At 39.8% G+C, this 72,089-nt stretch overlaps 1 protein-coding gene across 1 annotated transcript; it reads left to right on the forward strand.

Annotated features, from left to right (window-relative positions):
* Positions 1–649: 649 nt before the first annotated feature.
* On the forward strand, positions 650–934 carry LOC149200446 (DEAD-box ATP-dependent RNA helicase 21-like). Its single transcript, XM_089400947.1, has one exon. It carries the CDS (start codon positions 650–652, stop codon positions 932–934), a length of 285 nt encoding a protein of 94 aa, XP_089257073.1.
* The last annotated feature ends 71,155 nt before the right edge of the window (positions 935–72,089 follow it).

Raw genomic sequence — 72,089 nt, forward strand, 5'->3', positions numbered from 1 at the left:
GTTCAAATCCATAGCCAATATCTCACCTATATCACTTTTGTCTCCTATGGGTTCTGTGGGAATATGATATATGCATAGAAAAGCCTGTTTCTGCAAATTGATGGTGAAGTTTGTAATTCATCTGAGTTATGGCTACAGGTTTGCTTGCCTTCTAGTGAGAGTTTAAAGCTTGCTAACCAGGATAAAGGTGCCAATCATAAGAAGGAAAGCACACAGGTGTATAATAGAAGAAAGGTTTCCAGTTTGAGCGTGAACGGTCTCATGCCAAGGATGACTGTCAGTTAAAAGCCTATAGTCATTGCATTCAGATGGATAGGAAAATGCCCCTTATAGAATATATTGGCTTTGGTTTGAATTTGTCTAACTCTTCAAGAAACTGGACTGGCATGAATGATTATGAAAGAGTTTACAGCTTCAGAGTCCTTTTTGTGCGGTTCATAAAATGGTCTTTAATGGTTCTGAAAAGTCGTATTCTTCTATCATTATGGATCATCATGATACCTGTTTCATCAGACTCTTGTCTCATCTTCTGGTGGTAGTCCCTTTACAGGTTCCTGTGGATGAAAGTCCCTTGTTTCTTCTCTATCAAGATTGTGCTTTTGGGCTATTATTTCTTAAGATATAGGAAAAATTGATATTGCCGAGTCAAATGGATTCAAATTTGCGCCAGGGGTGTGAAATTGTAATAGCAACACCTGGCCGTCTGCTTGACTGTCTTGAAAGAAGATATGCTGTTCTGGATGAAGCAGATTGCATGATTGACATCGGTTTTGAGCCACAAGTTGTTGGAGTTTTAGATGCTAGGCCTTCAAGCAACTTGAAGCTTGAGAATGAGAATGAGGAGCTGGACGAAAAGTGGATATATAGAACAACATATATGTTCAGTGCAACAATGCCACCTGCTGTGGAACGGTTAGCTCACAAGTATCACTGAGGTTGAATTGGCGGGATGCAAAGGAATGGCAAAAATGCAGCTCCCTCCTCATTTGTGTCACTTACTGTTGGCCCTTGGGTCTTCTTCTTCAATTGGCCGTCCTTGAGGACGAGAGATCGCCCTGCCTTTTCCTCTAACGCAATCAGACTTTGGCAACATTTATTGTCACCGACAAAATTTGTTTCTCCGTTCAGCTTTATGCATGCCAAACAGCTAAAATTGGGTGAAGTTTCCTGATTCTTCTTTTTTGTGGTGATGCCGAGTTGCGCCATATATATCAATCGTATCAACATCGGGGTCGAATTGGGACGTCTGCTCGGGGGTGATAACAGTGTAAATGATGCACCTGCTCTCAAAAAGGAAGATCTAGAAATGCCAGAGACTTTGTACCTGTTCAACTACTCTGGATGAATTTAGTGATAGATGGACTACCTGCAACTATTATCGGATCTTATAGCAAGATTATAAAGTAATGATGATAATGAAAAGAGATTTATGGGTGTCCAGAAATACCAGTGATTTTAGAGGATTATTTTCAGATTTGAAGACATGCATTGAGTATTGAGGATCAAATTCAAAATTCGAAGGGCGCTTAGCAATTTGAAGAGGCTTATAAGGGACAGAATTATATAAGTGTTAACCATTGTTGTAAGGCCATTCAAAAGGATAAGTGAAATGGATGAGGTTTTATATGAAATGCTAAAAGTTCTACCATGTAAAAGGTGACAGAGCATTTGGAGGCGGGAGGATGGACTCTGTTTTGATGATATTTCCATCAGCTTCCCTATTAAACACAATACCAAAAATCAAGAAAATAATATATGGAATGAAGATCCACATCATAACGATGTGCTTGGTGTTCCAAAACAACAGTGGCATGAGTGTCATGATAAAGAGAAATATCAAGCTGCTCAAAGTAATGCCTCTAGTCATGGTGCATAATTTACCACTTTGAGTGAAAAGCTATACCCAGAACTTGGATTTTGAACTATATTTAATCCAACCGGGAATGTGAAAATATCAAATGACAATGACATCCATGTGCATGAAGCAGAATTTTCGATGATAAGCATATTTCTACCTTCGAATTTTTTGATAGTAATGTCTTCATTGTATTTAAAGACTAGCCAAAGGAAAATCTTGTAAATAATAACCCTCACTTTTGTAAGAAAGATGGAGATTACAAAGAACAGATCTATGAAGACAGTACAGAGTGTGGCTGTGAGACTGCACTAAAGGGTAGGGTAGTATGTGAAATGCTTTAAGCATTACCATCATCATGACAGAGCAAATCAAGCAAATAATTCCTAAGGGCAAATAAACACTGTTTTAGCAAAAACAGCAGTTTCGTAGCGCGCTACGAAACTGCTGTAGGTGCTGTTTTATGATGAAAACAAAGAGTTTAATGATGGGATCAGCAAATTTTTGAAGAAAATGCCTAAGGAACATAAGGGAGACCACATAAGACTATCCTAGCTATTCAGAGAATGACAAGTGTGCCTTTTGGAAAAGGTGAAATATTTTTGTCTTTAGTTAAACCTTGATAAAGGTACTTTATTACCGGTTATTAGGGTTCTGATAGGAAATGCATACGGAGATTTTGGTTTATACACCTGTTCAGTCAACAAGGCCTCCAACACATCTGAAATATGGTGATGCTCATCAATTTTGGGGTATTAAAGAGCTGGGAACATGTTGCTTAACTTTCGAAGGATGGTGGGAGACAAGGACCGGGAAAACAGGGGACTTATCTTGAGGATTAATGAACCATCTACGCAGCCAGTATCCAAAGCCAGCTTGTTCATTGCATTCTCCTCCAAGATATCTCGGCCAAAACAGAAAGAAGACAGATGTCAAGAATCAAGAAGGAATCATGCTACGAGGAGGACAGATTTTGAGTTTTGATTAAATTAGGACTCTTTGTAATTACAGTTCAGTACTTATGTATTTAATGAGTTAGTTAAACAGAAGATAGGAGTAGTTAATAGCAACCTTCGAGCTCCCCTCATGCTGGAGGAGGAAGCTCAAGGTGGTTAAGAATGTATTCCTATATATAGATCAGACTTGGATGTAATTGTAGTTGGATGTTTTGATAAAAGACAAGACTATTTTGGTTTATGTATAGCAGATTTCAGTAATGCAAATGACTGTTGTTTCTTCTCAGGATTCACAATAGATCTAATGGTTCAAATGTATGATGGTTTATTCTCTTTAGTGTTCTTTTACAATTTTTTTACTGCATAATCACTCAGAACTCATGTGTCATGCTCTGACTTCCTGTATGCCTTGGCAAACTGTGTTTTATGTAAGTTATGTTTGAACATTAGATGTAAAGTGCCCTGATTTCTATGAAAGGATAGTGTTTTTTGTTTGCTGAGATGTGTGAGACTCCATAAGCCCAATGGGAATCACTTCGATATTTGTCCAGCCAGCTTATTTTTCATGTGTTTTTTAAGAGTTAGCCATCTTTCCTTGTCATTAGTCAATATTCATAGTCTGTGAGAGAGCCCTCTCCGACTAAGGAGGCTAAGCCTTAGTCTAAAGCCTGGTTTGAAATAGTTACACAGAATCTTGCTGATTGGCAGCCTTCAGTACCTGATTTTGTGATAACATCAACAATGCATGCTATGACCCATGCATGAAAACAACCATTAATCCATTGCACACATTGTCACATGCAACTATCAGCATGCATAAACAATGCCTAATCAACTACACATATGTATGAATGTCTGTAGTCGAGCATAAGTGATCAATTATTGTAGCCAACCTACAAGACTAATACATGTAATCAAAAAATTTAAGAATGCACCTGACATACAACGATGTAGTCAAGCAACATATGATCAACATGTAAGTGACATATAACCATATGCAACTAGTCATATCCTTCCGACGATGCATCCCACAAAATCACATCAAGCTCCTCATCACAACCTTACTACAATCATGATCAAAATTATGCAATGCACCAAGCACATGGAATGAAAGTGTGAGATACACGGATGAAACTGACATGCATGCATGACCAAGCATCTTCACCCAAGGAGAGTGCAGCCACACTCTGATACCAATCTGTAACACGCCCTCCTCCTAAGTCCATCAAAGAAACCTACCAGCCGGGGTAAACATGTGATGAGAGAGGCTACTATAAGGGATTCAACTTCCTTAGTGACCTTAAGGAAATGGAACCGACGGAACATAATAAACAAACTCATCCATATCTGCAGCAACACCCTCAGGAGACATGTCAGCCACTCAAACATCCTGTCCCTAAGTCCCTCTAATGATTTAATCCTTTCAACCTCTGGTCACTCTCATGGTATAGCCATGACAACGTCTAGCAACCCAAAGTTGCTCTCATAGTCATATGTACCAGTGACTGTGGACTTTTCTCAGTATACCTATGCCATCAACCCTGAGATTTGAGCCACTTTTCTAGCCCAGAATCCCGGCCTCTGCCCAGAACTTGCAAAAACCTTCAGAATCCATCAAATACATGATAAAAATGTTTATAAATAAAAAATGAACCTTAGGACAAGGCCTGAGAATCCCCAACCAGGATTGAAATTTTGTCAAAAACTTGGCATAAACGCAACCTACAGGTCTAGGATACAATACATAGCATAAATGACTGAAAGAACTTATGAAACATAATCATAAGGATCACCTCCTTCTCCATTGAACTATTATATCATTAATTAGGTCTTAAGTCCATCCATTTAACAATTAAAAGTAAATATATGAAATAACCATGACATGAACTAGTCATTTAACCATGCTTGTAACTAGCATAAAACCATATAAATATTTGAGATATGATAGCCATTAAATCCACATAAAAATCAATGAAAAATTAATAGAACTTATCTTTTATCAATCATAGGAAAATTCGACAGGTTCGAGACTTCCATGTACCACTCGACCATAGACATGGTTGAACCAAATCTCTCTTTCAGCTAGTCACCCCCGTACCATATTCCAATCATGAATGTGGGATCTCATAGAAAATCCAATCCATGAAAAACCAAGGGAATCCAGAGGTTAAACCACCTCCACCCTCAGCAAACCATGATCACACCAAAATTGGTGCTCTGATCACAATCGAACTGAAATTGGAATGCCATCCAGAATCCATCATTATCCTTGAGGAATTTACAATCTCCTTATATCTTAGGCTTTACCGCAATCCAATCCCAGATCACTAGGCCCTAAATTGAGACCAATCTCTCAGGTTTTACCACAATCCAAACCCAAATCACTAGGCCCTAAATCGAGACTTCTCCCTCAGTCTTTACCGTGTATCCCACCAAAACCAGCGAGGGATTCCTAGGACTTTGGGAATGAAACTTGAGACCACCTTTGCCCCAAATTCTAAAATCCATCTAGCAAAACAAAGCTAAAACACAAAAATAAACATCCCAATACCATGGCATCCGAAAAAATGTAAGGCTAGGGTGAAAACCACTATCATAACCCTACAAAACCACGCCACCGACAACAAGAGAACCATACACCAACATGCAAAACCATGTCCAAAACAACTAGGACATAACACATAAAAAAGGTTACCTGCAAGTATTCTTGTTGAAGCTACCTGATCCTACTTTCCTTCCTTTCCCTTTTCTTGCTTTTCCTTCCTTGATTCAAAGCTAAAGTGCTCCAAGAAAACTCTAAGTGACCAAGAGAGAGAGAGAGAGAGAGAGAGAGAGAGAGAGAGAGAGAGAGAATAATGAGAGAGCTCCAAACTTGAACTATCAAAATGTTACCAACTCATCCTCATAAGCCTTTTTATTAATGAGGCCTCTATTTCTTCATTTTCCATTATTTTCCTTCGTTTTCCTCCTCACGTGTAACCTGTGACCTTTCACCTTACTTTTCTCTTATTTTCCTTTATTTTCATAAATAAATGTGCCAAAAATTCATTTTTTTCTTTTAATGCCTTTGCCTTAGCCTTTGCCAAATTTCCTTAGTGAAAACACACATCTAGTGATGCGCACAAGGATATCTTTTCCCAACATTCAGCTTGGAATAAGTGTCCCTTAAGCGTGGTCTTATTTTTCCTCTATTAACTTTTATTGCATGAAATTTTTACTAGGGTTGTTATGACATCTAGCACACTCACAAAAAATGCATAAAAAGAATGTTAGTCACACTTATGCACCTCTAATAACCTCTCTATTAGCAGTGCCAAAATACTAGTAAGATTAATTGTCTTTAAATTAGGATCAATTAATCGTACTCAAACATAAATTTTCAACCATGGTAAGTATTTTTATTCTAAGGTTATAATGAAAAGTATATGCAAGTAACATTCCAACTAGCACTATTTGATATAAATACTCTTAGAATCACATCGTTGTGATTGTCACTCTCTACACTCCAAAACTATCGTTATTACACTCAAACATTAAACACACCTTGCACAGAGTTCTTGAAAGTAAACGCACCTTGTAAAATAAAGTATTATAAAAAACAAACCACTATATCACTCAATAATTCTTGAAAAATGAAAGTAGCACTCCTAGAAATCATCCACTCAATGCATCACTCAATAAAAGAACCCACTCAAACAATTTGGGAAATCATATTGTAACAAACATGCAACAGCTCATCAATTGAGATCTGAGAACTACAATAGTAAATCAATACAAAAAACACATATTAACAAGTGGACTGGTCCAAGACTTAAGTTGTTACATGAGTGACAAAAACTACTACTCTACAATTCAACCAATCAGTAAATGTAGTGCATCAAAAAAACCTATAACAGTAATAGTGAAATAATCATGAATTATAACTGAAATAAAATAAACATGTTATCACAATACCTCTCTATTACTGCTAAAGAGGAGGGCCCTTCCTCCTTAGTAGGGAGTTCATAATCACATAGCTCACAATCTAATCAATAGAAAGATGTGAAGCCATGAATCATAAGAGTTGCATTAATTAAAAAATGGTTGTGTTTGCAAACTTTCTTTGAAATTACAATAAATATGTCACTTTACCCCCTGAGTCATAGGACTCTTCATATTATAGTTTACATTACATCTATATTTGAAACATAATCAATCATGAAGATCCATCGATCCTCATGTTTCTCAATTCACAAACCCCACATGGCAAATTACAATATTTTACTCTGAATAAACTATAGAAATTATGCAAATTCTCTACAAATCTACCTCTAAGACCATGTAGAAAATCTGACTATAGATTAACCTAATAATGCAATATACCAAAGCAAAATACTATAATCTACTTCTACTATCAATTTGCTTTGCGGAAGCTTAAAGATCGAGCTGAATGGGAGTTGAACACATATAACCAGAAGAAGAAGAACCAATGCACAATACACATGAAAATATTTTGGGGAAAGCCTCAGCTAAAAAAACCCACTATCTGTATTATCATACAAGGTGGAAATACATCAGAATTATACAAATCCTTAGCTCTCACAGCTATCTAGCTCTCAGTACAATCCTCCTGGATACTCACAGGAAAACGTGGCTTCTCACAAGCCTTCTCCTCTACCCTCCAAGCTCCTATTTCCTTGTGCTATTTCTCCTGGGTGATCCTCCTGTTACCAAGTGGAAAACTCTCAACCAAGTGGAACACTGATGTCTCACACTGATCTCACACCCTGTCAGAACTACGCAATCCTCAAGGAACCTTGCCTTGACTGCATGCATGATTTTCCTTAATAGGAAAATGCATGCAACTGATAGTACATTGTCCTTGACATTTAGCTCAACTGGGTCTTTCTAAAAATAGACATGCATGAGTTTCTGATGACGGAATCTTCAGTTATCTGGAGTACACTAGTTGAGTGCATGCATGCATCAACTGATTGATAACTCACAATTAGTTCCTCAAATAGTTTGGAACTAATTTAACCGGACTTAACTCAGTAAACTGAGCTAACTAATTACAACTCAAATATAACTCAATCTTATCTCCTTAATTAAGGGATAATCTCCTTAATTTAAGGTATAACTGTTGCATGACTTCAGAAAGACTTCTAACTTGAATTTCTCCAACTAATTAATCCATAATGAATTAATTAATTATTTTCAAGCAGCTGGTGAGACTAAATTCGATTTTAATTCACAATTTTAATTCAAGGAAAAATTAAAATTGGAATATTCTTGTTGCCACATTTCAACACTCCCTCTCAACAAGAAAGGGATTATCTACCACCCCAATCCTGTCTCTATGGAACTCGAATTTACACTTTGACAATGCATTTGTCAAAATGTCAGCATCTTGCTCCTTTGTTGAAATATACTGCAGCAACATGATCCTCCTCGCTACACCGTCTCTGAGATGATGATACCAAATTTCGATGTGCTTGGACTTATCATGTAATACTAGATTCTCAAAGAGTATGATACAACTTTGGTTATCACAATAGATCACAGTTGGATCCATCCTCTGATCAAACAAACCAACTAGGATTTTCCACATCCTGATGGCCTCACATGTTGCCTATCTTGCAGCCATGTAATCAGCCTCTGCCAAGCTGAGTGCAACTGACCTTTGTTTCTTGTTGTACCAAGAAACTGTCACTGACCCAAGGTTGAAAATCTCGCCTGATGTGCTCTTCTGATCTGATCGACTCGCTGCCCAATCTGCATCCGTTAAGCCTTGTGGCTTCACTCCCTCTGTCCATATGTACCCTAATCCATACTAAGATGTGCCTCTAAGGTATCTCAAAACATTCTTTGCTTCCTTACAAAACATCTTGGTAGGCTGAAGCATCACTTGACTCAGTTGGTTCACTGCATAGCTCAAATCTGGTTGTGTGTTCACTAAGTACATCAGTGAACTCACAATCTACCTGTACACAGTAGCATCCACTACTTCTCTTGAAGCAACATCCTCCTTCCTCCAGTTACCACCTAGAGGAGTCTGCATGGGCTTGCACTTCTCCATGTGGAATCTCCTTAGTATCTCATTGGCATACCTTCCCTGAGACACAAACAACTCCCCATCCTTCTACCACACTTCCATGAAAAGGAAGTAATGCATGAGACCCATGTCTTTCATCTCGAATTCTCTTGCAAGGTCCTCCTTGCAAGACATGATCAACTGATCATCACTAGTCAAGATGAGATCATCAACATAAAGAACGATGATCAACAGCGTACCTGGTGAAGTAGTTGTATATCCTAGTGTAACCAAGCACGAGGTGCTTTCTTCAGCCCGTACAACGATCTCTTGAGTCGGCACACATGCGACTCACGATCGAAGATTTCAAAACCTTCTGGTTGCTCTATGTACACCTCTTCCTCAATCTCGCCATTGAGGAATGTAGTATTCACATCCATCTAAGGGATCTTCCAACCCATATGTGCTGATAGTGCCAACATAGATATGATAGATGAGTACCTTGTGACAGGAGAAAAAGTCTCATCATAGTCAATCCCCTCGACATGTGAAAAGCCATGGGCAACAAATATTGCCTTATGCTTCTCCACACTACCATTAGTAGCTTGCTTTACCTTGTAAAGCCAACAGGGACTCACAACTGACTTGTTCTCCGGTCTTGGAACCACGTCCTAAACACTGTTACGAACTATGGAGTCATACTCTTCCACCATAGCATCAACCCAAATCAGCTGCTGCATGGCTTCCTCAAAGGAAGATTGATCTCAACACATTCCCCAGCAAGGGCCATGTATATAGTGTACCTCTCAGGTGACCTCCTTTGTCTGCGTTGAGAAAATGGTGCTCCCACATTCTCTCTTGCATCCTCCAACAACATGACCAATACCAAGTTCTTCTTCAGTCTAGGCACATACTTCACATGTATCAAGGTGATAGGAGCTCCATGCTCCCTCTAAAAAGCAACCATGCCCACTTCTCAAACACTATACCTTTTGTCGTCACCCATCTCTATGTGCATCTTGAGGTCTTTCTCCTCCAAGGCACTAAATAAACTTTTATGGCCGGTCATGTGGAATGAGGCTCCACTGTCAAGATACCAAACACAACCCATCATCGATTGCACCATGCATGCGATGAGGATAAACTCTATTTCGAACTGAGATGCTAATTACTTCTGATCCTTCCGATGATCCCTTCTTGGACTTCTTCGATGGGAAATTAGTCGCATAATGTCCCATCTCGTGACAGTAAAAGCATCTCACTTTAGACTTGTCACCCTTCTTCCCTCCATGAGAAGAATTCAATTTTGAATGGGAATCCTTCCCCTTCCCTTTCCTTGCCTTACCTGCTAAGGCTAGATTTTCTTCATCATCATCCTTAGATGAAGAACCATCTTGTGTGCTCCTCCTGATCTCCTCCTGCATCATATCCAACCATAGTCTTTCCCAATTCAGCAGTTTCTCCCTTCCATTCACAGAGTCCTGGTATCTATTCCAGCTCTTTGGAAGGCCAAGGAGAGTGAGGCTCACCATCTCATCATCAAAAGTAGTTATTCCTACACTGCTAAGCTCATCTCTGTAGGTAGTGAACTTGTTCAGATATGTGGAAATAGTATCGCCCTGCTCCATCTTGATTCTTCGAAGCTTATCATTGAGCACCAAGTTCCTCTGGTCGCTACTGTTCTAGTAGAGGTCGTTCAATATCTTCCACATTGAATATGGAGTATCCTTCCCATGGAGACTCGAGACAATATGGTCTCAAACTCCCTCAAGGATGATCTATCTCGCCCTCGTCACACACTTCTTCCACTTAGGCAACTCTTGTGCATTAGTTGAACCTGGCTTTGGGATTTCTTGATCAATGAAATCCTTCAAGCCATTGTCTTCTAATATAGCCTCCATGCGATCTTTCCATGCTATGTAATTCGAGCTACCTTCCAAGGCATACTCGAGTCTCAAGCCATAGAATGCCATTGGCCAACCTTGAAGTATGATAAGAATTTGATTTGCACCTACAACCCCAAACTTCAAACTTCTAATTCTCTTCTCCATATACCGTTCACAGCTCCGTTAAACTTTTCTCTAATACCATGTAGAAATTATGCAAATTCTCTACAAATCCACCTCTAAGACCATGTAGAAAATCTGACTGTAGATTAACCTAATAATCATTTACTTGTACTGTTAATTTTCTTTTTGGAAGCTTAAAGATTTAGTTGAATCAGAGCTGAACACATATAACCAGAAGAAGAAGAATCAATGCACAATACACATGAAAATACTTTGGGGAAAGCCTCAGCTAAAAAACCCCACTATCTGTATTATCATACAAGGTGGAAATACATCAGAATTATAAAAAGCCTTAGCTCTCATAGCTATCCAGATCTCAGTACAATCCTCCTAGATACTCACAGGAAAACCTGGCTTATCACAAGCCTTCTCCTCCGCCCTCCAAGCTCCTATTTCCTTGCGATGTTTCTCCTGGGTGATCCTCCTAATACAAGGTGGAAAACTCTCAACCAAATGGAACACTGATCTCTCACACTGATCTCACACTCTGTCAGAACTATGCAATCCTCAAGGAACCTTGCCTTGACTGCATGCATGAGTTTCATTTATATGAAAACACATGCAACTAATAGTACACTATCCTTGACATTTAGCTCAACTGGGTCTTTCTCAGAATAGACATGCATGAGTTTCTGATTAGGGAATCTTCAGTTATCTAGAGTACATTGGTTGAGTGCATGCATGCATCAATTGACTGATAACTCACAATTAGTTCCTCAAACAGTTTGGAACTAATTTAACTGGATTTAACTCAATAAACTGAGCTAACTAATTACAACTCAAATATAACTCAATCTTATCTCCTTAATTAAGGGATAATCTCCTTAATTTAAGGGATAACTGTTGCATGACTTTAGAAAGACTTATAACTTGAATTTCTCCCACTAATTAATCAATAATGAATTAATTAATTATTTCCAAGCAGCTGGTGAGACTAAATTCGATTTTAATTCACAATTTTAATTCAAGGACAACTTAAAATTGGAATATTCTTGTTGCCACATTTCAACATAAATAGTGTTGTAACAGACTTTTCCAAAATAACCAAATGGAAACAAATAGAGTTCATAGTTGTTTCAACCAACTTTGGTTGCATTAATAATAAATAAAATTCTTTGTTGGAACAATGGTTAATGTTGACCCTGACCGAGTGACAACCCATGTCGACCATCGTTACAATTGTTGAAGAAACATAGGACCCGAGAGACAAAGTATTAGTGTACTGGTAGTAGTATCAGCAAGATCTTTTATTCTATAACTAGAAAGACAAAATTGAGAGAAACACCATAACATTCCAACAATAGCACCTCAATGAGCTAGACTTCCCTGAAATAGCCCCTTGTCACTTTCGTTAATAAAATGACCTAAAAAAAATAACTTCATATAAAAATACAAGTAAAGCTTAATGAATTAAGGTGACATAGAAAAGAGGAATACATTAATTAAAATGAAATAAATGGAGTAACAAGATGTGGCTATCATGGTCAAAATAGTGGGAAATATAGGCAAAATGAGTGCAAAATAATGTCAAATACATGTCCCAATACTAACAAATAAAATGAGCTCAAGGATGAGAGTTTAATATTCATCCTCTCCACTGAGGTATCCATCTCAAAATTTATAATTAGTTAGTATTCTTTCCACTTTACTTTTTGTGGGAGTGAGGGATTCACACCACTCACTTCAACACTTAATAACTTCTCATAAGCATTAATAATCATTCTTATCCATCATACTCAATCATTTGAAAGATTAGCCGTCACAAGCATGCATGTATTAGCACATCAAATATATATATTACTAATTTATCTAACCATATTGCTATCACATTCCACTAATTTATTTACAACAAGCATGGACCTACATATCATAATATGTTCATGTGCCTTATTAGCACTCTTAGCATCATTCATGTCCATGCATTCCCTTTAATGCATTGTTCACTATAAATTCTCTTTGACCTATGAATGTTATTACCCCCTAATCTAACTTCTTTGTATTAGGACAACTTTCATATATTTCTAACATTTATCAAATATTTTATGCTAAAAGCTTTCTTCCTTGAACATACCACTCTTATGCATTCATGAAATACATGCATTTGAGTGAAAACATATAGAAAAGATATAACATTAACATAAAGAAATTATCACTTGATTCATTTACCTTTTTGCTTTGGCTTGGTTTATTTTCCATATTTACATGGCTTCCATCACTATGCATACTCAGCTGATTAATTCTTAAGGAGTCCATCTAGATCCTTCATTAGCCTTCTTGGATATGCACTCTTTTTTCATTTTCCTTGAGGTTATTTGTATGAATAATGGAACTTCCTTTCCTCAAATCTTGCTTCAAAGAGTGGTATTTATTATCAAATTTATGAGAAAAAAATGTTTCCTTCATCAATATTTCAATTATTATCGTTTTCCCTTATCTTCTATATGAGGTTATCAGGAAATTATATCATTATTATATTCAACCTTTCTTAATCACATAGAAAAATCACTATTGCATTAGCTTATCAATGCAATAGTAAAGCATGTGCCTCAATGTATTTGAATACACTCTATTGAGAATTATCTCGATGCATTTATTAGTGCAATTCTCACATTCAATTATTTTTCTTATTGGATTTCCTTAACATTATTAGGCTTATCAAATTTTTACATTTTAAGTCTTTCATATTTAATAAAACATCAGTAGGGCAGAGAGTTAAGGGTTTTATCTCTCTAATTCCTTACACAACCTAAATTTTGGAAGTCGAAGTAACTCTTCTCCACTTCCCTTGAGCAGTTACTGCCAATTGGGATTTCCATTTCCTCATTGATTCATCCCATTATTCTACACAACATATACACAAAGACCGTAATAGTATATAATGTATTTGTATTGTGCAATACTGTTTGGATCTAGTATATCAAATCTAATATAATAATGTGAGAATCCTTAGTTTTTTTCATAATTTTTTCATAACTATGCTTCGTTAATTAGGGCTTTCTTGTTGTCCATCCATATGTGACTTCATCAACATTAAACTATTTCATGTTGCAATATTTAGTATCCCCTCATATTATCTTAGTTTCATGAGTTAGTACTAACTACATCCTTACATATGGTTGCCTATCCATTTCATGTGCATATCCCTAAACATGCAATCACATTATGCATTTAATCAATGCTTCAGTCGGGCATAGTAACATGCCTATGCACTATGTACACTTTTTTCTCATGTAACAAGTTAAATACAATACCATCCTTGCTTATGATAGATTACAATCATTCAAATGACACGTCTAAAAAGCATATCTATAACATGTTAGCCTTCAGAAATCATTTATTCCAAGAAACATGGAATTATTAGGTGACCATTAACATCACCCAGAACATAGCCTATACTAACTCTTGATATACCTTCCATTCATGCATTCATATCATTGCTAATGTTATATTTTGACTAATGGAATTCTTACCTAATTCCTTCACAATATTGATAGCATACCAAAACTATACTCACACGTATTAGTAGTCTAGTGGATGTTGCCTGAGCATTTGATACCTTAAGGAGGGTTCTTTCATTCCTTTTCAAACCTATCAATAAAAAATTAACTATCCATAGCCTTATCCCCACAATATTATATGTATTATCCTTATTATCTTTTTCAGCCATACTATAAACTTGTACCTAGTTACAGTGTCATCATTAATCCCAATTAACCATCATATTTTTTTTATAACAATAGGCTTCTAAGTATTCATTCATTCTATAGGTATGCTCATTCATTATCTTATGCACTCATCATGTATATGTGCACCTATCATATCATTTTACTAATTCCTATCAATACATATGTAGTTTTTTTGGATATTCAACCTCTTGCAATTCTATCATTCCTATGATATTATTCACAAACATATAACAACCTTTTTAAAACTTGAAGAAAAATTTCAAAATAGAAAGAGATAATTTGAGATTTCCCCCCTCATAATTATGGTTGCAACACTTGGCCATGTGCTTCTTCAACTATCATTCTATGAGTTGTTCAAGGAAAACATAGTCAACATCCTTCATAATTGTGGAAATCAACATTCCACTAAATTTATTTGTTCATGAAATCATCAATAGTTCTATCTTAATTTCTTAATAGAGATATCTTGCACGTTCCATAGAGAATATGGCATTCTTTTCCAAAAATCTTGGTTCTTAAAACCTTTCTAATATTTTTTGTTCCCATGTTGTACAATGCTATTATTGTACTCTTCACTCTTTAATATTTTCTTTGTTATTTACCTCTAATCCATTCTAGCTTAATTCTCAATCTAGTGCTCTATAGATATTTTCTTTTTGTTTTATTCCTTATCCCATCCAAATATAATGTTTGAGCCATAATTTACTGATATCCCTTACTTTTCTACATCCAACCTATCAAGGTGCAGTGTTTGAACTTTTTTCTGATATTGTGTTCCCTCATACCCAGTTCCTTAATGCCTAATTAAGGATACGAGGTATCCATACCTTACCTCCAAGGTTAGTTTATAAATATATGGTTTTAAAATTATTTATTCCTTTAACAATATTAAACCTCTTTTCTGAGACCACCATTGTCTTCTACTTGTCGGAAGCTTTCCAATGATATAAATTTCATCCAAATCCGATCTTTTCACATAAAGTTATGCTTATTTGGAAATATGTCCTCCAAGTTCCTCGTCAACGTCCATCTCATTACCACATGGTAGTAATTTTTCACTCATGTCCTCTTATATATAACCATGAAACATTAACTCACCATGCCAAGAAGCCATATCAACCTACCACACCAACATGCCATGTTATAACATTATCAGTTTCTATCAGTATCAGGAGAAAAACTTGATAGTTGATATGTTGACCTCTTGATACGCAATCATACGATATCCCAAACCCAATAGTATGAATTCCTAACAGTAGATACCTTGACCTCCCTATATTCAATCATCCTATATAAAAAAAAATGATAACATGAAGTCCTAATACCCAATTAACTCATTATAAATTGGTAAAGACCTCTCTTTCCATCCACTAACATTCTTGTCCACCATGTCACCAAGCCACCAGAAAAAATAAAAACTCCACTCATGAAACCCATCTAATATAATAACTGAAATCAATTGATGAGAATAATCATGAATAGTTGATAGCCATTTATGTGTGTACCAGTATAAGGGGTTTACATTGGACGTTGTTCAATGTTTTACCCAACACCCAATAACTTGATACCTCATAAACCCAACATCTCTTCCTTCTTAAATTAAGCTCCTTTTGATTAAGATATTTTCACAACACCCCCCACCCCCCCAGCACATACATACAACCAAAGGATAGGGAAAAATTATTCAATCCCAAAATATATGAAACTTCTGCAAACAAATCCAAAAATTGAAAGGGTCATCCTTGAAATTAAAACAAAAATTGCTAGGTTCCCAAGCCAATTTCAAGTTGTTGAAATTAACTCTAATAAGGTAGAAACCTTGTGAAAATACTTATAAATAATCAAAATTATTCTCTAGCCTATGAATGCATCCCAAACACTACTTTCAACTTGGCATCTCCACAATAGAAAGACATAAAATGTCCAATGGATAGATCTTCTCAACTTCACCCAACTGAAATTATGTTAATATCATTTTTTTGGGATAAAAACTACCAACATCACACTGTTGTTACATGAAAAATTGGGCACATCAACCCTGACTTCCATATCATATTATTAGGGTCCATCAACCCCTAATTTAGTTGTTTTCATTTTCTAATGAATTTAACCTACATCATGCTTGCCTCCCAAGAGTTTCCATGTCACCATTCATCCAAAAATTTTCCCTAAAGAGATCAACGAAGGGAGCCTTTTGCCAGGGTGCAATGCATTGTATCCAACTACACTGACTAGGTGCAATGCATCAACACTTAGCCTTTGTTTCACCTGCGATGAGCGAGATTCATCGAATTTTTAAAAACGAATCCATTGGATTCCTCATCCAATGGATGCTTCTGGAAGTTTCCAGATGGATGGAGCTCGCTTTTGGATGAGGAAGAGGATGAATGAACCTTAAGCCATTATCCCTTCCTCCATGGAACCACTTCCCAATTTTGGAAAAGAATTCATGAGGGACATTAATGGTTTAAATTCCTCCATTCAGCTATAAATTGACCAAGCATTCAAAGGCTGGTCTAGGTTGGAACTTCTTGAGTTAAGGAAATTCTATTTGAGTGAGACTTGAAAAATAGTAATGTTATCATGTCAAATTGTTGTTTCATGAGGAGAGAAAGGTTTTGAAATTGGAAGGAAGATGCTGAATCGAACATGGCTTCAAGGGTTGTAATCTTTCCTTTATCAATAAAGAGTTTTATTCTTTTTCCCATTCATGTGTTTATATGATGTATATTGTACTTTCGATTCTATAATATGTTTAGTTAACAGATCGATATGTATGCGTTGATGGTTTTCTATCTTGGCTTGTGTGTAGGTACCTTCCAAGTGAGTTAAGTACGGAAGGGAGAGGCGAAAGTGGTCAAAGGGAAGAAGGATCAAGCGAGAGATACATGTTGGTTCTTTTGTTCCTCTTTCTTTTATTTGTTAGCTATAGGAAAAGCAATGGAATTACTTTAGCTGTTGTTCAAGAGTTGCTACTAGGTCTAGGGGTTAGTCGTTTGAAGAAACACTAAATTTGCCCATAACAAAATGGTGTAGTCCCCTGGAGCAAGTTCCAAGTCGAGTCTTTCACTTGATCTCGTAAAAGAACCTGCATTCCATCCACCTTATAACCATGAGTAGTCTACTTAGGTGAATGTAATGAAGCTTAGGGGGCATGCACCTAATGGTAAAGTTAATTTTCTCTGTAGGTTATGTGAAGGGAATCACCCCATTCATTCACCCCATTCACCTTTGTCCCTATCTAGACAAAGCCAAATAGGTTTTGGATAACCATCTTGCATCACTGCAATGACTTCCATCTGGTTACAGGAGACTCTTTGTTTCATCATGTTGGGGGCATGTAAACTAATTCAAGCATAGTTTTTCATTTTAAGCTTGTGTAAAAATGAAACTGAATCCAAGCATAGTTTTCATTTCAAGCTTGTGTAAACATGAAACTGAATCCAAGCATAGTTCCCTATGGTTCAAACTTGTCTAAAAATGAAATCATTTCCATTTTTAACCCTTGTGATTGCCATTCTATCAGCATTTTCTATCAGATGAGCCTTGGTTGTCTTCATTCCATCGCCACCATCCCTTTGGTTGATCATACGCTTTCACTTGGTTGTTTTACCATTTTTGAGGAACAGTTGTAATGAGTGGTCTTATTAGCCAGCCTCTTCACATAAATCAACATGTTTTGAGAAGTTCCAACATCACCGAAACCAGTTGCTACCCTAGACACCACTCGTTCCTCAAAGTGGAGTCCTCTTTAAGCTCTTTTCAGACTCTCTAAACATGAAAAGATTGCCGAGCGCTTGTCGTTTCTAGCTCGTTAATGGATTAGAATCGATATCTACTCAGTATAGTTTTACCCCTTCTTCGGGCTGAGATAGATTAACTACGAAAAAGGTACTCGTTGATCAAACATGATCAATAGGTTCTCTCTTGTATTTTTTTATGAGTTTCCAGACTTGAGAGACAAACTTACGAAAAATAACTTGTGGAGTTTTCTTTTAGTCCCTTTTCAGACTCTCTAAATGTGAAAAGGACCGAGTTATCTTTGTTGTTAAACTCGTTAAAAGCATTAAATAGCAACAAACTTGTCCATCTAGACAAGACCAAGTTTCACCTTCACTAGACTCATTAAAACATCAAATAGCGATGGATTCACCCGAAGGGTGGAATTATACAACAAGCATATGTTATCCTCCTCAAGCTTGATAAAAATAAATAGGTACTGGTTAGAAATGACTGGGGAAAATGGGAAAAAGCCGAGAATACTTTATGGTAGCAGGTCGCTCTTGAACATGACACTTTTACCTCATCACCGTGACTATGTGGGTTAGGTCATTCAGCTTGATGGTTATCACATCGTTGGTATATCATATCATCCATCACTTTGTTTTGGGTCAATGCTACCAATTCACTTCAGTGTCTCCGATATGTTCAAGAGAAGTCATTTAGTTCAAAACTTCATCTTTTACAATACAGTAAACCTTCATTTTCATGTCCGCCATTCCTGAACGTTGTGTCGTCAGTCTATGTTTCATCTCCAAAATCATTTACCTCGTTTTGTGTCGTTGATGTGGGATACATCAAGGCCCTCCTGCGACGAGTCGCTTCTTGTCGACATCAGCACATCATCCAAGAAGTTGACTTATAAACACCCCTTCAGTACCTTGAGGCTTGCATACATCAATGGCAGGTTTCTCGCTTCCGGCGATAGGTTGACATCACTGGCCTTCAACCGGAGGACTTCGTATGGTGTTCGACATCAAATCATTTATTCACACCTTGCAAAATGTATTGTAGTACCTTAAGGTTCATTATCATTATTGGTGATTCCTCTCGCATCTGTTAATTGCTTACATCATTGGCTGGTAATCAGATGATGTCTCTCCATGTTCGACTTCAGAACATCTATTCACATGGTTAGACTTGTACTTGAGTGAAAGATTGGATGAGATTGAAGACCTTGGATCTAGTTTCATCCATCCGGGCTGCGATATATTTTCAGGAGTACTATATCAAATTTCTAATGGCCTTACACTCATGGTCATTCGCTCATGGGTCTACATCTATAGACGACTATATTTGTACATGTAATGAAAAGTTTATAAAGCTAAGCATGGGTATGCCTTCCCTCAGCTAAATTGTGAGAAAAAATCAAAGTATCATGATATATGTATTATAACTGATGCAGGTCTCCTTCCATTTCGAAACCTTCTCTCCAAGTGGTAAAGCATCTCACTCGACATGTTTATTTTCGACTTCATGCTTTAGGGGGCAAATGTTACAGGAAAATTTGGGCACATCAACCCCGACTTCCAGATCCGTATTATTAGGGTCCATCAACCCCTAATTTAGTTGTTTTCATTCCCTAATGAAGTTAACCGACATCATGGTTGCCTCCCAAGAGTTTCCATGTCACCATTCATCCAAAAATTGTCCCTAAAGAGATCAGCGTAGGGAGCCTTTTGTCAGGATGCAATGCATTGCAGCCAACTACACTAACTGGGTGCAATGCATCACACTTAGCCTTTGTTTCACCTGCGATGAGCGAGATTCATCAAATTTTTAAAAATGAATCCATTGGATTCCTCATCCAATGGACGCTTCCCAGATAGATGGAGCTCTCTTTTGGATGAGGAAGAGGATGAATGAACCTTAATCCATTATCCCTTCCTCCATGGAACCACTTCCCAATTTTGGCAAAGCATTCATGAGGGCCATTAATGGTTTAACCTCCTCCATTCAGCTATAAATTGAATAAGCATTCAAAGGCTAGTCTAGGTTGGAACTTCTTGAGTTAAGGAAATGATGTTTGAGTGAGACTTGAAAGAGAGTAATGTTATCATGTCAAATTGTTGTTTCATGAGGAGAGAAAGGTTTTGAAATTGGAAGGAAGATGTTGAATCGAACATGGCTTCAAGGGTTGTAATATTTCCTTTATCAATAAAGAGTTCTATGCTTTTTCCCATTCATGTGTTTATGTGATGTATATTGTACTTTCAATTCTATAATATGTTTAGTTAACAAATCGATATGTATGCTTTGATGGTTTTCTGTCTCGACTTGTGTGCAGGTACCTTCCAAGTGAGTTAAGTACGGAAGGGAGCGGCAAAAGTGGTCAAAGGGAAGAAGAATCGAGTGAGAGATACAAGTTGGTTCTTTTGTTCCTCTTTCTTTTATCTGTTAGCTATAGGAAAAGCAATGGAATTACTTTAGCTATTGTTCTAGACTTGCTACTAGGTCTAGGGGTTAGTCATTTGAAGAAACACTAAATTTTCCCATAACAACTATCAACTCAAAATCTCACATAGATAGTGAAAAATATTCTATTTTACCTTTAGATATTCAAACAAGGTCTCATATAACTAAGGAACTATCAAGTTTACCACTATATTACTAGAGGTAACCACTTTGACTAAAGAAAGGAGATTCACTCTCCATGCTACCATCGGCACAACTACACTACAAATTTATTGTAGTTTTCCACCCTTGATCCAAATCAAATTCCTTGATAGGCAGATTCTCTCATGGTTGTATAGATTTCAAATCATGGTAGAGAACATCAAGGCCACTCTCTTTCACATACAAGAACTAGGATTCTACTTTTCAATTAATGAGATTGGTCCTTTTAACATAGCAATGTATGGCCACCATGGGGCTATGGAGCCTAAAAGGGATCCCTTCACTAATATAGCAATCCCATGGTGCTTCTCCTTTCCTTAGTGCCTTACATGCTTGAATAAGACAAATTGTTCAAGATTTCCTCCTATCCCTCTCACTTGGAATGAAGGATTCCTCACTAATTTGCTTAATTAATTTAACTAAAATCACAACTCCACACAAGATTATTCTTATTCATTGGGTTCTTTGCGATCCAAGTGGAAATTGTTGGTTATCCACCTTTTCCATAAAATCTCCATGGTCAATAATTGTTTTCTATTGTTTTTGGTTTCCAAGCCCATGGTTTTTTTAAACCATGTTATTGACCCATGGTATTAAAGAGGTGAAAGGAAACAAAATAAAAATATAATTTCATAAATAAATTTTTCCATATAAAACTATTTGTTAGTTTTTGCCATACTCATTGACGGTATTCACGCATTATATTGGCCCATGGTTTCTTTAACCCATGGTGTTGGACATATCGTGAAAGTTCATGACTCTAGGTGAAAGTGCATGACTCTAGGTGAAAATGCATGGTAAATAATATAAATAAGGGCCTTCACTATTGTAGAAATAAGAAAACATTTCTCATGATGTAGTGTAGTGTGATGATATTTTTACCATTTAATAATTAAAATCCTTTCATATCACTTTACTCTACATTATTTATTTTATACACTTGTGACATTTTTTATTGCCATTGGTTTATATCATTCCTTAGACAATCCATATCAGTGGTATCACAACAACCTATTCTTTATTTATTTTTCTATGCATGTGCCCATCAAGGTTATTGTATAAGGAATTGGGGCTCAAACAACTAGAGCCTTTGCAGGTTGTCCTCTTTGACCCCAACGACCTCTCATGGGAAAAGAAAAGAAACGTGAGGGTGATCCGAACTTAAACAAGAACGCAACAAAATAAATATATAACCACAATATAGAGTTGAAGCAGAAATAACACTTCATTTTATTAATATCAAAGAATTGAAATATGATTACATAGAGAATGGAAATAAACTAGCTCAGGCGATGGTAGCTTATCTCTGAGAAGAGATGTGGTAGCTACATGCCTCTGAACTATGTTACAATGAGGCTCAAAGGCCTATTTATTATTGAGAAATATTGGAAAACCTTAAACATCCAAAAAACTAGCCTTGGGAGATGAAGTACGAAAATTGTGGGCCCCGTTTGGGTAAATTGGTACAACAGCTTCCCAGGGTCATAACTTTGGCATACGATCTTTGTTTGATGCACAAAATACCTCGTTATAAATATATATCCCAAGACTAAAAATTTTGACTACAAACATCTATCAAATTCTCTCATTTACCCATTTTCTAAAAAAACATCATTTAGGGCCTCAAAATGGCTCTGGAAGTTCAGGACCCGAAAAACTACCAAAAATAGTAAACTATGCTACAATTAAGGAAACTGAAAAAAATGAAAGAAACAATGGAGGGTGTCCAAGTGGAATAAGTGGGTGGTCACCAATATCCACCAGGATCAGTCCTCCCCCCTTAGGAAGCAATGGTCCCCATTGCGTTGAGTGCCTCCATGCGATGGGAAAAATTTTGTTGAACTTGTTCCCTCGTGAGCCACTTGCCTTGGTCCAGGAGTTAGCTAGAGTTGAAAACCTGATACGGTTGGAGATTATGTTGGCGAGTGTTCTTGATTTGTGTGTCCATGATTCGATCAGTTGTGGCATGCTCCATGCAATCTAGGTTTAACTCTGTTGGTGTGAGTTGTTCTACAATGTCTGATGTCTCAATTAATGGTGGAAAGTATGGTCGAAGGCAATCCACATTGAACAATGAGTGTAGGCCAATGAATGGTGTAATGATGAGCTCAAAATAATATTACCCTACATCCTTAGTGATGGTTTAAATCCCATATCAGAGCGGGCAAAGCTTGCAGTGAGGCCTAGCAAGGCCTTCCTTCTGTAAATGTAACCAAACTTTTTCACCCTCCTGGAACTTGTGTGGCACCCAATGTTGATAATGACGTTGCTTGTACTTAGCATTGGCTCTATCCAATATTTCATGGACCTGTTGGAGGATTTCTTGAATTCACTCAATGAATTTTTTAGCCCTATCAGCTTCATACTGGACATGAGCTGAATTTGCTTGAGTAGTTGCAAATGGTATGGCCACATCAATGGCACATAGTGGTTGGAATCCCAAGCCCACCTGAAATGGGTTGTGGCCAGTTGAGCTATGGAGAGATGTGTTGTAGTTGTGCTAGACATAGGGGATGCTTTCATCCCATTTGCGTGGATGCTTCAAGTTGTACATGCGCAAAATGTGCATGATCATCCTGTTGATGACCCCTGTTTGGCCATTAGTTTTGGGGTGGAAATTCATGGACTTAGTGAGCTTCGTATCCAGCATCGACTAGAGACTTAACCAAAATGTACTTAGGAACCTGTTGTCCCAATATAAGATAATGGATTGTGGGATCCCAAAGTGTATCCACGCTCGTTCAAAGAAGATCTTAGCAGTGGCTTCTTCTTTGATACTCTTCTTGTAGGCCACCAGAATGGCCATCTTAGAGAATATGTTGATGACCATGAAAACACATCCGTTCCCATACCTAGTAGAAGGAAGCTCGACATGTAATCCATGGAGATGGATTCCCAAGGTCGACTAAGAGTAGGAAGAGGATATATAGGCGTAGGCAGTGTAGGATCTGATGTACTTCCCAACATCCTGTCGAAGGTTCGACTAATAAAAATACTTCAGCAACACTGCCACTATTTTCTCTACTCTAAAATGTCTAGCAACCTGACTGTAGTGTGCCTCCCAAATCATCTTTGGACGCTCACTTTAAGGAACAAAAATGTGTACCAGGTGCCATAACAATGCATCCTGGAGGTGAAAATTTAGAACTTTATTGCTTTCCAGGAGCATCTAGTATGTGTTGTCAAATTTTGGATCGCTCTTGTAAAGATGCAGCCACCTCGAAGTCTCATGCCCACAACAGTCGATCACAGTGATTAGCGCAATGACTGGTGATCGACTGAGGCATTCTGCAACATTATTAGTGCTTCCATTCTTATACTTAATGTTCAAATGGAACTATTTCAGGTATGTGGACCATTTCTGATGACGATCATTCTGCAACTTCCCTTGTGTCTACGTGAACTGTAGGGGTTGGTGGTCTGTGTGGATGACCGGTTCCTTCCCCATAATGTAATTCTTCCATTGTCGGCAGGCCTACACAAAGGAATACATCTCTTTGTCACAGGTGGGATACTATGTATGAAAGTGTCTCACTGTGATATGCCACTGGATTCCCCTACTGAGTAAGAACTGCACCAATAGCATAGTCACAGGCATCTATATCAATCTCAAATGGTTGTTTCAAGTCTCGTAATGTGAGAAATGGTGCAGAGCATAGGCGGTGGTTCAACTTGACAAACACCTTCTTTTGGGATTCAAACCAAAATAACTTTTCTTTCGCTCCACCCTTGGTGAATTGAATTAAAGGCCAAGTGATACTAGAGAAACCCAACACGAATATGTGGTAGAAATTGGCAATACCCAAAAAGCTACGGAGCTCTGTTAGAGTGGTTAGGTCCAGTCAATCCCAAATGAATTTTATCTTGGTTCGGTCCACATGCACACCTTTCTCATCAATGATCTACCCCAGATATTGAACATGGGTCATACCAAAATTGCATTTCTCCAAATTAGAACACAAATTGTGTTGTCGCAGGGTTTGGAGGACATGTCAAATATTGTGGAGGTGTTCTTCCCAACTCCATATAAAGATTGAGATGTCATCCAAATACACCACCACAAATGATTTGGTGAAGGGTTGCAAGATGTCATCCATCAACCTCATGAAGGTTACGAGGGCATTTGTTAACTCGAAAGGAATGACTAGACATTCGAAAAGGATCTCCTTAGATTTGAAGGAAGTCTTCCACACATCAAAGGGTTCGATTCGTACCTGGTGATAACCAGACTTCAAGTCAATCTTGCTAAAATATTTGGCCCCCTTGAGTTGGTCCAAAATTTCATCAATTTGTGGGATTGGATACGTATTTTGTGAAAGTGATCTTATTCAGCGCCCAATAGTCAATACAGTCTGCAAGTCCCGTCCTTTTCTGTACCAACATAATCAGGCCCCCACAAGGTGATGAACTTGGCCTAATGTACCCTTTCTACAAAAACTCCTGAATTTTCCTATTGATTTCATCATTCTCCATAATAGAGCGTCGATAAGTTGATCCATTGGGTAGCAGCGCACCTGGGGTCATATCGATGGAGTCTTTGACTTGGCAATGTATAGTTACCCCTGTGGGTGAGGTGAAAATGTCCTTGTACTTCTCCACTACCTTGTCCTTTGATTTTTTTCCTGCGAAGGAGCCATGTCTAGAGGTCGTGGCCACAATATTCTTGTTTCCCTGAGGGTGAATCATATGGAAAACAAATTTCACGGTTTAGGAAATGATCTTACTACATTTATTAATTGATCAAAGACATGGTGGTAGTCAGTGCTTGACCTGTATTTAAACAGGAACGTAACAAATTACAGATATAACGATAAATACAAAGATGTACCATAAATAACACTTCATTTCATTAATATCAAAAACTGAAATATGCTTACAAACAGAATGGAAATAAGACTAGCTCGGGCGATGGTAGCTTATCTTTGAGAAGAGATGTGGTAGCTACATGCCTCTGAACTATGTTAGAATGAGGCTCAAAGGCCTATTTATTATTGAGAAACAATGGAAAACCCTAAACATCTAAAAACATAACCCTAAGAGATGAAGCGCCAAACTATGGGCCCCGTTTGGGTAAATTGGTACATCAACTTCCCAGGGTCGTAACTTTGGCATAGAATCTTCGTTTGACACACACAATACTTCGTTATAAATATCTATCTGAGGACTACAACTTTCAAGTGACCAAATGAATGAATGAGCCATATTGGCCCCAAGTTTCCCAAAAAATGTTGTTTAGGGCCTCAAAACGGCTCTGGATGATTAGGACCTTAAAAGCTACCAAAAATAGTAAATTGAGCTATGAATAAGGAGACTGGAAAACTAAAATAAGCAATGGTGGGGATCCAAGTGGAATAGGTGGGTGGCCACCAATATACACCTGGATCAGTGCTACCTATGGTATCCTATGAAACTTATTTCCCAAAGTAATAATAATAGTGTGAGGCCTAGAGTCATACACAACATGTTGCTTCCAAAAGTATGCTTTTCCTTGATGAGCCTCATAAATGGGTAATTCAATAGGCTCATTTTACCTCCTAACCTAGTCTAATCAACCATCATAGCTTATTGTATGATTTTCTGATTATATTTATGCTTATAGGGTGAGTTGAGTTAGTTATTATGCCATGTGGTCTAACATGTATTTAATGTAGATTATTGATGGATTTCGAGGTCAAAGTCAAGGATCTACTGGCCAAACTGTAGTAATAACTTGAAGTAGACAAAGGAGAGGAATTATAGGAGGGAATCCCCCTCATTTATTGCTCCTCACTTCGAATTCCCCTTCATTCAGCTCGAAGTACAAGCAGTCGAATCATGCACTAGAAGGCAGTCGAGCAAGTGGAAGATGATTGAGAGTTATCTTGAGTTTTGGGAGCCAAGCCTCCCTGATTTTAAGGAAGTTGTTGGTAGCTTCAGATGTATAAGTAGAGAGGCCTAGGGCCTCACTAGGGTCAAATTTTTTTGGCTTATGTAAACTCTGCTCAAATTTCGAGCTTACTATTTTATGACAGTTTTATGTAATCTTGCTATTTTTTGATAATGAAGATGGAATCCTTTTTGAGCTAGTACTGAGTTACCTCAAAGGGCTAAATTTCTTGGGTTAGGGCCCAATCCAAGCAGCCAAGCTCCTCTTTACTTGTATTTGTATGCTTTACTTCAGTTTTTAGATTGGTTGCTGTTAGATGTATTTCTTTTATGGTTAAGAATAGGTTGTTTTTGATGATTTAGTAGTTTGCTTCCATTCATGCTTTCTGTAGTAGGTTAAGAAGTGATTAGAAAATATTCAAAAGGCTAGCAATAGTGCCTTGTTCTCTCTTCCTCCCCCTGGGACAATGATTTGAGGCAAAGACGCTCTTGCTGCCCCAAAAACACTGATTTTCCTCATTCCTAGGACTTCTAGTGTTTGCAGCTCTCTAGTAGGAGATAGTCCAGTTTTGTTTTGCTATAGATCTTCTTTATCATGTTCACTTCCTAATTTACAATATTCCTCTTGCATGCTTTCCTTCCTTGCAGCATTTCCCAGCATTTCCTTCTATGCATCATAGTTTAGGCCATTTTCATGCAAAACTCTATTTTTTCCTATAATGCATTCATTTCAATGGTTGCTTGATTTTCTTGGTTTCTATGCAAAATATCTCTTCTAGAAGTAGGCTAGCTTACTAGAGATCACACCCTCCATCTGATCCATGCCCTATAGGTCTGCCAAATCTCACCTTAATTCTTCCCTAGTTTCCTTCATTTTTCATAGAACTTCTTCCTCTCTCCTTGAGCAAACCCAATCATCTTTCTCTATCTTGGTGATCCATGGTAGACCTTAGGCACCCTGACACCTCATTCCAACCTTCATCCACCTTTTCCACCCACTCTCACACCCTCAAAACAGCGAAAATTTCTCTCGGCCTCCTGTAGTTTCCCTGTTTTCCTGTTGTAGTTTTCTTGTGTGCTCCTGTAGTTTTTCCTATAGGCTTTCTTTCGAAGGTTGAGTGTGGGAAAAGCCTCCAGAAGGAAACCTAAGACCTCCTAGGACCCATCCACACCATCCTACATCATCCCAAGCTCCAAAACCACCCTCTAATGCCACCTATTCGTTGCCACACTCACACACAATAAATTAGATGCATGTTAAATTCACTTAAAAACACATAAAAATCCAAAATAATGTTTTTTGCTTATTTACATCTAGACATAGCATGGTTAGAAGTTGTTTACTTCCTTCAGTAGGTAATGGCATTTCTTTCATGGTTTTCATAATGTTTTTGGCAAAAGTAGAAATAGCTTGCTAATTTGGGTTTACTAGGTGTTTCCGGGAAAGCTAGTGTCCATTCAGAGCTGCTAGTCCCACTAAGATGGGTAGTTGTCTTAGAAACAAACAAACAAAAGTAACTTGTGTTTTCCTTTACGAGAGATAGATGAGAGAGAAGCAGAGAGTACCAATCTCAGTCTTTCGCTTGGCTCCTTGCTTGTTTCCTCTCTCCTTTGATAGAGCTTCGCCACTCCTTTCTCACTTGTCCCACTTCAAAGAACACCTATAGAGTCAAAGTAGAAAAATACCATCAAAAAGCATAGAGATCTATAACCATAAACAATGTAGAATCAGATGTACATTAACCATACAAATGCATACACAAATACAAGATTCAGAAATATACAAGTATATGGAGGAAAACTCAAATAGTTTTATTGATAGAGTAGTAGAAGAGAGGATTACAACCCAGATGTCTGATCCAGCACCATCCTCCCAGCATGAAAGACCTCTTCACCTCATGAAAATCTAGATCACCCAACAATACAATGTCTCAAAGAGAAACCAACAACACTTCCTTACAAATTACAAAATTCCTTCCTTTAGAACTCTCAGATGAGGGATCCATTTATAGATATTTGTAGAAGGGTGAGTCAGCTTTTGGGTTTTTGATTAGTTTCATTTCACTGATAGTTCTTGGTTCCACCTGGAGATTTCATGATCTCTTACTCATCCCTGGGCGAATTTAGAGAGGCAAGTGTCATATGAGAAGTTTCTGGAAGATTCCATGATCATCCACTTAGCAAACTGTCTCTGTCGTTTGTCTGATCTCGCTCATCGAACCCTATAGAAGAGCTTTTTAGTATACATCGCACCTTTTTTGTGTAGCAGGTGAGATTCATCACACCCTCAACATGGAGTAGTCTATATAGTCCAGTTTTGAGCAGTTTTTTAGGGAGAACTTCTGGGAAATGATGTAATCAGTTGACCTTGATCCTTTAGGGTATGAAACAACACTTTTAGGGGTTTGAGAGCCCTTGGTTTATCGACATATGTGATTGGGGTTGCAGTGCCCAAATATGTCTATAACAGTTGCCCCATAAAGCATGAGGTCATAAATCTTCTGATGTCGGGTGAAATGCTTTATCATGAGGATCCGAGGTTTTTCGAACTGGAAGGTGACCTATAATAAGATACAATGAAATACATTATCTTCATAATATTTTCATGGTCTAGCTGAGGTGGGAATTCCCATGCTCAACTTTATAAATTCATTTTCATGTACATAGGATAGACAATCATCTATGTGGCAGACTGGTGATTCTGGTAGAGCCATCATCCCTTAGCTTGGATGATTATCTGTGCAGCTATGGAGTACATTTGATGTTTTTATTTTCCTGAATATATCGCAACCCGGATGGATGAAACTAGATCCAGGGTCTTCAAATTCATTCAATCTTTGCCCGATGTACAAGTCGATCCATGTGAAAATATGTTTTGGTGTCGAACATGGAAAGACATTGCCTGATTACTAGCCAATGATGAAATTTGTTATCAGGCGTGAGAGGAATCACCGATAATGATAATGACCCTCAAGGTACTGTAGTACAATTCACGTGGTGTGAATACATGAGTCGATGTCGAACACCACGTAAAATATTTCGGTCGAAGGCCATTGATGTAAACTTGTCATCGGAAGTGAGAAACTTGCCATTGAGGCATGCAAGCTTCAAAGTACTGAAAGGGCTGTTCCTAAGTCAACTTCTTGGATAATGAGCTGATATCGACAAGAAGTGACCCGTCGTAGGAGGGCCTTAATGAATCCCACATCTACGACACTAAACGGAGCAAATGATTTTGTGGAGGTGAAAACGATCTGATGATACAAGGTTCAGGGTGGCAGTCATGAAAGAATGAAGCGTGAAGGTATTACAGCGGATGAGGCATTAGCTGGGTTGGTGAATTCTCTGAGTGACTTCTCTTGAACATATCTGCGACACTGAAATGGATTGGTAGCGTTAACCCCAAAAATGGATGGTGCGGAGGACCAATGGTGATATGACCGGTGAACGGAATAACCCAACCCGACTCAATCATGGTGATGGAGTGAAACTATCATGATCAAGAGCGACCTACTACTAATGAAGTTATTCAAGTTTTCTTCTCTTTTTCCCCAGTCATTGCTGACCAGTACTCTTTATTTTTATCAAGCTTGAGGAGGATAACATATGCTTGTTCTATAATTTTCCCTTCGGACAAACCTGTCGCTATGTTTTAGCAAGCCTCGCGACAGTGAAACTCGCTCTTTTCTGCATGGACAATTTTGTCACTATTGTTTTAACGAGTTTAATGACAAAGATAACTCGACCCTTTTCAATTTTAGAGGTCTGGAAAGTCACGGAAAGGAAACTCCAGTAGTCCTTTTTCGTAGTATAATCCCTTAAGTCCGAAAAAGTATAAAATAATACGAAAGGGATGAATTTTCCAATCACTTTAGCGAGCCAAAAAAGACAAACGCTCGATATTTCTGTGTAATGATCCCTCAGGTCCAAAAAGATTAAAATATAGAGGTGGGATGGCACTTCCAATCACTTTAATGAGCTGGAGAGCCCAATTGCTCGACAATCTTTTCATAATTTACGAGCCTAAAAAGAGCTTAAAGGAGACTCATTTTTGAGGAACGAGTGATATTTTCGTGTAGCAGCTGGTTCCATGTAAGGTTTGGAACTTTTCAATCATGGCAGTGTAAAGAAGGTGGCTAACAGAATCTCTCGTCGCAGCTATTCCTCAAAAGGGTAAACAATCAAGTGGAGGCGTATGATCGGCTAAAAAGTGGAGGTGATGGTAAGAACACGACCAAGGCTTAAAAGTTGATAGCAATGCAATCACAAAGGTTATTTACCGAAGGTGGGTTCATTTTTTAATGAGCTTGAACTCTGGGGGAACATATGCTCATCGCTAGGTTTATTTTTTAACGAGCTTGAACTTCGCGTAAACCTGCTCATGCCAGTCGTATAATAAGGATGTCTCTCATTAGTAGGTTCATTTTTTAGGGAGCTTGCCCCATGCGAAACTTTGCTCTAGAGCCTTTTGTATGCAAGCTAGGAACGACCAACTACTGTCCTAGGGGTTAAAGAACTACTAAGGTTAGGTAGGATAGTTTCTCGGTGGGAAACATCTCCTTTACTTTGTCATTTCTGTTGGTCCTGGCAAAGGTGAATGGTTGACCAAACCAATCACCTAACTTAAGCAGTTGAAGTTAGTAAAAACTACGGGGTTAGAGTTACGCTGGTCACTTTTCACTTGCGTACAAAAATGTTTGCATGCCCCCAGGTATAAAGAAGAGTAAAGTTTCCAGGTTACCATACAGAAGTTCTTGCATTAGCAAGATTGTTCCATCCGTGTAGCAGACAAAACACTTCCTTGGCTTTGTCCATCGAAATGGACAAAGGTGAATGGTGTCAGTTCCAATCACATAACCTTCGACAAGGAAATGATACTTCCAGACTGATCCCATTTTCCTAAACAGACAGGTGTGTCAGATTGGTCATATATCCTATGAGGAAACACATCTTATATCTGGGGTTTTCCTGCCGAAGCAGGCCAGGGCGCGTGCCCCTGGGTTTAGTCACATTCACCAAATCACTCGCGATCATCAGGTGGATGGACTGGAGGTTGATGAGACATTCCTTGTGAAAAGAGACCAGTTAGGGATGGCATTTGACTAGTAGCTGTGTTTGAACCAGGGAATGGAAGCTAGTCAACAAATTGGACCATTCTGCCTTCATATGGAAAACACATCACCCGAAAGAGTGAGGAAACAATAGCTCCCATGTTGTAAATGTAGTCACACCCAAGTAGTAGATTGTAATATAGTGGCCCTTGGACTACCATCATGTTTAGATGAATGGTTTTCCTTCTCAATGTAATAGGCACATTTGGAAGGATCCCTAATGGTCCACTGGTTTCTTTATCAAAGCCTGACAAATTTCGAATTTCAGGCAAAAGCGATGGCGAACCAAGCGCTTTTCAAGAAGTTGAGGAAAGGATACTCACAGAAGCCCCTTCATCTATGATAGTACTAGCCATGATCATTTTGTAAGCTAGTATTATGATCCGGAAAGGCACATTAGATGGTAGGCGGGGTCTCGCTAGTAGATTCAAATTGAAGGAAATGACTAGATTGCTCGGAGGAGGGATCGAATAAATGGCCAGATGAATCTCTGATGAACTTCCTTCCAGTGGTAAAGGAATGAGTAGATTTCCCCCATGTTCATCTGACTCCGTGTTAACAAAAATACTTTGAATGGTGTCGTTCTCATTCTCTTTGGAGACTGTATCATCCGAAGGTGGACCTTCTGAAGACAAGACTGGGTCGACTGCCGTCTCGACCTATTGACTTTGGTCCGGTGTGGACTCAGAGGGTTTATCTCCAATTATAGATGCTTCGACCAAAAACAGAGGTGTGTCAGTCAGATTTTCAACTAGCGATGGACTTGGAAAGAGTTTCTTGTATCCAGGAGGAAGTCGCTACGATGAAGCAGGATGGTTATCCAAGACTCTTTTCGCTTCGTCCAAGAAGGGACAATGGTGGAGGGCATGATTGCATCCACACAGCCTACAAGGAAATCTAGATCTTCCTTTCTATCCACTGACTTCATTGTCACTAGTTGATGGTGTACTCTCAACATGATCATCAGAGGTTGAAGACACCGGATTGTGCAAACGGGGAGACCAGTCCCTTAGGATCCATGGGATGCAAGGACAATCTCGATGATAATGGTCTCCTTTGTAAATGACACACGAAGATTTAGGTTTGGACGATGCAGTGTGTGGATTTTCACCAGACGATGCATGGTTTCCCCCTTTCACCGTTGGCTTCTTCTTCTTCTTCTCCTTCCCTTTCTTCTTCTTCTCAGTTACTTGGTTTTTAGTGTTACTAGTTTCACCAAGCGAAGAGGAAGAAGGAGAGGGAGAAAGAAACGAAGTAGAAGGTGGGGGAACAACTCTAGTATCATTTGGTTTCTGATTTGATTGCTAAGGAATTACAGTGTTTTGAACGACAAAGGTCGAGAGTAGCCATACTAGCAAGCCAATTGTGAGTCCTGGAAGGGACAATGTAGCCATATGTGGAGCACCAACATCTCCCCAAGAAGAGAAGGGACTAGGATTTCCCCCAAGGGGAAATCCTTGATTGGTGGACTCCATTTTCTCAACCTAAGACCAACGAGGGAACAGTGATGTTATTCCGATTAAAATAAATTTTGTGACGCTTTGACACAACTTTCTTTTTCAATTTTTAAGAGTTGAGAAAAAGCTAAAGATGACTCTAGTCGCCTTTGATTTTTAATGAGCCTGAAGTGACAAGTGCTCAGATGGACCTTTTATTTTAAGGAGTCTGAAACGGAACAAAAGTGACTACTCTGGAAATCTAAACAGAGGGATTACCAAACCAATTTCAAAACTACAATATACACCTCGGTGGTAAATTATAGAGAAATTACCGAGGACTTTACGTACGGTAGTCAATCTTCCTGAATGTTGTGTTCAGTGCATTGCGATCGATAGGGCAGTAGACACGGCTTCCTAAGGATAAAGGATATCAGCCTATTGTGGTCTCCCAATATATACTCGACAGTACGTGGGAGCACAAGTCCATACTGGCACTTGTCATATCAAAGAGGAGGAATCACCCAACCTACGATGAAAACGATAGTTACCAGGCTTTACGACACTGGAATACGTCTCTAGCCTAGACTTCTAGATGTTGTGCATTAGGTTCCAAAGCGTTTTTATGTTCATTGAGGTTTATTTTAAAGTTGATCTTTCTTAAGAAGTTTTCCTTTCAAGGTTCACCGCGTGATGTAGATGTACAACTCCTAAATATGCAATCTAAAATGATAAACAGTCGTTTATTTTCTTTTAGCAATGAAAATCCTAGCTACTAAGGAAAGAAAAATACGATTCTTTCAACATAGAGCAGAGAGCACACACTAAATGCACTTTTCCTAAATCAATTTCCGCATGCATTCTAAATGCAAATGCACATGCATGTATTTTTTCCACTTTCTTAATGTGTGAATGAAAAAAAGAATGCTAAGTACAGATCTGAACTATTTTCCTTTCAAAGCGATAGTACTAACAATTTTCTCTTTTCAAAAAGAAAGGAATACTAAGATGACACTTTCAATTTTGAATGGAAACTACTTTAGACACTTCAAATACTAATAATTCAAATCAAATACAATGGCAAAAGTGTAATCGACTATCTAAAAGAGGAATATTTTATGACACTCTTTTTCTTGACTGAAAACGACGGTTGCAACACTTCCGAATCAAAAGACGATAGTTCGATTAAGCTACCTTTTGCAAAGGACTGTAAATGATGAAAAATACATAATAATAAAAAAAAACATTCACAATTCCTTATCAATGGAGGCTTAATAATGCAAAGGAAGAGATTCTCAACAGTGATATACTGATCATAGACAACAAAACTACTGAATAGAGCTGAAAACAATGAAGAAAAAACCAAAATCTGGAGGCAGAAACAGTCTCACTCAATCATCACACTTGTAACATAGGGAAACAGGGATGCATCCCACCTGCAACACACGGGAGGTGCGATGCATCCAAATTTCATAGTTATAGATAGTGCGATGGACCAGGGATGAGACTGAGCTTGGTTTTCACCCACAGTTTCCAGCTAAGTTCAGGGATTTAGGCTAAGCTTATGATAGACAGTAAACACAAAGTATAGGGGCTGATCTGATGAGGTTATTGAGCTACCACCAGGGCATTTAGGATGTTTTCAAGTAATATGTTCAGTTCACAAACCAACCCGGAGATTTACTGAAGCAACATTGATCTACTTCGCAGTTGCATAGCAAAAGCAGTTCGAAGGCTAGTTGGATTAAATTCAGGCTCTGTCTGTAGTTTATAAAGCAAACAACAGTAACAAACAAACAAACTATTTGTTCCCCAGTGGAGTCGCCATTTCGTTTCCAGGAAAACTGGTGTCCATGCAAAGCTGCTAGTCCCACTAAGACGGGTAGCTGTCTTAGAAACAAACAAACCAAAGTAACTTATGTTTTCCTTTACGAGAGATAGATGAGAGAGAAGTAGAGAGTACCAACCTCAGTCTTTCGCTTGTATCCTTGCTTGTTTCCGCTCTCGTTTGATAGAGCTTCGCCACTCCTTTCTCACTTGTCCCACTTCAAAGAACACCTGTAGAGTCAAAGCAGAAAAATACCATCAAAGCATAGAGATCTATAACCATAAACAATGTAGAATCAGATGTACATTAACCATACAAATGCATACACAAATACAAGATTCAGAAACATACAAGTATATGGAGGAAAACTCAAATAGCTTCATTGATAGAGTAGTAGAAGAGAGGATTATAACCCAGTTGTCTGATCTAGTGCCATCCTCCCAGCATGAAAGCCCTCTTCACCTCATGAAAAGCTAGATCACCCAACAATACAATGTCTCAAAGAGAAACCAACAACACTTCCTTACAAATTACAAAATTCCCGCCTTTAGATCTCTCAGATGAGGGATCCATTTATAGATATTTGTAGAGGGGTGAGTTAGCTTCTGGGTTTTTTATTAGTGTCATTTCACTGATAGTTCTTGGTTCCACTTAGAGATTTCATGATGTCTTACTCATCCCTGGGCGAATTCAGAGAGGCAAGTATCATATGAGAAGTTTCTGGAAGATTCCATGATCATTCACATAGCAAAATGTCTCTGCCATTTGTTTGCTCTCACTCATCGCACCCTACAGAAGGGCTTTTTAGTATGCATCACACCCTTTGTGTGTAGTAGGTGAGATGCATCGCACCCTCAGCATGGAGCGGTCTGTATGGTCCCGTTTTGACCAGTTCTAAGCAGCTTTTCAGGGATAACTTCTGGGAAACGATGTAATCAATTGACTTTGATCCTTTAGGGTATGAAACAACACTTTTAGGGGTTTGAGAGCCCTTGGTTTATCGACATATGTGGTTGGGGTTGAAGTGCCCAAATATGTCTATAACACTAGGTTTTGCTTTACATTCCAGTCTTTCTCTCTTCTGTAGTTAGAATAACATCTATAGAGTAATATTTCTTTTCTTTCATCATACATATAGCTTCATCTGAAATCTATAGAATTTGGCTTGAGCTCCTAGTGATCTTGCACCAGCTGAACAAGTGACAACCTGCAGTGAGAACTAGTACTTGTGCATATAGCACTGACGCTTCCAAGTTTGTTACAAACTACTGGGTTGATAAAAGTAAAGTTGGCAGCCCAGGAGTTGCAGCATTCTTGCTACAATACTGGCGCTCATCACTTTTTGGCACTGTTGCTGGGGAAGTTGTTTCTAGGAAAACTAGTGTCTTTTCGATCAACTAGCCCTCTAGGTTTGGCAGCTACCCTAGAAACAACAGTTTAAAGCAATTCGTGATTTCTTCTATGTATAATAGATAAGAGAAAGACAAAGTAACCAACCTGGATCTTCCGCTTAACTCCTTGCTTGATCTCTCTCCCCCTTGACAGAGCTTTCAACTCCTCTCTGTACTTATCCCGCTTGGAGAGTACCTGTAGAAACACAGTAAAAAAGAACCGTCAAAGCATCTTGATCTATTATATCATAATCATTACGGAATCAAAAATATAATGAACATACAATGGCATTCACAAATAATAACATTCACAATTGCACAGTTATATGGAAGAAAACTCGAAGAACTTTATTATATAGAAGGGAGAATTACAACCTAGTTGTCTGATCCAGCATCATCCTCCCAGCATGAAGCCCTCTTCACCTCATGAAATAGCAAGATCACACCAACAATACAATGCTCTTTCTCAAATACAAACTATCAACACTTCCTTGCAATTCACAAAATTCCAGCCTTTAGATCTCTCAGATGAGGGATCCATTTATAGATGTGTGCAAGGGTGTGAGTCATCTCTGGGTTTTTTATTAGTGTCATTCCACTTGTTGCATTTGGTTCCACTTGGAGATTTCTTGGATCTCTTACTCATCCCTAGGTGAATTCAAAGAGGCAAGTGTCATAGGAGAAGTTTCTAGAAGATTCCATGAGCATCCACTTAGCAAACTGTCTCGAACATTTGTCCATCCTCGCTCATCACACCCTACAGAAGGCCTCATCAGTATGCATCATAACTGGCTAGTGTAGAAGTCAGTATGCATCGCACCCTAACAGTGGAGCAATCAGTATGGTCCAATTTAGGCCAATTTTGGATGGTTTTTTAGGTGGAACTTTTGGGGAATGATGTAATTAGTTGACCATGATCTTTTAGGGTATGAAACAACACTTTTAGGGGTTGAAGAGCCCTAGTTTATCGACATATAAGATTGGGCTTGAAGTGCCCAAATATGTCTATAACAGTTGCCCCCTAAAGCATGAAGTCGTAAATCTTGATGTCGGGTGAAACAATTTATCATGAGGATCTGAGGTTTCAAACTGGAAGGTGACCTGTATAAGATACAATAAAATACATCATCATAATACAATTTTCATGATCTAGCTGAGGTGGGAACTCCCATGCTCATCTTTATAAATTCATTTCATGTATATAGAACAGATAGTCGTCTGCAAATGCAGACTAGTGATTCTTTAGGTGTAGAGTCATCGTCCTTGGCTTGGATGACTGTCTGCGCAGCTTCTATGTACATTTGATGTCTTTATATCCCTGAATATATCACATCCCTGATGGATGAAACTAGATCTGGGGTCTTCAAACTCGTTCAATCTTCGCCCAATGTACAAGTCAATCCATGTGAAGAGATGTTCTGAAGTCGAACATGGAAAGACATCGCCTGATTACCAGCCAATAATGTGAGCTGTTAACAGATGCGAGAGGAATCACTGATAATGATAATGAACCTCAAGGTACTACAATACAATTCACATGGTGTGAATATATGATTCGATGTTGAACACCACGCAAAATATTTCAATCAAAGGCCATTGATGTCAACCTGTCACTGGAAGTAAGAAACTTGCCATTGAGGCATGCAAGCTTCAAAGTACTGAAAGGGTTGTTTCTAAGTCAACTTCTTGGATAATGAGTTGATGTCGACAAGAAGTGACTCATCGTAGGAGGGCCTTAATGTATCCCACATCTATGACATGAAACGAAGCAAATGATTTCCTGGAGGTGAAAACGATCTGACGACACAAGGTTCAGGAATGGCGTTCATGAAAAATGGAGGTTGAAGGTATTACAGTGGATGAGGCATTAACTGGATGGTGAATTCTCGACCGAATGACTTCTCTTGAACATATCGACGACACTGAGATGGATTGGTAGCGTTAACCCCAAAAGATGGATGGTGTGGAAGACCAATGGTGAGATGACCGGTGAACGAAATAACCCAACCCGACTCAATAATTGTGATGGAGTGGAAGTGTCATGTTCAAGAGCAACCTACTACCATAAAATTCTTCAAGTTCTCTTCCCTTTTTCCCCAGTCATTGTTGACCAATACCTCTTTATTTTTGTCAAGCTTGAGGAGGATAACATATTCTTGTTAAATATTTTGCCCTTCGGGCAAACTTGTCACTATGTTTTAACGAGCCTAGCGACAGTGAAACTCATTCTTGTCTAGGTGGACAAGTTTGTCACTATTGTTTTAACGTGTTTAACGACAAAGATAACTCAGTCCTTTTCATGTTTAGAGAGTTTGAAAAGGGATGAAAAGGGGACTCTGTCTTGTCTCCGGTGGATGAGTTTGTCGCTATTGTTTTAACGAGTTTAACGACAAGGATAACTCGGTCCTTTTCATGTTTAGAGAGTTTGAAAAAGGGACGAAAAGGAAACTCCAGCAGTTCTTTTTCATAAATTAATCCCTTAGGTCTGAAAAAGGATAAAATAATATGAAAGGGATGACTTTTATGATCACTTTAACGAGTCGAAAAATACAAGCGCTCAAACTTTTTCGTGAGATAATCCCTCAGGTCCGAAAAAAGATTAAAATATATAGCAGGGATGGCACTCCCAATCACTTTAACGAGCTGGAAAGGCCAATTGCTCGACAATATTTTCATATTTAACGAGTCTAAAAAGAGTTTAAAGGAGACTCGTTTTTTGAGGAACGAGTGGTGTCTATGGTATCAACTAGTTTCGAGTAAGCTTGGAACTTCTCAAAACATGGTGATGTGAAGAGGTTGGCTAATAAGACCACTCGTCGCAGATGTTCCTCAAAAAGGGTAAACAACCAAGTGGAAGCATATGATCGGCCGAAAGAATGGAGGTAATGGGAGGTACACAACCAAGGCTCAAAAGGCTGATAGCATGGCAATCACAAAGGTTATTTATTGAAGGTGGGTTCATTTTTTTAACGAGCTTGAACCGTGGGGAACTATGCTCGGTGGTGGGTTTATTTTTGAATGAGCTTAAACCATGGGGGAACTATGCTCGGTTTGGTGGTCAAAGATGTTCAATTTACTGTTTAGCACATTAGATTTTTTTTCAGTCGTTCAACTTGCTCAATCACTCCATCAAATTGATTAGAAATACATATATATGTACGAAAAATGAATTAAAACTAACATTTTACTTGAAGTACGTGAATAGTATATTATAAAAGTAGTTTTACCTTTCACTTTCATCATTTCATTTCAAATTTGGGATTTTGGAGCTCTAGAGTGGTTTTCCCCCTCAAATTTCATCAGTTGATTTCGGGAGATCCAGTGGACTATTCTCCACACCGTCAGGACCAAGTAGGAGCTAACCCTGAGCTCTTCATTTTCATTCCATCTTTTCTTGATTCTGAGCAAGTTTTTCCACATTTCTGGGCCCTTGGGGTTTGAAGATTTCGTTCCCCAATCATCGCACCTAGTCTGCATCGAAAGGTGCGATGCATACTAAGTTGTACACTGGCCAGTTAGTATGCATCTCACCTTGCTCAAGGGCAGGGTGCGATGGGCGCAGAAAGGCATCTTTACACAGTGATTTTTCATCAAATTTTTGCCTGTTTTTGCTCAAATTTGGATCCTAACTCATATTTTGTTTGCATTTCAGATTTTTGTTGGATCAAGATGGTTGTCACATGGCGTGAACGCGAACATGAAGAAGAGGACATGATTTCCTTACATGACCAGGGTACAGTTGCTGCATTACGAAACTGTGGCTTGCTGAAGTTCTTTCGCATATCCAGCATGAGGCAACAAATCAGTTTGTTGTAGTATTTTCTTGATTCTTGGGATCCGATTGACCAGGTATTCCAGATCAGAGGAAAATCTATTCCATTGACAGTCGAGGATATTTACTTTCTGACGGGGTTTTCAAGGCGTGGTGCCCCTCTTTCACTATCAGGATTCGCTCATGGAGGTGAATCCGTGAAAGACTATATTCATCAGTTCTACAGAGATGGATCTCAGCCCAACAGAGATGGCAAGATCAATATCTGAGATGTCACTGATTTACCTTTTCTAGATTGGCTGGCAGCGCGGCTTTACACTTGGCAAACAGATCTTACATGCAGTACACCCTGGAATGCCTGGAACTGAAGGTGTTCAACTGGTGCGAGGCGGTACTTCCTGTCATAAAAGAACAACTCTCCAAAGTAAAGAATGGAAGAACCAAGAATTTTGGCTATGGTTCCATATTGACTGCTTTTGCTTTGGAGAGGATTCCACTAATGTAGCCTCAGAACATTTCACTGGGATTTCTAGCACCGAGGGAACCACGAATGCAGAGATGGGTTGATCTTATGGCTAGACATGCCGGTCAGTCACAGATTTCCTTCTCTGATGCCTTTTTCGAGTGGTTCGACCATCAGGAGATGGTCTTTGCAGAGTATCCATACATTGGGATGGATTTCCGAGGTGACCCAGATTTGGCGTTACCAGCTGGTGAGCAGTGGAGTGCTATAGGTAAAATGATTCAACCACATATTTGTTTATCAGTTTTATAATGTTTTTGTGTTTTTAAATGTTACCAAGACTAATCAAACTTATATGTGTGTGCAGATATTGGACCAGTGCAACCAGTGGCACGCCCGCGGGCGGCAGATGATGCTCTAGCAGGAGAGGCTGTAGGGAGGGCCATCCTTCGGGACCTGGACATATCAGAAACTCTAGCAGTGCTACAGGATTAGATCGAGGGCCTCACTCTCGGTATTTAGGATGTCAGGATCAATGAGTTACCTTTGAGGTTACAACACCATACTACTGGTGTGCCGAGTCGATGGACCAGGCTCTTGCGCATGATTGCACAGGCGGTGACATGTTATCACTAGCATCATTAGTCTAGGATGCTTTTCTGCATTCATTTTGAGTTTCTTGGTCAGATGACCGATTTTGTCTTGGACACAAAACATTTTGTAAAAACTATAAATATCTATATATTTTTTATTTTTGGAGTTTTATTTTGGTTAAGTTATGCAATCCTGATGCAAATGTTGATGTGAAATGCTTTCTTTACAAATGTTGCAAATGTCTATCTAACACATAGTTTTCTAATGAATCAGTCAATGTGTTTAAGTTTCTAGAAATGTGTTGATATTGAATGGAATAAAAATGTCTTTCCAAAATCCTGACTCTTAGTAACATGCGACAAATAGCTGGGTTCTGAACAGAATAAACGCCAGTAAGTTGTAGAATGAAGAGTTGTGAATCTAGCCTGACAACCAGTCGGCGTATGCCATGTGAAATGGCATCAGAGATAAGTTCAATCAACGTGCTATACTCAGTGATGTTGTTCGTCGATCGGCCAATACATATCCCCCTGAAACTCACTAACTCGCCGCTTGGAGCGAAAATGGCCCAGGATGTAGAAGATAGGTTCTGCGTACTATGACTAGCTCCGTCGGCATACCCAACAAATGGTTCCAAAAAGCTTGACATCTACAACAAATGCGAAGTGGATTACCTAACCAAAATGACAACTCTAAAAGAAAAAACAAAAATTCAATAAAGGCAAATGTACAATGAGTTTACTACACTTAATCAAGCATAAGAACATTTAAGATACAACCCGTTTTAGGGCTACGACAGTGGAATTCCATCATAATCGACTAGCTCATAGGCTCCTTTTTCAATACCCGTTTAACAATGTAGGGGCCCAACCATAATGGTTTGAATTTACCCAATCCTAATTTCTCAGAGTCCTGATCATAAAGCAAGAAAAGGTCACCTTCTGAGAAGACACGAGGCTTGACATTTTTGTCAAATTTCACCTTGACACGTTTCTTATGTGCTTCATTAGCTAACACGGCATCACGACGGGTTTCATCCAGGTGTATTAGTTCCAAGAAATGAGCCTCTTCCTTAGAAGTTTCAGGAAGCAGATCAATTGCAAGCTTGAGGGATGAGATTTCTCACTGAATTGGCAAGACAACTTCTAGACCATACACCAACTAAAAAGGCATAAATCCTGTCGCATTTCTCACTGAAGTCCTATATTCCCAGAGATCTGAGTACAGGATTAAATGCCAATTCCGTTTGTGGACTCCAATCATTCTTTGCAGTATGCGCTTAAGGACTTTGTTTATTTCCTCAACCTGTCTGTTAGCCTGCAGATAATATGGAGTAGAACTATCGTGGGACAGTCCTAATTTGGTAGTTAATTCAACCATCATGTGATTGCGAAAATGCGATCCATGATCTGTGACTATAGCCTGTGGAACACGAAACCTAGAAACTACATGATTAAAAAAGAAAAGAGCAGTCCTTTTGCCGTTGTTTTTTAATGTAGGCATCGCCTCGGCCCATTTTATAAAATAGTCAACAATGACTATAATATACCCATGCCCCCAGCCGAGGTGGGGTTACATGTCATGAAATCAATGCCCATTTAGCGAATGGCCCAACAACAACTACTGGATGCAGTGGTGCAGGTGGTAATTTGGTTTTGCAATCGAAAATCTTATAAGCATGGCAACTTCTAACTGCAGTTATGCAATCTCTAAATATGGTGGGCCAGAAGTAACCTACTTGTAAGATCTTTTTTGCAGTAGCGTAACCAGATAGATGCCCTCCACAAGCACCTAAATGACAATCATTCAAAACTTTTTTGGCCTCCTCATGCATGAGGCACCTCCGTAGAACTGTATCGACACCGCGACGGTAAAGCGTATTGCCAATGATCAGGTAGTCTTTGGCTTGGTATCGAGTACGCCGTTGTTCAGATCGAGAGGTGTTAGGCCTAAACGTTTGGGTTTGGAGATATACCAGTATGTCCCCATACCATGGATCGCTTGACGATATCAGAAACAGAGACTCATCCACGATTGATGCTTTGGATGTCAAACCGTTGGATGACGAGGGAAGGTCGCAAAGTAAATTCGCAAAGACTAGAGATTTCTTTGATTTGGATTTTGTGAATTCCAGATCAAACTCCTGCAAAATTGCTATCCATTTGGAATATTTTCCCCCTAGTAATTGATGCAATAGAATGTAGGTCATAGGGTTGCAGTCTGACACAATGGTAGTCTTGCGAAAGAGAACGTAGTGTCAAAATCTCTGTACTGCTTGAACGACTGCTAAAGCCAATTTTTCAACATAAGAGTACCTGCTTTCTATATCATTAAGATTGCAACTTAAATAATATATAGGATGTTCTATTCCATTATCTTCTTGCACTAAAACCATGGCGATGGTTGTATCTGTGGTGGCGAGATACAGGTTAAAGTATTTTTGATAGTCAGGAGCGTACATTAATGATGCTTTTATCAAGGAATCCTTTAAAGCATCAAAGGAAGCTTGTGCAACCTGATCCCAGTGGAAGGGTACTCCTTTTTTCAAAAGATGCGTATAACCTTTAGCGATTTCAGCATAATGTGGAATGAGCCTCCTCAGAAAGTTAGCTTTCCCTTGGAGTCTTTGAATCTGAAGCAAATTGGAAGGTGGAGGCATGTCAAGGATTGCCTGAACCTTAAAAGGGTCAAGTCAAATTTTGTCCTTAGAAACTACAAAACCAAGTAAATGACCAAAACCAACACAAAACACACACTTGTGTGGATTGAGTCGTATCTTGTAGTGTCGGCAACGTAGAAATATCGCTCTCAAATGCTACAGATGATCAGTCTGCTTTCGCGAATGAGCTAGTAGATCGTTGAGATACGGTTGAATGATGTGTTTGATGTCATGGAAGGCGTAGTTCATTGCCCTCTGAAAAGTTGCCCCTGCGTTCTTCAAACCGAAAGGTAAAATATGATACGCGAATGTGCCCCACAGACATATAAATTCAGTGTTCGATTGGTCCTATGGGCAGATATTGATTTGATTGTATCCGGAAAATCCATCCATGAATGAAAAGATTTTGCATCCGGCACATTCATCAATTATCTGGTCGATGAAGGGTGTAGGATAGTTGTCCTTTGGACATGCTTGATTTACATCCCTATAATCGACACACACTCTAATCGTTCCTTGTTTTTTCATTAAAAGAACAATATTCGATACCCAATCAGTGAGAGGAACAGGGTAAATGAAACTAGCATGCAAAAAAAAATTCAACTTCTGCCTTAATGGTAGCGAATTTCTTCGGATGGATAGGTCGAAGTCGTTGTCGTACTGGTTTGACATCTGGATACATCTTAATTTCATGTTCAACAATTCTCGAGTCAATGCCTGGCATTTCTTCATATGACCATGCAAAGACATCTCTGAATTTGCGAAAGAGAGTGCAATAAATTTCCAGTTCTGATGGAGAACATGATTTGCCAACATGAATATTCTCTACAACATTAGGTTTGGTTGAGATATTAATGGTGATAGTTTCTTCAATATTGGATAGATTTCGCTCGGAATCCACTGTATTTACAGTATTTGATAAAAAATCAAAAACTGAAGGATGATTAAGGTCGCTTGAATAATCTTCATTGTTATCTTGAAGGTGGGAACGATGGTGGTAATCTTCCCACGGCGTCTCTCCTATCATCATTGAATGGATGATTCCTTTGTCTGTAGAATGTATACGAGACCAAGGATCGGAAGAGGTACCATACTCTAAAGACCTATCTATCTAAACACTCATTGAGTGTTGATTCTGGTTTGTCACCCAGGCCCAAAAAATTGATTGCTACAAAGATTCTATGGGGCTTGGTGACAACACCTCGTGGTGATCCGCACTATCAAAATTTTCAAAGTTATTCTTAATCTCAGGGGATGTACAATATATCATATGACAGGTTTCCACTGTGGCCACTTCCGCAAGTCAAAGTGGATGCGGGAGGGAAAAGTATCCATTAAGGAAGGGTCTTTTAGGAGACCTACTTTGACATTTTGAAGTGATTGAGAACTTCCATGGATCAATGGAATGCTTCCAGTAGCTTGTGAACTGTTAGGAAAAAAGGCTAGTTGGTCAACGATTGTAATTCCACCTTGGAAGGGAAATGCAATCTTTCTAAAATATGTAGACACAACGGCAGCCATAGCATAAATCCAGGGCCTTCCTAGTAAGATATTGTAATCAAGGTTTCCATCAATGACCTCGACTTCAATCTCTACTGTCTTTCCCCCCAGTTCAACTTGCAAGTTACTTAAAATCCCATATGGTGTGTATGTTCTTCCATCGAATGCTTTTAATGTCATTGATGATCGTGACAAGGGTGGTGAACCTAAAGTTTTCCAGCAACTCATTGACATAATATAGGTAGATTCCCCCTCATCAATGATTGTTCGATGAACATTTTTATTGAGGGCTTTTACCTATATAATGAAAGTGAGTTGGGCCGGTAAATGAGGTGTATATCCTTTATGATTAAAGGCCACAAGATTGGAATGCGCTGGATCAATCCCACCGACTGCTGATAACAAAGCCTACTTTTGGGAGGGGCAACTCTGCAGTACCTCAAGTTTCGACATAGCGGATGGCGATTGAGCTAGATCCTCCACTATATTATAATTCTGTGCAGCTCGAGCACGAGGATTAAATGTCGATTTATGTACGACTCCCTTTGGCGGCTTTATAATTAATTCAGGAATAATGGGTGGAACAACTTCTAGCGAAGTTGTTGTCGAACTACTAGGTTGATCTGTAGCCTAGTTGTTTGATGACGATCGATTCCCATAGTCTTTATTCCTTGTCGATATCAAAGCATAATTTTGCTATTTTGAGACGAATAGCATAAGCACTTGGGATGTGGAAGCATGATTGATAGCAACCAGATTAGTTTTTGGGTTCAGAAACAGATCAGTCAACATCGCTAAGGTACTTGAAGTCTTTAAAAATTTCGCAACCTCCACTCGATGTGGACAATATTTCGTATAATGGTCCTTGTTACATATGTAACATGGAAAACGAGGAGGTTTCTTTTGCCCAGTAGGGTTCTCAGAAGATTTTTCAGGAGTTGAATTCTCTTGTTTTTTCTTATTATTTTTCCCTTTCTTCTTACCCCCTGGTTGCTTTGGATTCTTGCCCTTGTCAGACGACACGACATTAATCTCTGAGGCAAGAGGTTTTTCATTTGCATTCTGACTAGAAATAGAAAGAGCTTTACTTGATGGAGCCTTTGCGGTTTGCGTGCTTGAGGCACTGATCACGTCGTCACCGGAATGAGAGTCCCTATTTGATTTAGGAGGGAGTGGAACAGAAAATTCTGGTCTGGGAGCGTCAGGAATTTTGTCGTAGAGTGTGCCAGACTGAGTATAGATCAAGTCTAAATATTGGGCACGAGCAATGAATTTCTCTTCTATGACAACTCCTCCTTTCGCCACATCCTCAGTGATAGAAGGCAATAAGGACTTAATAAACCACTCAGCTAAAAGCTGATCAGGAACATACATCTTTACCATTCGATGACGATGTCGCCACTCATGAATATGATCAGATATGTGAGTGGTCGTGGTCTATTTAAAGTTGGTAAGGAGTTCTGTTCCCGTTTCGTACCTTATGGGTAACTGAAAGTGGGTTAGAAAATTTGTGGCAAGGGCACTGAAGTTATCAAATGAAGCTCAATATACCATTTCACTGCCAGACCAGTGAGCGTTCTCTAAAAACGGTGAAGCCTAATCGAATCATCACTTAGGGTGTTAGATGAGCACCAAAAATGCAAATTAATTACGTGATTCGATGGATCTTCACCTGGATTTCCATTGAACTTAGGAAAATCGGAGGGAAGTTTATGAGGAATCGCCGGCCACCAAGGGGTGTATGGAATTGGATCATTCTCAGCCAGTTTAAATCTGGTAATTCCAGAGTCACTACAAAAGGCAACTGCTGGTTCAAGTTAGGCGAAGCATACCCAAGATAAGAAGGAATCACCTGAGCAGTAGGTCTTTGCATACCAACATAATGTATCTAATACTGGTAACTTTGATAAGGTTTTTGGACATAGCCAGTATAGTGTGGTTGTTGATAACCGTTTTGAAAATGCGGTTGTCCATCACCTATAAAGCCTTGTTGCTCAGGTCCTCGGTAGGTTTGATATTGACCAAGCCCAAACTAAGGTTGGGTTTGCTGGAATTGCGGTTATTGGTATTGTACCAACCATGGTTGTTGGACCATTTTCTATTGCCCAATACTAGAAGATTGACCAAGATGTGGAGTGATAATACCCGTTTGAGCCTGAGTCGTTCTAGGTAAGGAAGCACTAACCTAAGGTTGTGATTGAGCCATAGAGATAAGAGGCTGTTGTATTGCAACCTGAGAGACTTGAGGTTGAGACACAATAGGCAGTGCTTATACTTGCGACACAGTCACAATAGCAGGTGTAGTGGAAATATTTGACATAGGTTGGATCGGTTGCATTGAATATACAACCCTTGGTTGTTGTGGCAGTATTGGTACCCAACCACTAGATGTAATTCCAGTTTGACCTGAATTTTGTTGTAAACTCTCATATGGTTGTTCCCTAGGAGGGAACAATGAAAAAGCATACTACCCTCCATATGGTGGCAGTCCAGTGTTCAAAGGATATATCGGTCTTTGAAGACTGGTCTGCCCAAATTGATACTGGCATGTAGGATCAATTTGCTGAGTTTCAACATAAGAAATATCAGATGGGATTCCGAATGAATAAATAGGAGCAGACCATGTTTCTAAAGAAGCCTCTAAGTGGACTCTTGCTAGTGATTGATAACTAGCTAGAACAGATGGTATACCAACAAACATTGTAGAAATGGCAGCAGGAAGTTCTGTCGTAGTTGTATCAGATGACACAATCCTAGATGTTGATGGTTGCTCAGACATGTTTAGTCTATCCAAAAGATTTCCTAGCAATTTCACAGGAACTTGCTATGAACGATGATTAAAAGAACCAACTTTAGGAGTAGAATGATACAGATGAATCCTAGTTCCAAAATGTAATGGGGTACTAGATGGAGGATCCTCTACTCTCTCCTCTATAGCATTCAGTCCAGGTGGAAGAGGTAGACCGTCAGGTCCGTAAAATATTTCTGGGGCTGAAGAAGGTATAACTTCTGCAGTGACAGATACCGGAGGGGTGACACCTTCTGAATTCTAGAACTAAACTTCCAGATGTTCAGGTAAGTGAAATTCAGTCTCTGGATGAACTCTAGATGGAGCTGTTTCAGGTATAGAAGTGTCTACTGTTACACTAGGATTAGTTCTAATGTCCTTTTGTAACTACAGAACTTCTTCTGTAAAGGCAGATGTACCAGAAATGATTGGAGTAATTTTAGTATCTGACGATGTTGAAACAAAAGTTTCAAATAAACCAGGTGAATTGGACTCAGTTAAACGAGACTGTTTTGCCCAGAATGGCTTCGTTTCCGGAGTCAAAGACAGTTGACTCGTTAGTCTCCGTGAACGATGGGGTTTTGATTGACTTTCTTCCATGATTGCAGATTACTTGATCAACTCAAAATTAAGGGGAAATGATGTTATTCTGAATTAATAAATTTTAATGATGCTTTGACACAACTTCACTTTTTCAATTTTTAAGAGTCAAGAAAAATCTAAATATGAATCTAGTCCCCTTCGATTTTTAATGAGCCTGAAGTGACAAGTGCTCAGATCGAACTTTTCTTTTAAAGAGTCGAAAAGGAACGAAAGTGACTACTCTAGAAAATCTAAACAGAGGGAATACCAAACCAATTGCAAAACTGCAATATACACCTTAGTGATAAATTAAAGAGAAATTACCAAGGACTTATGTACGACAGTCAATATTCCCGAATGTTGTGTTCAGTGCATTGCGATCGATAGGGCGGTAGACTCAGCTTCCTATGGATAAAGGATATACGCCTATTGCGGTCTCCTAATATATAATCGATGGTACGAGGAGCAAAAGTCTGTGCTAGCACTTGTCGTATCAAGGAGGAGGAATCACCCAACCTTCGATGAAAACGATAGTTACTAGATTTTACGACGCTAGAACATGTCTCTAGCCTAGACCTCTAGATGTGTTGCGTTAAGTTCCAAAGCATTGTTAAGTTCATTGAAATTTATTTTAGAGTTGATCTTGTTTAAAAGTTTTACTTTCAATGGTTCACCGCGTGATGTTGACTTGAAATTCCTAAAATGCAATCTACGATGATAAACAATTGTTGTTTATTTTGAGCAATGAAAATCCTAGCTACTAGGGAAAGAAGATTACAATTTCTTTCAAACAAAGAATAAAGAGCACACACTAGTGCATTTTTCTAAATCATATTTCGCACACAAACTAAATGCAAATTCAAATGCATGTATTTGCTTTTTGTTTCGCTTAATGTGAAAATGCCAAAAAGGAAAACTAAGTATAGAAAAGATTTGAAATATTTCACTCAAAGTGACATTTTCAACAATTTCTTTTTCAAAATAGAAAGGAAGACTAAACGACACTTTTCAATTTAGAATAGAAAATGCTTTCGACACTTCAAATACCAACAAATCAAATGAAATACATGAAAAAAAGTTCAATCGACTATCCAAGGAAGGAAGACTCCACGACACTTCTCTTTTTGACACAAAACGACAGTTATGACACTTTTTGTACCAAAACGACAGATCGATTTAAGCAACTTTTCGACAAAGGATTGTAAATGATGGAAAAATACAAAAACACATTTACTAATCCTAATCAAAGGAGGCTAATCTATGTGATGCAAGCAGGCTTCAGTAATGAGGTATTGTTCATAAGCAGCAAAAACAACTAAACAAACTGAAAACAAGGACAAAAACCCCGAATTTCAAGAATGGAAATAGGCTCAATCAGTCATCGCACCTGGGCTTCACAGAAACAGGGATGCATCTCACTTTTCAAGCTTGGGAGGTGTGATGCATATTGTTTGACAGTGACAGACAGTGCAATGGGATAAGGAGCACAACTGAAGTGGGTTTTGGATCAAATTTGCAGCTGTTTTTAGTGAGTTAAGCTGAGTTATGATGGACAGTAAAGAGAAAAGTATAGAGGAATGATATTGAGAGGTTAATGAGCTACCAAAAGGACATCTAGAATTCTTGTAAGTCAAATTTTTAATTCATAAACTAAACCGGAGATTGACTGAAGCAGCGTTCATCTACTATGCAATTGCAAAGCAAGAGCAGTTCGAAGGCTACCTGGCTGACTTCAGGCTCCATCTATAGTTTATAAAACAAACAAACATTTATTCTATACCCAACGGAGTCACCATTTTGTTTCTGGGAAAACTAGTGTCTTTTCGATCGACTAGCCCTCTAGGTTTGGCAGCTACCCTAGAAACAATAGTTTAAAGCAATTCATGATTTCTTCTATGTATAATAGATAAGAGAAAGACAAAGGAACCAACCTGGATCTTCCACTTAACTCCTTGCTTGATCTCTCTCCCCCTTGACAGAGCTTGCAACTCCTCTCCGTACTTATCCCGCTTGGAGAGTACCTGTAGAAACACAGTAACAAAGAACCGTCAAAGAATCTTGATCTATTATATCATAATCATTACAGAATCAGAAATATAATGAACATATAATGGCATTCACAAATAATAACATTCAAAGTCGCACAGTTATATGGAAGAAAAATCGAAGAACTTTATTATATAGAAGGGAGAATTACAACCCAGTTGTCTGATCCAGCATCATCCTCCCAGCATGAAGCCCTCTTCACCTCATGAAATAGCAAGATCACACCAACAATACAATGCTCTTTCTCAAATACAAACTATCAGCACTTCCTTGCAATTCACAAAATTCCAGCCTCTAGATCTCTCAGATGAGGGATCCATTTATAGATGTGTGCAAGGGTGTGAGTCATCTCTAGGTTTTTTATTAGTGTCATTCCACTTGTTGCATTTGGTTCCACTTGGATATTTCTTGGATCTCTTACTCATCCCTGGGCGAATTCAGAGAGGCAAGTGTCATAGGAGAAGTTTCTAGAAGATTCCATGAGCATCCACTTAGCAAACTGTCTCGGACATTTGTCCATCCTCGCTCATCGCACCCTACAGAAGGCCTCATCAGTATGCATCGCACCTGGCTAGTGTAGAAGTCAGTATGCATCGCACCTTAACAGTGGAGCAGTCAGTATGGTCCAGTTTAGGCCAATTCTAGATGGTTTTTCAGGTGGAACTTTTGGGGAATGATGTAATCAGTTGACCATGATCTTTTAGGGTATGAAACAACACTTTTAGGGGTTGAAGAGCCCTAGTTTATTGACATATAAGATTGGGGTTGAAGTGCCCAAATATGTCTATAACAGAAGCGTTAGAGTAGTATGTGATTACTGCTTTCTTCTATTTCCCATTGCAACATTCTGCTAATAGTTTATTTCAGCAAAAGTAGACTAGTCATTTCTTTTCTTTCAGTTCTGCATTTCCTTGCTTTCCTTTAAAATTCTACAAATTTCCATTCAACAACTTTATTTCAGCTAGTTGCAATTTGTTTTTTTCAATCACAATTCCAGTTTCTGCAGGTACTTTCAGTGTGGGGAAAAAGAAACAAAAACCAACCAACAAGATTTCCTTTCATGCCTCGTAGGAATAGAGATAACTCAGGAAAAATTTTGCCCAACACCCCCACTGCTTCACACAACCATCTTTCTCTCTTCTTTGGTGGCTGCACTCAAGAATAACCCTTAGGTGAACAACCAGAAATATTTGAAGAAACTATAGGAGAAGAAGAAGAAGAAAACATTCCTCCTGAGCCAATGGCTAAAAATAGAAATGCTAGGGGAAATGGAGAGAGAATAGAGAGTACCTTTCCCATTTGGGAGACCAATGGGGACACCAAAATGAAGAATATAAGTCCTTCAACCCTACCTCACTTCCATGGTTTGACTACAAAAGACCCTGACACCTTCTTGCTCGAGTTTGTTGTCACCTGTCAAACTTTTGACTATGCAAAAGACGAGAAAAAGTTGAAATTGTTCCCTTCTACTCTAAAGGATGCAACACTGCGCCGGTTCATGGGATTACCTGGCAATAGCATCACAACTTGGGCTCAGATGCAGCAGGCCTTTAATGACAAGTATCGAGACTATTGTAGGTCAAAAGATACTAAAGAAGAAATCTTCCGAATAACCATGGGAAGTGATGAGTCCCTGGAAGACTATGAAGAGAGGTTCCAGCTCAGTTACAAAAGGGCCAGGTGTACACTTGACCATGAGTCTCTGAAGTTGGTCCTGATCAGGGGAATTTGGGAAGACCTTATAAACCCCCTCCATCTACTGGTCGGGGGAGACATCTGCCAACTATCCTATGAGGACATAAAGGCTACTTTTAGAAACCATTCTAGAGTAGCCAGAAAGAAAGGTAGGGGGAGTCAACCCATAGCCAGTACCTCTTCTTCCAATTCATCCATTAAAGGTGAAATTGAAAACATGCTGGAAGACTTCAAGAGTGAGATGCTGCAGACTCTTTCCATGAAAATGGATACCTTACATATCAAAAGAAAACAAGAGGAAGCAAAGAGGGCTTTGGCCATTTTCTTCCCTAGATGCACCAAGAGGCATCCTAGGAATGAATGCCCATTGAATTCTATAGAGGTTTGTTCAGTCTGTGAAGAAGATCATTCTATAGATAAGTTCCCTTCCTTGCCTGAACTTAAAGTTGTATACCAAGGGGCCGAAGGAGTCACTAAACAGATCTATTACATAAGCCAAACGAGACTGCATGGACCTAGACCATACCAGCAGGGGGTGCAAGGGCCATCTCAGGCATACTACAACCCCAACCAAGTCACCTCCATACCTTCTTGGGGCCCTCCTGCTCATCCTTCCTGGTCCACGCCTCCTCCTTGGTCCTTCACATCTCAATATCATGCCCAACCAGCCACCCATTCATTTCAATCCTATGCTCAGCCGAAACCTCAATGGAATGCATCTCATCAGGGGTGAAGGCCCCAATACAACTCTCTTCCCGATCTTCTACCTCCACCACTTGCCCAACCACAACCGTTACCTTCTACTCCACCAAGGCAACCCCAAATGCCTACCCAGCCAAATCTGAACCCGAACAACAGATAGGCTCAACAAGTGTATAGTGGGGAACCATCATGCCCAACTTATGTTGTGGAGATTCAAGAAATTAACTTGCGATCTAGGAAAGTTCTCCTAGATAGCCAGCCTCCACCCAGGGAGGTTGAGGAAGATAAAGAGGAAAGCGAACCTAAAGCAAATCCACCCTTTCCTGAGAGACTATCCATGAAAATCCAGCCTATCCCAGAAGAAACTGAACTCCTGGGAGAATTGAAACATTTATGTGTGAAGATACCACTTCTCCAAGCCATAAAAGATGTGCCTATCTACAATAGGTTGATCAAAGAGAAGTGATTTAGGCATCCAGGAAGGCGCAAGAGAGATGCCCCAACCATCAATGTCATAGGACAACTGTCCGACCTGATGCTGGGGCAGTCAATCTGTCTGAAATATCTGGACCTTGGAATCCGGTAGTTGATGTCCACATCAATGGCACAATGATCCCACATACCTTGATTAATCTAGGAGCTTCTATTAATGTGATTACAAACGACACAATGCTCAAACTTAACCTCCAGGGCTCCTTGAGGAAGACCACGACAGTGATACAGCTAGCAGACCGCTCGACAGTGACCTCTAAGGAGATTGTGGAAGATGTGATGGTCTCTATCGATTCTTGGGAGGACCCTGCTGATTTCTTAGTTCTCCAACCAAAGGTGAAGCTCACTGGGATCCTCTCATTTTGGGAAGACCCTGGTTGGCTACAACCGACGCCTACATCAGTTGCCAAGCTGGAAACATGACCATAAAGAATGGGCACATGTCCAAGCAGTTAATCCTATATCCTCCTACCCAACCCTTGCTAGAACATGATCTACCTCTCTGATTGGAAGAGGAGGATGAGGATGAAGTTTATTCCGCACCACTTTGTGCATTAGACATCGCCATGGGGGGAAACCGCAAGATGAGGATGATATAATTGAAAATTTAATTCAGAATCCACCTCCCAGTGCATCACCATTAGAAGACATAGTAAGAGAAACCCAAAACACCCCCTCAACTGATCTCTGTGTAGCCAACTCCACTTCTCTCTGTGTTAAAAATATAGAGTTCGGCCCAGAAAGAACCTTGAAAATCAATCCATCCCTATCTACTTCCCAAGAGAAGGAGCTATGCAGCATACTGAGAAAACATCCAAATGACTTCGCCTGGAGTTATAAGGAGATGAAGGGAGTGCACCCTTTAGTATGTACTCATCATATATACATCAAGAAAGATTGCAAGCTAGTCAGGCAGCCTCAAAGGAGGATGAACCCACCGTTTAAAGATATTGTTAAGGAAGAACTACAGAAATTGCTTGATGCAAGATTCATCTATCCCATCTCTGACAGCGAATGGGTCTCTCCTTTGGTGCTAGTGCCAAAGAAAAATGGTAAGTGGAGAATCTGTGTCGACTATTGGGAATTGAACAAAGCCACCAAGAAGGACCATTTTCCTTTACCTTTCATAGATCAAGTGTTATACAGTCTGGCAAGGAAAAAGTTTTTTCTCTTTCATAGATGGGTTTAGCAGGTACAATCAGATTCAAATCAGCCTAGAAGACCAAGATAAGACGACTTTCACTTGTCCTTGGGGTACCTTTGCATACCGGGTCCTTCCTTTTGGTTTTTGCAACGCCCCAACCACTTTCCAAAGAGCGGTATTGAATATATTTTCTGAACTGGTTTATGATGCAGTAGAAATATACATGTATGATTTTACTCCTTATGGCTCTAACTTCCAGGAAGCTTTATCTAACCTAGGAAAAGTTCTAGATAAGTGTATTGAGATGAACCTGTCCCTCAGTCCAGAAAAATGTGAATTTTTGATGACTGAAGGGACTGTGCTAGGTCATGCAATATCTCAACAAGGATTGCAGGTGGACCCCAACAAAATTGTTATCATCCAAAGGGTCCCACATCCTCAAAAGGTGAGATATGTCAGAAGCTTCCTAGGCTTATCTAGATATTATAGGAGATTCATTAAAGACTTCAACAAGATAGCCTCTCCTTTGTTTGGCCTCCTAGGCAAAGATGTTGAGTTCATATGGTCGGAAAACTGTCAAGAAGCCCTAGATACCTTGAAAAGCAAGCTAGTGACTGCCCCAATTATCAAAGGCCCAAAATGGGCCCTACCCTTTCACATTCACATAGATGCCTTGAACAAAGCAATAGGAGCAGCCTCAGGACAAATTGATGAAAAGTTACCTATGCCATATACTTTATAAGCAAAAACTTGTCAAAGACAGAGCTAAACTACACAGTGACCGAGAAGGAACTCCTAGCTGTCGTGCATTCCTTAAACAAATTCAGACATTATATCATAGGATATCAAACCTTTATGCACAATGATCATGATGCAATTAGATATTTAATGAACAAACTAGATGTAAATGCTCGCATTATTAGATGGTTTCTTTTATTGCAGTAGTTTGGTCTGACCATTATTGATGAGCCTGGTAAAGAGAATGTTGTTGCTAACTTTTTGTCTAGAGTGAATTTGCTTGCAGGTGAAGAAGGAATGGTGGATGACGAATTTCTGGATGAACACCTATTTGCTATATCATTACTCTATCCATGGTTTGTTGATACAACAAACTACTTGGTTTCAGCACAGTTCCCACCACACCTATCGTCAAAAGAGAAGAGCAAGATAGTAAGGAAAAGCGCCCCTTTCACCTGAATTGGAGGCAATCTCTTCAAACTTGGCCCAGATCAGATCTTGATAAGGTGTGTTAGGGAGGAGGAAGTATTTGACATCCTCTTGACCTGTCATGACGAGCCTTGTGGAGGTCATTTTGTAGCAAAAAGAACCGCCTTCAAGATATTGCAAGCAAACTACTACTGGCCCATTCTTCATCAGGATGTGAGGAGATACACAAGCCAATGTGATCAGTTTTAGAGGATGGGGAAACCCACTCCAAAGTATGAAATTCTCATGCAACCTCAAGTGACTTTTGATCCATTTGAGAAGTGGGTCATGGACTTTGTAGGGCTTATCAACCCCCCTTCAAAGCAGAAACAATACATTATTGTGTGCACCGAATACCTGACAAAGTGGGCAGAGACAAAAGCAATCAAAGCAGCGATAGAGGAAAAAGTGGCTGAGTTTTTTAGGGAAAACATATTCTACAAGTTCGAGTATCCGAGAGAGTTGGTCATAGACCAAGGCAGTGAGTTCACTTCCAACCTGATTGAAGACCTGCTCACGCATCATAAGATCAAGCATAGGACTTCCACTCCTTACCATCCACAAGCCATTGGGCAAGTGGAGGTCACTAACAGAGCATTGGAAGGGATCATAACCAAGGTATTGAGTAGTAGCAGAAAAGACTGGGCGGACAGATTAGTTGAGGCCACTTGGGCCTACAATACAACATGGAAGACCACCACCAGGTTCACACCCTATGAACTGGTCTATGGGAAGAAGGCTTTTCTGTCAATAGAGTTTGAATTCAATACCCTAAGGATGGCATCTCAGCTAGACCTAGACCTCAGCCATGCACAAAAAGAGAGACTACTTTAGCTCAATGGATTAGATGAATACAGATTGCAGGCCCTTCTCCATACAGAGGTAGTTCAGCTTCATAGAAAGATATGGCATGACAAAAATATCGGGGAGAAGAAATTTCAAGAGGGAGATAGGGCACTACTATATGATTCAAGATACAAGGATTTCGAAGGCAAGCCGAGGACAAGATGGCTGGGACCCTACATTGTGGATAAATGCAATGACAATGACTCAGTTCTCATCAGAACCATTGATCATGAAGCCATCCCCATGCTTGTCAATGGACATCGGTTGAAAGTCTACAAGAAACCCCTCTCCAAGCGAGAGTTTATTGAAGATTTGAATAAAACAGTGATGGTAGTGGAGCATGTCTTAGCTTCCACTTCACCCACTCACTGAAGAAAAAAGAAAGAAATAAGGACTCAAGTGAAAACCTCCATGAGGTGCTTGACTCCCATCATTGGGTTGAAAACCTCTTCTGAGGCGGCCCGGTGATGTCAAAAAGAAAGAAAAGGGAAAATAATAAGATCCCTGGGTGAAAACCTCCCTTGGAGGCACCCAAGGCAGGCAACTAAGGTGAAAACCTCTCTGAGGCACCCTAGTTGTTTTCAAAAAAAAAAAAAAAGGAAAAAAATGAATTTTTATTGCATTACAGGTTTGCAGGAGGAATACAGGGAGCAGGAGAAGATGCCAAGGGGACCCGGACATTCACACCAGCATCCATCTCATCTTCTCCACACCTTCCTCCATCATTTTTGGTATCTCATTCACCTCAATATACCTCTTTTTCCAAAACTATGTTTTCTACAGGAGGCTTTGTGTTTTCTACAGGAGGCTCCTGTAGGAATTACAGAGAGCCAAAAATGTCTACAGAAGGCAGCTTGAGGGACAAGAAAGCTTCATGAGGAACCTATAATCCCTCTTACCATATTAAAACGTCCTTGCCATCATTTCCAATCATGCATCACACTCCTAGAATCATTATTTTTCTTCTTCCCTTCCAAGAAAAAACACAGAAAAAACAATTTTTCAGTTTTGAAAAAAAAAACAAAAATAAGAGGAAAAGGCACCATCCACTTCACCTGAAACTTACCTACTATCCCTCCATCATGCATCTCCACCTCTAGCATCATTCTCGAGCTCTAGGCATAGGGAAATAGCTGAAGTTTCAAGGGGAGAAGCAGCTACAAGAGCTCCTGTAGGAATTCCTGTAGCAGTTGATCCCATAGAAGTCCAGCACCAGCAGCAAGGGACAACAAATATGAAGGTTGAGGAGGCACATGCAGCTCAGCTCCAGCAAGAGAGGAACCTGCAACCACACACAAAAACACATCAGCAAGCAGAGACAGCATGCATGGAGGAAAATGAAGGCATGCAGCAGAGAAAGCCACAACACCTCACAGTAGATGGCAACAAATACACTTGGATCACAGGTAAGTAGCTAAATCACCCCTCTATTTGCATTTGTGTAATTAGAAATCATGTGAAGGTAATGAGATGGTTGAAATCAAAAGAGGAAAAGGTGGCTAGTTAACTTGACCACCTTCATGTAGTTGACTCCACTTAACCGAGATGTCACCCCCACGTGTGCACAGTCAACTCAAGCAAAAGATTCCAAGGATAGGTAGTGGGAGGAAGAGTAACTTCGATGCAATAATGAGGGATGATTACGCGGAGGGGGCATGATGACCAAGCATGTGGGGACCAATGATCCTAATTTGGGCAACGTACACCTTGCTAGCTCAACACTCATAACCGAAAATATCCATAAAGGGTAATGAGCGCTCCTCCCCGAGCATTCTCACCACGTTTTCTTTAGCTTCTCCTCATAACTCAGCCACATAGCAGTCTTCTTGTGCCCCCACAGCCTTGTAACCACCATCCTCCATCGATTTCCTCCATATTTTTGCTTTCGACATCTTGTACAAGAGACTTACGGGTTTTCTACAGGAGCACCTACAAGAAATCTACAGGAGGGACAACGTGCTTCTACATGAGGGGCAGAGAGTCATTTTGAAGGGAGAAAATGCAATTTGTGGCAAGAATTTCAGTCTAAAGAGGTAGGGTTCATGAATTCCCCCTGTTGAATATCAATATATGAAAGAAGTGGTCTCAATTTGAAGATGAAATAAGTCTTTAGGAGGGTAGAAATACATAAAAAGAATTTATGTTTAAAAAAAAAAAAAAACACAGTCCCCTCTATTCTACTATTTCACTCGAAATTCTTTGTCTCCACCTCCATATTTGGTTTTCCAAAAAAGTACAGGCAATATGATAGGAGGGTTTATGAGAAAGGAGCCCACTAACTCCACTAGGCTCCATGCACATTTTCAAGTGGTGAACATATTCACAAGGGCAAACTGGATGAATTTCTTTGAGAAATTTAGAGGGTTTGATGATGAAATTTCCCAAGAATTTTCTCTCTCTCTGGTCCCTCACACAAGGACTCATGCTACTGTAACCATTAGAGGCCTCTCCATCGAAATAACCCCTGAATTCATCAGTAGGGTCACTACCCTTCCTCTTGGGTTGCCTTGGAGTAAAGATGAGAAACCAATTGGCCAGGCTACCAAGAAAAATTTTTCAAAGATAATGAAACCCCTGTTGAAGACAAAAATAGAATCAGGAGGGCTAGTATACCACACCCCTGGGATGAGGTTAGCTACCAAATAATCAAATACATTTCTTGTGAGGGGAGGTACAACGTTGTTTATGGATACCATTTCATATTCCTCCAAGACTTGAGATATGGCATGGATACCCCAGCACCTTAAAAGCTCAGTATCCCTTACTTTCTCCTTCAATCCCTCATTGACTCTAGCACCAAGGTGCAAGAAGGAAATTCACAGCAGCTAGCTCACCATGGCCTAATCAAGATCCTAGTAGAAGAGGCCCTCCATGCCCTTACACTCCCTATAGCATGGGAAGTTTTCATAAACATGACAGCCGAGGATGACATCAAGGCATTAACCTATGATGTCAGTCCTACTGTCAGTGAGGAGGGAGAACAGCAAGGAGGAGAAGATGAAGCTAGTGGTGACATAGTAGAGCAAGAAAGGAAGGAGGTAGAAAAAGAGACAGAGCAGGAGGAGGAAAAAGAGACAGAAGAGGGAGAAAAGGAGGCAGAGAGGGCAGAGCACAGAGAAGAATCCCCTGAAACTTTGGAAAGGGAAGCAACAGTTGCCCTCACTGCCCTCAGTACACCAAGCAAGCAGAAGCAGAAGAGGAAAAGACAAACCTCCATGTATTTCAGGGCAAGGAAGAGTACCAGAATTAAAACAAGCAAACCTCAGCCCTCATCAAAGACTCCCATCCACATTGAAGATTCACCATCTACCAAGGTGAAAGACTCTCCTTCCAAGACACCGATAACCTATGAAAGAGGGACTACAAGACCTTCTACATGGAAGGGGAAGGCAATTCTACAGGACCAAAAACCAGACCTACAGGAGGCTGAAACAGTCCTACAGGAGACACTGTCCAAACTACAGGAGACTCAAAACCTTGAGGAAAGGATAGGAGGACAGACAGAGATGAAAGAGGAAGCAAAAGAGCTACAATAACTTGACCCCTAGCCTAATCTTGACTCCTATTACAGAATACTCGAGGGAGGCAAGATAATCCCACAAAAATTTGTAATTCCACAATTTTTCGAATTGGAAAAAGAGAGAGTGAGAACACACAGGTGGATGTAGATAGCCAAATCCAAAGGAGTTGAGGATGTTGGCCACATGGAAAACAAACTCAGGGAAATGGGCAGGGAATTGAGTGCTCTCCGAGACAAAGAAGCCATTACAAGAAGCCACCTTGAGAATGACAATGAAATACTAAGGAGGCAGCTGTAGGAGAAAGAGACTCATTTGGAATACATGGCCAGCTTATCCATGGAGGCATTACAATGTAGAACACCAGCCAAATCCTATGGCCTCTATCTGAAGGATCAATGGCTTTAATTCCAAATAAAAAGTTTGGCACAAAGAGGCACAATGCCTTTCCAAGATTACAGGTAGTTCATGGATTTGTGTGACCAAAGCACCTCCGAGGACAAAGCAAAGATGGCAGAGTTCTAACTACATAACCTATCCCTCACAGACCTAAATGTGTGGGACCCCAATGCCAAGCTAGGTGATCTGCAATTAATGGCCCTAGCATCATGGATGAACCATGAAGAATTGAGTGTAGCATAAATGAAAAGATTGATGATAAAAGAGCAGAATGATCCATTAATGATAAGAGTTGAACCATCAAATCCTATGGCACTCATCAGCACACACAACATGCTTGCCATTGACCCTCATATTTCCCCTAAATATCTAGCCAATCAAGCATAAGCCATTGCTCACTTTGAAGATATGAAAAGGATACTTGGGGATGACTGTGTGCATGCATGCATGAGAAGATGGAACACCCTACCCCACAGCTTGCAGATCAAAGAATACCATTCCCCAATGAGGAGGAGGGAGGCATTGAAAAGAGTGCCAATGTACAAGCACTCCATGCAAAGGGTGAAGGTCAACTAGATTGGCCTCAAACTGAGTCCTCCACTCCTATTAGGCAGAAGGGAAGGCAGAACAGAAGAAGAAGAGAAGGAGCAGTGGAAGGGCATAGACAGAAAGGCAGGATTTTATGGAGAACATGAGCAGACCACATTAGTAGCCTGGAATGCTAGGGAGGCCACCAGGGCCATAAAAGATGGAGAGATTGACTAGGTTGCTCAGAGGATGATCAATACCTTCAGTAGGGGGTGATGATGAGCCTCATAAATGGGTAATTATATAGGCTCATTTTACCTCCTAACCTAGTCAAATCAACCATTCTCGTAGCTTATTGTATGATTTTCTTATTATATTTATGCTTATAGGGTGAGTTGAGTTAGTTATTACACCATGTGGTCTAACATGTATTTAATGTAGATCATTGATGGATTTCAAGGTCAAAGTCAAGGATCTAGTGGCCAAACTGCAGCAATAACTCGAAGTAGATAGAGGAGAGGAATTATAGGAGGGAATCCCCCTCATTTATTTCTCCTCACTTCGAATTCCCCTTCATTTAGCTCGGAGTACAAGCAGTCGAATCATGCACTAGCAGGTAGCCGAGCAAGTGGAAGATGATTTAGAGTTATCTCGAGTTTTGGGAGCCAAGCCTCCGTGATTTTAAGGAAGCTGTTGGTAGCTTCAGATGTATAAGTAGAGAGGCCTAGGGCCTTACTAGGGTCGACTTTTTTTGGCTTATGTAAACTTTGCTCAAATTTCGAGCTTACTATTTTATGACAGTTTTATGTAATCTTGTTATTTTTTGATAATGAATATGGAATCCTTTTTGAGCTAGTATATAGTTACCTCATAGGGCTGAAGCTCTTGGGTTAGGGCCCAATCCAAGCATCCAAGCTCCTCTTTACATGTGTTTGTATGCTTTACTTCAGTTTGTAGATTGGTTTCTGTTAGATGTATTTCTTTTATGGTTAAGAATAGGTTGTTTTTGATAAATTAGTAGTTTGCTTCCATTAATGCTTTCTGTAGCAGGTTAAGAAGTGATCAGAGAATATTCAAAAGGCTATAAATAGTTCCTTGGCCTCTCTTCCTCCCTATGGGACCATGATTTGAGGCAAAGACCCTCTTGTTGCCCCAAAAACACAGATTTTCCTCATTCCTAGGACTTCTAGTGTTTGCATCTCTCTAGTAGGTTGATAATCCAGTTTTGTTTGGTTGTAGGTATTCTTTATCATGTTCACTTCTTGATTTACAATAGTCCTCTTGCATGCTTTCCTTCCTTGCATCATTTCCCAACATTTCCTTCTATGCATCATAGTTTAGGCCATTTTTATACAAAACTCTGTTTTTTCCTAGAATGCATTCATTTCAATGGTTTCTTGATTTTCATGGTTTCTATGCAGCAAATATCTTCCAGTAGTAGGCTAGCTTACCATAAATCACACCCTCCATCTGATCCATGCCCTATAGGTCTCCCAAATCTCACCTTAATTCTGCCCTAGTTTCCTTCATTTTTCAGAACTTCTTCCTCTCTCCTTGAGCAAACCCAATCATATTTCTCTCTCCTACTAATCCATGGTAGACCTTAGGCACCCTAAAACCTCATTCCAACCTTCATCCACCTTTTCCACCCACTCTCACACCCTCAAAATAGCGAAAATTGCTCTTGGCCTCCTCCTATAGGCCTCTTGTAGTTTCCCTGTTTTCCTCCTGTAGTTTTTCCTGTAGGATTTTTGTTGAAGGCCGAGTGTGGGAAAAGCCTGTAGAAGGCCACTTAATACCTCCTAGGACCCATCCAAACCATCCTACATCATCCAAAGCTCCAAAACCGCACTCTAACGCTACCTATTCACTGCCACACTCACACACAATAAATTAGATGCATGTTAAATTCACTTAAAAACACATAAACATCCAAAAATATGTTTTTTTATTATTTACTTCCAAACATAGCATGGTCAGATGTTGTTTACTTCCTTGAGTAGGTAATGGCATTTCTTTCATGGTTTTCATAGTGTTTTTGGCAAAAGTAGAATTAGCTTGCTAATTTGGGTTTACTAGGTTTTGCTTTACATTCCAAGTCTTTCTCTCTTCTACAATTAGAATAACATCTATAGAGTAATATTTCTTTTCTTTCATCATACATAGAGCTTCTTCTGAAATCTATAGAATTTGGCTTGAGCTCCTAGTGATCTTGCGCTGGCTGACCAGGTGACAACCTGCGGTGAGAACTAGTACTTGTGCATACAACACCGACGCTTCCAAGTTTGTTACGAACTACCAGGTCGATAAAAGTAAAGTTAGTAGCTCATGAGTTGTAGCATTCTTGCTACAATACTGGCGCTCACCAGGTCTAATAATACATCACAAACTTCAAGAGGAAAAACATCACATATTACCTCATCCATGAATGGCTTTATGTTGTAGGGAAGGTGACACTGCTACCAAATGTGAAGATCTCGTCCTTAGTAAAGCCACCCAATGGTCTATGGCTGCGGGTTTTTTTTGGTCAATAAGCCCAACTGCTTCACAACCTCTACTGAAATTAGGTTATTTTGGCTCCAGCTGTCAACAATGAACTGCAGAGAAGAACCCTTCGCCCAAATCTATGAGTGGAAGAGGTGCTCCCCCTTCTATGGATCTTCGGGCTCATTCTTCTGGATCTTGGTGGTGGCTGTTACCCCTGAAGTGCAGTGCTGACTTTCTAGAGGTCAATGGAAAGGTTCGGTCAGCTTTTTTGTTCTTGAAGGGGTCCTACAGGGGCCATTTTCCACTTCTTCCCTTATCCCGCTCACACTTTACCTTTCCCGCTTCCTTTATTAACCTTCTAATCCCGACAAAACACCCCTTTGGCCTTATCCCCAAGCGCGAAAGCCAAAAATACCCATAAAACCTTACCCATATGTCTTACGCACTTATAACACATTCCCCGAAGACATCTCATACCTACACTGCATCTCCGCCATCAGAACGACCCCCGTCAGATCTAACAGCTATTGCCCATATGGCATAAACAACTACTATGAAAAGTACCCGCCCAATGACGACGGTTTCTATGTCTCCTTCGCCGCTACATGTCGTCCACTCAATGGAATCAGGCAAGTTTTGACATTTACCACTTACCTCCCGATGCCCTTCCGATAAAAACCATAACCGCCCGAGCCAAACCACCCCCGAGGGTTATCATCTATGCACCTCTTCCACCCGATAATCGTCTGTTCTGTCCAACTGAGATCTAACAGTCTGGATATGTCCCGCTCCCACCACGACCTCAAATCCCCTACATACGATCTCCACCGTGTATTTCCCCGATCCGACGGCCCTCGTTCATGATCATCCCCAATCGTCCTCCACTGCTCTATCACCTCTTTGTCCATCCGATTCAACACATCCATCCACCCATGCACTCCATTCTCCACTCCCTATATGTTATCCAAAGAAGAAGGTGGCCGACTCTATCAGTCTAATGACAGTCATATCGCTGAATTGAATTAACGAAGAGCATGGTCGAAGGAAGAAGGACACAGCACGATCTAGCAAACAGAATTAAACAGTCATGGAGCTCCACTTCCATAATCAATCCAACTACCTAGCAGGATAGCACAGTACCAGAATTGATTAATGTTTTCGTGATGGAAAAGAAATTGCATCCTGGAACACAATTAGACAGTTAATGCCAGTAGGTGGTCGATTAAGATATCTCCATCCCTAAAACGGCTAAGGATCATTGTAAAAAGTAAAACTATAAATAGCCAACAACAAGATGTAATCAGGGTTGGTTGTTGTTGTGTGGTTCAACTTCTGGAGACTGTAGATACTCTGTAACTTACAGTGTCTCAGCTTCATTTTTAGAAATATAAGCTTCTTTTGTTGTTACATGCTTAATGTCCATTCCCCTTCTCTTCTAAACTTATGCATGGACTGGTTTGTTTTCACTTTCTCCTATGCATAATGCTAGATAACTGTCATCTTATCCCTGCATTGGGGAATTGGAGCTATTGTTGAATAGGTAATCTAGGTTTCTTCTATATCTAATGCAAGATAACTGTCATCTTATCTCTGTATTGATAGATTAGATTTTCAAGTTTCTTTACTAGTTGCAGCTAGCCATCATACATTTTGTATGCATCTGCTGGTGCGGTTGGTATTCTTCGTCTATTCACCTAATTCCCAAACTGTTGAGAATTGGTGGTCTAAAGCCTTGTAGTCTGAGGGTGTTCATGCATGTCTAGAGTGAAAACAGAGTTGAAATGGTTATCCGGCTTGAACCAAACCATCATCCATTCCAATAGTTCCCAAAAAAATATTAAAGATTATATGTTACCAGGCATCTCCGAAACACAACCTAGGAGATTTTCCTGGAGAGCTAACATAATTGGCATCGTTGCCGGGGAGAGGAGATTGAAGCTTAGCTTCCTTGGGAGAATGACACAGGTCCAACTTTGATGATAGACAAATTCTGGACACATTTTTTATTGTAATAATCTATATGGCGATTCTACTGGAGTCCGAACCTCTTGGCAACTCCACATCATAGTTCTGGCTCAGTTTGTGAGGCATACTCGGAGAAATCCTCAGAAGTCACCAGCTGACCCAGTACCTGACCTTGAAAATATCATCAAAGGAAGAAATATATCACAGAAAGGAGCATCAAGATTAGGTAAACCTAAATAATCCTCTATACTTCTGCAAGAAAAGCTAGTAATAGAACAAATACATGTTGAGAGTATAGCCTCTAACACTAGCAGTGAAGAAAAACTTTCAGAGATTCATAAAGCTCCTTATTCTTTAGGTTCTCCTCTTGCTTTAAGCCCGAAGGAAACCTCACCTCCTATCCCTCATATTCCTTTAGTCTTGTCAGTCACCCCTCAGCTTTCTATCATCCAGACTGCCAGCACTCTTCAATCCACCATAGCCATGGCAGGTCCACAAGCACTCACCAAAATGGAAAGAATCATAGCTGCTAGGTATGGACCTCTAGTACTACCCACTCCTTTGAATGCAATGCCTACTGGAGAATATCAGAAATACATGCCTAAGTTCACCAGGACTGAAGGAATTATAGTTGAAGAACATCTTGAGTCCTTTTATAGCTATGCAGATAATCTAGACATTAGTGAAGATGATGTGTGGATGAGAGTTTTTGTCCAAAGCCTTGATGGAGAGGCAAGAAAATGGTTCAGAGAATTGACCCCTAGATCTATAACAGATATTGAGGCCTTAGATGATGTGTTCCTAAAGCATTGGGGTGATAAGAAATATCTGCTCTACTATCATACTGAGTTTGGGAACCTAAAAAGGGAAAATGGGGAGTCACTTTCTAATTTCAATAAAAGGTTTAACCGCATGTACAACAAGATACCAGCTGAAGTGAAACCCACCCCTACCTCTGCTAAGCTTACCTATGCCAATGCCTTCGATTCTGATTTTTGTCTACTATTGAGGGAGAGAAGATGTGCTTCTTTGGCTGAAATGCAGGATGCAGCCTTGGAAGTAGAGTCCAACATCATGGCTGCAGAGAAACTCAAGGGACATGTTGATCAAAGGAGACAGAGGGGTGAATCTTCTTCATCTTCAAACCCCAAGATAGATAAGATGACCAAGATGATAGAGTCACTAGCCTCTGAAATCTCCAAATTAAAAGTTGAGCAGCATCCAGGGAAGGGAAGAGTTCCTAACACCTTTGCTCCTAGAAATCTGAATCCATATAGAAAAGCAAATGAGTAGTTGCAGATCATGCAAAGGAGCAAAGATGCTAATGAAGACCAAAGAGTGAATACCCCTTTCCAGAATGTAGTCATGAAAGAAGAGCAATTTAAAGAAGATGATGAGATCCATTGCATGGAAGACAAAGGCAGTGATCCCCTTTTGACCTTGGCTACCTATGAAGAGTCATTACTCAGGGACTAGACCAACCAAGAGTGGGACGATGAGGTTGTTCTACAAACTGAAGATCAAAGAATATATAATCTGAGGTCAAAGGTGAACAGTGCCAAGGAGACCCCTGTCCAAAAGACTATTGTTCCTACAGAACAACAAGTTAACAAGTAAAAACCACCAGCAGCTGATCCCATCATTCTCAAAGCTCCAGCTCAAGAGGTGAGAGGCCCTGACAAGTTCCCTTCTCCTTTTAGTTTTGAATCAGAAATCCAGAAGCTAAAAATATCTATACCTCTAATGGAACTGGTAAAGAATGAAGCCTTTAAGAGACCCATCCTTGAAGCCCTTGAGCTTAAGGCCACACAAGCATCAAATGACTATGTGAATTTACAAGATGACAAACCTGTAGTTGTGCTTAGCCCAATGACTGAACCTTCTGATGACAATTCCCCATCATTCTATGTCTCCTTGACTATTCATGACAAAACCCTTCACAACTGTCTGCTGGACATAGATGCCAGCCATAATCTAATGCCAAAGGCTGTCATGGATGAGTTAGGCCTTGATATCACCAGGCCTTATCACGACTTGTTTTCTTTTGATTCTAGAAAGTTGAAATGTTTGGGGTTAATCAAAGACTTAGCCATCACCTTGTCTCAGCTACCCATGAAGAGCATGATGATGGATATTGTGGTAGCTGATGTGCCCCCAAAGTTTGGCATGCTTCTTTCCAGGGGATGGATAAAAATATTGGGTGGAACGTTACAAAATGATTTGTCTTATGCTACCGTTCCAGTTTTTGGAGGAGAAAGTAGGAGATTATACAGGGAAGCTCAGTTAGCTTATATTGTCAGTGATGAGAAGCATCCCACTAATCATCCCATCTATGCTGTTGATACTGACTTCGGAGCCTGTATTCTCCAAATAGAAGAATCTCAGTTGGCCTCCATGCAACTCAGGAAACCAGTTTGTAAGGTCACAGAGGAAGAAGGTCCACAAATTTGGGACATGTTCTTTGATGGAGCTTGCTCTAGGGAAACTGCAGGAGCAGGTGTAGTTCTGATATCCCCCACGCAAGAATGCATACATTTATCTTTCAAGCTGACTTTCCAAGTCACAAATAATATAGCAGAGTACGAGGCTTTGATCTTAGGCTTGAACGCTGCTAAAGAAATGGGCATCAAACATCTGAAGGTGTTTGGAGATACAGACTTTATTATTCAACAGGTGAACCAGAATTTCCAGGCAAGGCACCCCAGGCTGAAAGCATATAGGGATGAGGTATGGAACCTCAAGGATTCTTTTAATAGCTTTAGTATTTCATACATCCCTAGGTGTTAAATTGGCAACTAGGGCCAAACTCCATGTGGATCAGCTTATTTATGACAGCTGATATTTTTATTGGATCCCTCTCGTCGAGAGGTGTAGGATTGATCCAAAGATCATCCGATTCCGATAAGTATTTATGGAGATATGAATTTATTTTGTTTATATAATTATTACCAAGCCGACCAGCAACTTGAGTAGGCTCAGAAGCCCAATAGACGTGTCTATTCATCATCTACGTTCTAGTATAAATTGGTGAGGATTTGAAGTCATTTTAACACACATTCTTGGTGTGTTCTCCTCCTCTCCACGTCTTGGGTTTTTGGAGAAGGAGGGACACCTAAAATATACATTTGCTGATGCCCTAGCCGCAGTAGCTGATGCCCTAGCCACAGTTCAGTTGTGCCCTAGCCACAGTGCAGATGATGCCCTAGCCGCAGGCTTATAAGAAGATCTAAATGCAGATAAGAGGAGACTTATGTGCAGCATGAATAAGCCCCTATACTGCTGTCCTAAAGAGGCTCCTATCTGCGGTGCTAAAGAGCCCTATCCACTGTTCCAAAGTGCCCTAACCGCAGGTCAAGAGATGCCCTAAATCCGCAGTCTGTTGAGCCCTTATTCACAGCTAAACAGTGATCCTATTCCACAGCAACTGGAGCCTAATACGCAGCTAAGAGGAGGTTCTATACACAGCCAATACGGAGGCCCTAATACGCTGCCTGTAGCAGCCTAAACGCAGTCTACACACAGCATATATATACGCACAGCCTGAAGCACTTGTACACTGTCCACGCTGGAATGAAGACGCAGTCCACCCTTGGTATGACAATCTTCGTATTACATGGATAAGGTATGACTATATGCTGTTGTGGTATGCCTGTAGAATACCTGGTATAAGGATGACCATATCATGGATCTATTCTATAGATCACATGCCTATTTATAAGGAAAAGTTGTACCCAAGCTACTACAATCTAATAATCATTGTTGCAGTAATGATAAGGATATCAGAGATGGTCATCATGCTGTAGAACTCATTGGAGACCTGGTTGATATAATGAAATGACTGTCATAATAGAAATCTCTGTATAGCAATGAGAGCAGTAAACCAGTCATTGAGTACACATTAGATGGGTGCAGATCCTTGATGTTGAGATCAACACTGTGATATTTGGGTACAGCGTAACATGATGAATGGGCAGCGTGAAGATCATGAGCAGCATGTAGGATGCTGTGTGTTGGCGCTATACTGTAAGGTACAACAAATGAACGAGATGCAGAATGATGATAGGTGAAGGAGTCACCTTGAGAATCAGTTGAAGCAGAATGTCTTCAACTGATCTCATAATTATACGAAATGATCTATGCTAGATCTAGATAAGTCAAAGTATTGACTGCTGTTGTAAATGTACTCTCTCTCTCTCTTTCTCTGCTGAACTTTGAAGATAAAAGAAGATTTGATCAAAGGGTTTCCCCACACATTGTGGGGTTTGTCCCTGGCTCGCGCCATATCTTGTGTCCTCTTGTCTTGGCTTGTCTTCTGCGTTTTGTATTTATGTTCTATCTGCAGTTTATCGTAATGCTGATGTGATTGCTAACAGTGAAAATTTAAATAAATTGCTCAAGCATAGAACATACCTAAAATTTAACATGGTATCAGAGCTGAGGTGAAGACAATGCCCAAGCAAGAGTGAAAGAGCAATCACCAAAGGCAGTTGGGACAAGACAGAAGGATCAATGGGTTCCCCATAATTCACCTAGGGTGAAGTCAAAGCAGAGAATGTTATCAGAATGGCACAGCAGGAGTTTCTGATGGCCCATCTAATGATCCCTTCATTGGGAAGTTCGGATCTAAGGGTGGAAGGAAAGGCAGATGCCTTGTTGAAATAAGTTCGGCCGTTATGCGAAGGAGTGTCCGAATGGCAGGGACACATCTCTTGATGAAGATAACAATCATTCCTGGGCGATTAAAGGAATGACTGGTAATGCAGGTCATCAAGGAAATGGTCGACTCTTCCACGAAAGCAAGAAACCCTAAAATCTCTTCTATGTACCTGATCGCAAGAAGAACCTGGTGTCCATCTGAATGGAAGTCGAAGGTTACAAAGGTACGTGTTTGAAAATAGATATTTTAAAGATACTTTTGAGTTCAGGGTTGTATCAAGTTGCAGGAAGTCCATTGGGGACCATGTCCATTGACTCAGCACCGGAGGTCTGTGAGTCAGATGGTGACTTAAATGCCTGAATTCAAAAGGGAGCATGCAGGTACTTGTCTGAAATGTACTGAAGGAAAATATTATAAGGGGACCATTCCCCTCATGCAGCAGGTCCACAGGCTTGGAACAACCCGAGGAGTTTGAGACTCATGATCGAGAATCTCATGTAAACAGGTGGAAGAAAGCCCTCTATGGCATGAAGCAAAACACCTCGGGCATAGTATGAGAGGATTGATAGCTGTCTAATGCAGCTGAGTCTCACCAGGAGTGAAACTGATCCAAACCATTACTCGAAGGTTGTGGATGATAAACCTCTCATACCGGCACCTATGTCTGACAGGTGCAGACCCTCTCATTTATAGGAGATAGAGGGAGTTGGATTCTGAATGTGAAAAGATAAGCTGCAAGCCTATGACTACCTCAAGGGTCTTAACTTTCAGAAGTTATATGGTAGTGATGTCGGACCTGATTTGGGAAATGCCTCTGAGTTTTATAAACTCATTCGCGTTGATGTTCTTGGAGAACCTCTGTCCGGACATCTGTGTTGCAGTTAGCATGGTGAGCTCATATTTGGTTGAGCCTCACTGGATTGGTGCCAAGAATCTTCTGAGGTATCTTCAGGGCACAATCTCTCATGGATTGAGATACACTGCCGAAAAGATGAAATTGCATTATTATTCGAATGCTGAATGGGCAGGCAGTGTGGAGGATCACTAAAGCACTTTTAAGTGCTCTTTCTCTTTGGAATCTGCCTCGATACCCTGGATGAGCAGGAAGAAGAAGTCGGTGACTCTGAGCACCACTAAGGCAGAATACATTACTGATAGTATGGCCTTCTGTGAGGCAGTCTGGTTGCTGAAGCTCTTCAGTGAGCTGTTTGTACACATGATGAATACCACTGTGATTCTCTGTGACAACCAGAGATGGGATTCGATTATTGAGGAATCCTGTATTCGTCGATTGCTCCAGCCGATAGACATCATCTGGGATATGGTAAGTTGATGATCTAGGAGGCTCCATCGAACTATGATGATGTAAAGGACAGAGCCCCGAGGAAAGATCAAATTTGTGATTTTCCTGGACGACTTGGAGTCATCGAGAGACCTTTG

This window comes from Pinus tabuliformis, chromosome 2_1 (genome assembly GCF_031772625.1).
Source record: "Pinus tabuliformis cultivar Carrire ecotype Pingquan chromosome 2_1, CPIR1, whole genome shotgun sequence".
Taxonomy (NCBI): Eukaryota; Viridiplantae; Streptophyta; class Pinopsida; order Pinales; family Pinaceae; genus Pinus; species Pinus tabuliformis.

What these genes read in the sequence shown, in the direction of transcription:
- LOC149200446 (XM_089400947.1), top strand. Translation starts at nt 650, where the DNA reads ATGGATTCAAATTTGCGCCAGGGGTGTGAAATTGTAATAGCAACACCT.